The following is a 72,089-nucleotide window of genomic DNA, read 5'->3' as shown; positions in this document are numbered from 1 at the left end:
AATGGCAAGATTGAAGAAGAAGTGTATGTTGCACAACCACCTGGCTTTGAAGATCCAAAACATCCTAACATGGTTTACAAGCTCAACAAGGCACTGTATGGCCTCAAAGAAGCCCCTCGTGCTTGGTATGACACACTCAAGGATTTCCTGAAGAGCAAAGGCTTCAAACCTGGTTCCCTGGATCCCACGCTCTTCACGAAGACATATGATGGTGAACTGTTTGTGTGCCAAATATATGTGGATGACATTATCTTCGGCTGCACTAATCAGAAATACAGTGATGAGTTTGGATACATGATGCAAGAGCAATATTAGATGTCCATGATGGGTGAGCTGAAGTTCTTCCTTGGTCTTCAAATACGACAGCAACGCAACGACATCTTCATATCTCAAGAGAAATACCTCAAGGATTGCCTGAAGAAGTTTGGAATGCAAGACTGCAAAGGTTACACGACGCCAATGCCTACCAAGAGTCATCTAGATTCTGACGCCAATGGTAAAGAGTTTGATCAAAAGGTATACCGCTCCTTGATTGGTTCCTTGCTTTACTTATGTGCATCCAGGCCAGATATCATGCTTAGTGTTTGCATGTGTGCCCGATTCCAAGCGCCACCAAAGGAATCACATCACTTAGCTGTGAAGCGAATTCTTCGATATTTGGCTCACACCCCAACACTAGGATTATGGTATCCAAAGGGCTCAGAGTTTGATCTAGTTGGATTCTCGGATGCTGATTATGCTGGTGACAAGGTGGATCGCAAGTCTACATCAGGCACATGTCACTTTATGGAACGATCACTTGTGTGTTGGTCTTCAAAGAAGCAGAGCAGTGTATCTCTCTCCACTGCTGAATCTGAATACATTGCTGCTGGATCTTGCTGTGCTCAGCTTCTATGGATGAAGCAAACACTCAAAGACTATGGCATTTATCTGAATCAAGTGCCACTCTACTGCGACAATGAAAGCACCATCAAGATCGCCAACAACCCAGTTCAGCACTCGAAGACAAAGCACATTCAGATCCGTCACCACTTTCTCAGAGATCATGTCATGAAGGAAGATATTGATATCATTCACGTCAGCACTGAAGAGCAACTGGCAGATATCTTCACAAAGCCATTGGATGAGAAAAGCTTTTGCAAGTTGCGGTGTGAGCTAAATATCTTTGAATCCTCAAATGTCCTGTGATCATGCACACATCCTAACACTTATGCATGTTGATGACTTAGATGTGCAAACACACGAAGTAACGTATATCTTCAACAAATGAAGACTTACACTCTAAGTGTGAATACATTAACGTGGAATTTGACTTCGGAGCGCCACGATAATTGTGCGCCATGTCTAGGTCTAATACTTCCTATACGGTGGGTAACGCCACCACCAAACTCTTGTTTGGAATAATTTCTGTTGGCGTTGCATTTGCAAAGTCTTCGCATTTGGTTTGTCTTCATTGTTAACATGGCTTCATGTTTATCTTCAATATACTGATTTGGTTTCTGTCCTCTACAACATTCACTTATAGCTATGTCTTCTAGTTGAATCTTTTGAACTAAGTGAATGTGATCAGACCATGAACTTTCTATGCTCCCATCTTAAGTCTATCTATCCAAATCATATGCATTCTATTGAAACTGTTGAATGTCTTCGCTGCGTCCTTGTCAGCAGAAGATACAGAGACAAACATTAAATTTGTTTTAAATGCTCAATCCTTTTTACCTGAAACCCGGAGAAGCGGGAATGACCACCCGACAATCCAGGCGTGCGTGGGAACGTGGAACAACCTCCAATGTGTTGCATGATCGCCACGTGTCCTTCAGATGTGAACCGCCATGGGCACCTGTGTAATAAAACTTTGCCGTCCCTGTCCCTATAAATACACACCTCACCCTAGTCATTATCTCTTCTTCCACTCTCGCACAAACCCTAGCACCACCGCTAGCCCTCGACGACACCGGCGACGAAGTGCTTAGCTGCCGCGACCTCACCGACACCGTCATCACGCTGGCCGCGGACATCTTCTTCTCCGCCGTCACCATAGGTGTCCTCCGTCGCCAAGTTAGGGCACGGAAGATCTAACTGCTTGGCCTCCTCTCCCACTCCGTCTAGCAGTTCCTCGTGTGATAAATAAAACCTCTTTTTACAGTCTTTTTGATCCGATAGATTCATCCTTTCCAACCACAAGTGGTTTCTGTTGCTACAAAATTGGATATATCCTGCTCTGCATCTCACAGCATGCCTAGTATATTCACTTATGCTTCACAAAGTAGTTAGATTCCTCACTTGTACTTATTTGTGGGTTCGTACAAATTTAGAACCAACTCACTACATATGAGTGAATGTCCTCGCACTATGAGGTCAATGTCTTCTAAACTGATTTATCTTCAAAATCTTCTAAGAATGCATATGACCTCTTCCCCTTCCCTCACATCTCTAATGCTGTCACAGGTACATGTCCGTGGGAGAATCCCTTGGTTCTCATAGTCTGCATTCATTTGCAGAGTTCTTACAACGTCACATAAATTCTCCTGAAGCCAGTTCCTGTCTGACCAGTAGACGGAAGACTTCGACAGTATTAAAGCCTTTCAGTCTAAACTTCATGACAACTCAAAAATCAGTCAGGAAGGGCGGCAGACAACATCGTGGAAACACTGCTAAGGACCTGCCACTGGATCTCTATGAGTTATACAAGTCAGATCCAGAAGAAACCTATGGAGAACGTAAGAACCTAATCCAATGGATTCAAAGACATTGGGCAGAGGAATGGTTCAAGTACAGATTCGTCACCAAGGAGTATGCTGAGAAGAATGCCTTAAAGGGCCCTTGGGGAGATATAATATACAAAGGTCTTCAGCCCAAGTTGAAGTCCGAAGCTATTGCTCAAGGCTTCTACCCCTGCATGATTCGTGGACCTCAGCCTGCTAATGCCGACCCATCCTCTCTGTTATGGTGTCATGAAGATAATCTATTCAAGCACAACTATCAGGCTGCAAAGAACTCGGCCAAGGAAAACAAGAAGTCTTTGGGATTAGACTTCAACCCAGGCCCCTCTGCACCACGAGCTGACGGCACACGCAAAGCTAAACCCAATCTTATTGGGCCCTTCTACAACTTAGAAGGTCTCATCACTCACATTCAGGTTCAAGGGGCAGCCATGGACCACTCTGCAGATGACACTGATTCTGACAAAGCACCTGCACCACCGAAGCCTGTGAAGCAAAAGAAACCAAAGGCTTCAAAGCCCTCTTCTGCACCAAAGGTCTCACGGGCGAAGCCTCTGGCCACTGCACCTCCTAAAGTCAGTGTGCAGTATGAAGATTTCTCACACATCTCTAAGTCTGACAAGTTGAAAAAGCCCATGCAACCCACTGGTCAAGCACTAACTCCTGCTGCTGTTTTGAGAAACGAGAATGACGCCATTGATCTGTCCAGCGACAACGATCTTGGCGATGACGCTCTAGAGCAATTGATAAAGAGCAAGCAAGAGGCGGAAATCTTCAATGATCTTCCTCTCTTTGATGTGGAGATCATGTACAAGTTTATTGATGAGTGGTTTGACAGCTGAAAGTGCAATCATGCCCTTATATTATGTTTTTGATGTTAATGACAATCTACATGTAGGGGGCTAACAATGGTTGTCAAGTGAATCTCAGGTGTTGGTCCCTGGTTCGTCAAATTGTGTATGGATCAAGAGCATACGAAGTGGGTTCTCTCAAGGATGAAGTGTTAAAATAATGTTACATTTTGTTTCCTTGAGTATAGGATCCCGCACTATTAAGAGGGGATCGATTGGGTTCGTAACAGACTTGCTCGAGTCAAAAAATACTCCTTTCCATAGTTCTTTTTATCCCCTCTTTACGTCTAATCTTTCTGTCTCTGGGAGTGCCGGATGTCCGGGCCTCGTGCCGGATGTCCGAGCTGCTCCCTGGATATCCGGGCCTCTCGCCGGATATCCAGGCCTAGCCATTCCAGAATGCACTTTTGTGCAGTGTTGCTGTCGGATGTTCGGCCCTCTACGCCGGATGTCCGGGCTCCTAGTGCTCTCCGAATGTCCGGGCTCCTTGCTGGATATCCGGGCATAAGTGTCCAGAGGACGTTTTTATGCTGGGCTGCGCGCCGGATGTCCGGCCACCTGCCGGATGTCTGGGCCTTCCTATTATGCCGGATGTCCGGGCTTGACCCCCGGATGTCCGGCCCCTCTGTTTCCTGCTCTGTTTTCTGCCTTGCTCTTTAAGTGGCTTGCCAGGCCGGATGTCCGGCCCCTAGCCCGGATGTCCGGCCTGCCCGTTCACTTGCACTACAACGGCCATATTTGAGCTCACACTATATATAGCCCTTCTCCCCCATGGGAGAGGGTTGACCATTCACTCTTGAAAAACCCTAGAACACATCTCACTCTCTCTCTTACACCTCCACACCAAATCTTAGATCCCCAAGGGATTTGAGAGCATTCGAGAGAAGTTGTCCAATCAAGTGATAGATCCACTCCTTCTCCATCTTTGCACCAAAGGAATTTGTGATTTGAGCAAGTCTTGAGCTTTTCCCCATCGATCTTGTTACTCTTGGAGGTTGGAGACTCCTAGGCGGTAGGAGTCTTTCGGAGAGGAATCGAGCTTTGTGATTACCCCCAAAAAGTTTGTGAGGGTTTGGAGACCACCCCAAGGTCTACCACTAGTGGTTGAGAAACGCCTTCGTGGTGTTGTCTCAAAGGGAGAATAGGGTGAGCCTTCATGGCGTTGGTGTGCCTTCATGGTAACATCCACCTCTCTAACGGTGACGTAGCTTCCCTCCAAGGAAGTGAACATCGGCATACATCCTCGTCTCCCGGAGTTGCAGTTATCCCTAACCCTAACTCTCTACTTGTGGTTACTCGTCTCTTAGCACTTACTTCATCACTTTGTATTTGCCTAGTTACTACTTGTGTTACCTGCTTAGTACTTAGTACTTCACTTGCAATTGTTAGGCTCACTTTCACATTCCGCATTATTGCCTAAAAATTGTTAAATAACAATTAAAATTTGTAGTTGTACCTATTCACCCCCCCTCTAGGTCCATCTCGATCCTTTCAATTGGTATCAGAGCCTCGTGCTCTATTCTTGTGGCTTAACCGCCCTAGAGCGAGATGAACCCCGATGGGACTCCCCTTGTTGTAGATCCGAAGGATAAAGGCGAGGCTTCTTCTGAAGTCAAGACCTTTACTTCTGAGGATCTAGAACGGGCCCTTGCTAAGCAAAAGGAGGAGCATGATGCTTCTGTCGAGGCCTTGGTCCAAATGAGGATAGCCACATTGTCCATGGTGCTTGCACCACTTTCGGGTGGTGCAGCTTTGAGGCCAACTATGCCTACTCCGTCACTTGGTCAACAACCTCCTAGCAATGAACACTCTAGTATTCCTTGGCTTTATGCAAGACCCCAAGTTGAGAAATCAAAATATAACTATCAAGGCAAATCTCCTTTACTTGATGCCACTTCCGATTTTGCTTTGTGGAGAGTTGCTATGCAGGATCATCTTCGATATGGAAACGATGAGATGCTAGAGATCTTGGAGTATGGTTACCATGTGGTTGATCCAAAGAATCCTGCACCAAGAGAAATTTATGACAAGAATCTCAATGACACTGCAATCATGTGTATAAGGAGAGGTATGGTTGAAAAGCAAAGGAGACCTTTCATACACATCACAAGTGCCAAGGAATTATGGGAAAGTATTATAAGATCCAAGACCGGTACCTCCACCCTCCGGAGTGCCCAATATGAAATTGCCAAGGGATAATTGCAAAACTTTTGTATGGAGAAAGGTGAAACTCCAAATCAACTCCTTGAGCATCTCATGACTCTCACCGCTGATATTGAGTCGTGTGAGTGTGACAAGACACAAGATGTATTTAACATGACTAAGCGATTCCTTGTGGACAAGTTGCTCCATTATCTTGCTCCATATCACCATCAGATGGTATGGGACATAAGACAATACCATGCCTTCAAGGAAATGACTACATATGACATCATATCCACTTTCCAACTATTTGAAGAGTCAAAGGCAAATGCGACAAAACATCTTGCCATGCATGGTACTCCATCGTCAAAGATCAATCTTGCATTGAAGGCCAAGCATGTATGTGAAGATGAGCAAAGTGAAGAAGAAGATGATGATGATGATGATGAAGAAGAAGATGGTGATGAGGTTGAATCCGATGAGGGCCCTTCATATGAAGACATGGCTCTCTTTGTCAAGAAGTTTAGCGCGGGAAAATTCAAGGGTAGGTTTCAAAAGAAGAAAGTAAGAAATGCTACAACTGTGAAGAAACCAACCACTTCTCCAACGAGTGCCCTTATGAGAAGAGAGAAGATAAACCAAGGTTTCCCAAGACCTTTCCCAAGAAGAAGCTGCCAAATCCTTTGAACTCCAAGCTCAAGAAGAGAGATGGGAAAGCAATGGTTGCTCAAGAAGAATCCGATCCAGATGATGTTAGTGGTGTTGCCGGAGTTGCTCAAGATTCTCAAAACACATTGAGGCTAGTCAACAAGAGTGGTGAAGTTGTCACCTACAACTACATGGAAGATTACAAGGGCAACGCTCACAAGTGCCTCATGGCGAAGGCCGTGGTAGAAGATGGAGAGGACCAACACTCTCCTGACAAGGTCAAGGTAACCCCACGATCAAACCCTCCTCTTTTCACTCCTCCTACTTCTAGTGATGAGTATCTTGATGCGGAGGATAGTTATGAGGATGATGATATAAATGATCCTATGTTTGCTAAATTAAATAAGTTCATGTGCTCCCTTAAAGGAAAGAAGCTCACTATGTTTCGTATGCTTATGGAGATGGTGAGTAAGCACACCATTTCCATTAAGGAACTCGAAACCCTCGTCGCCGAGGAAAAGGAAAAATATGAAATCCTTGAGCGGAAAGTCCAATATGAGGAAGCACGCAATGATGAACTATGCTTAAAAATTGGTGCAAACATTGATGTTCATACTAGGGATCTTGCCTCCTTGAAAAAGGCTATCAACTCTTGCGAAGAGTTGATGAATGATAAAAGTAAGCTTGTAAAGTCTAATGCTTCTCTCTCTAAGGATTGTGAGCTCCTATCCGTGTCCCTCAAGACCAAGGAAGAAGAGCTCACCCTCCTTACAAAGAGTTTTGAGACACTCAAGCTTACTTTTCTTGAAACTCTAGCCAAGGCTTACTCTTCTCCTATTATCAATGTTGATGCTTGTACTACTAACTCTAGTAGTGATCTAGCGTCTATTCTTGAGGAGAATCGCTTTCTCAAAGCTCAAATTGAGAAAGGACTCATGACATGTGCTCAAGGGGAAAAGAACCTTAATGAGGTGTTGAGCCAACACAATGAGGTGTTTGCCAAAGAGGGACTCGGGTTTGACCCAAGCACAAGAAAGAAGAAGACGTCCTCTCAAAAGTGCACCACTTCGTTAAAAGAAACTTTTGTACGAGAAGGGTACAAGGAGAAAGGTAAGGTTGTTAGTGGGAAGGCCACAAGGGGCATGCCTACTCTCAACAAGCCAAAAGTGTTTATGCCTCCATCCTATGTACTTCGTAAGACTAAGGATGGAGAAGTTTTTGCTAAATTTGTTGGTCCTCGAAATGCATTTCGGTTTTATGCAATTTGGGTCCCTAAGACCCTTGTGACTAACCTGAGAGGTCCTATTGCAAAATGGGTGCCTCTAACCAAGCCATAATTGTGTGTAGGTCGCTTTCTCCGGTGGAGTAAAATGGGTGATTGACAGTGGATGTACAAATCATATGACCGGAGATAGCAAGTTGCTCTACGATTTCATGGAAGCTATTCAACCATTTATGAGCATTATGTTTGGTAGAGGTTCAAAAGGACAGGTACTCGGATTGGGCAAAGTGGCCATCACAAATTACATGTCTCTTGCAAATGTGATGCTTGTCCAATCCCTCAAATACCATTTGCTTTCTGTTCGCCAACTGGCTTTTGTTGGTTATGATACACTCTTTGGACTAACGGATGTGAAAGTCTTTAAGAGAGATACTCTTGAAGTGGCCTTTGTTGGAGAGTTGGATGGAAACCTTTACACGGTTGATTTCTCGAAAGAGAGCACATTCCATGCAACTTGTCTAATGGCCAAGTCCGACAAGGGGTGGCTATGGCATCGCCGACTAGCCCATGTCGGCATGAGGAATCTTCAAGATCTCTTAAAGGGTAATCACATCCTTGGACTAACAAATGTCTCTTTTGAGAAAGATCGTGTGTGTAGTGCATGCATAGCCGGGAAGCAACATCAATCAAAGCACCCACCCAAGAATATTGTATCTACTTCAAGGCCTTTGGAGCTCCTTCATGTGGATCTCTTTGGGCCTCCTTTGTGGGATAGTCTTGGTGGAAAAAAATATGGACTTGTCATTGTGGATGATTACTCAAGGTATACATGGGTCTTCTTCCTCAAATCCAAGGACGAGACGAAGATCACCTTCATTGACTTTGCAAAGCAAGCACAACGCAAGTTTGACAAAGAAATTCTGGCAATAAGAAGTGATAATGGATCTGAGTTCAAGAACTACACCTTGGAAGAGTTCCTTAGCGATGAAGGGATTGAACATCAATATTCAGCTCCATACACTCCCCAACAAAATGGTGTTGCAGAAAGGAAGAATCGCACTCTTGTGGAGATGGCAAGGTCCATGTTGGATGAATACAAGTCGCCACATAGTTTTTGGGCCGAGGCCGTCAACACTGCATGTCATGCATCAAACTGGCTCTTCCTCCGCACGATATTGGAAAAGACTCCATATGAGATCCTAACCGGGAACAAGCCTAACGTCAAGTACTTTCGTGTATTTGGGTGTAAATGCTTCATCCTCAACAAAAGAGAGCGGTTAGGAAAATTTCAATCTAAAACCATTGAGGGCATATTTGTTGGCTATGGATCAAACTCTCACGCCTATAGAGTCTACAACAAATCCAATGGATGTGTTGTAGAAACTTGTGACATGGTGTTTGATGAATTTAATGGCTCCCATGGGGAGCAAGTTGATCTAAATGATGTAGGTGAAGAAGATTCTTCTCAAGATATCTTGACGATGGGTGTTTGTGCACTTCTTCCAATGGAACAAGAACCTCATGATGATGAAGAAGAAGATGAAGGCCTCACACACCATCAAACTACTTCAACACCCATACCACCACAAGCCCCTATTACTCAATCAATGCCGACAGTCCAAGTACAAGACGATGATCAAGCTCCTCTTCATGATAATCATCAAGAACAAGATCTTCCTCAAGGGAAAGAACAAGAAAGTCCAATCATTGACAATGAACCTCAACAAATGCAAGAAGAAGAAGATTTTCCACCACACATTAATGATCCATATGTAGAGGACGTGGATGATGAACATGAAGTTGAACCTCGCGAAACCTTAACCTCCATCATGCCTCGAGTGGCCGGTCGTGTTGATGTTGATAAGATCCTCACCGGCATATCGGAAGGTAGAGTCACTCGTAAATAATTGACAAACTTTTGTGCTCACTTCTCTTTTATGTCTAGTGTTGAGACTCTCAAGGTACAAGATGCATTGATAGACAACGATTGGCTCACTGCTATGCAAGAAGAGTTGAATAGTTTTGAGCGCAATCAAGTGTGGTCATTAGTCAAGAGGCCAACTACGGAACACAACGTCATTGGTACAAAGTGGATTTTCAAGAACAAGCAAGATGAGAATGGTGTAATCATCCGCAACAAGGCAAGGTTAATGGCACAAGGGTACTCACAAGTTGAAGGTCTGAACTTTGGTGAGACCTTTGCCCCCGTTGCCCATCTTGAATCCATTCGCATCTTACTTGCTTATGCTACTTTCAATGGCTTTACATTACATCAAATGGATGTGAAGAGTGCTTTTCTTAACGGTCCTCTATAAGAAGAAGTATATGTATCACAACCACATGGGTTTGTTGACCCCGATCACAAAGACTATGTGTATAAACTTCATAAGGCGTTGTATGGCCTCAAACAAGCACCTCGTGCTTGGTATGATCATCTTAAGAAGTTTTTACTCGATGATGGCTTTGTGAGAGGAGTGATCGATCCCACTCTTTTTACTAAGAGGGACAAAGGTGATTTGATCTTATGCCAAATCTATGTAGATGATATCATTTTTGGTTCTCCTAACATTCATTTATGCAAGAAGTTTGCGGCATCAATGACCAAGAATTTTGAAATGTCACTCAATGCGGATTTGAAGTTCTTCCTCGGATTTCAAATTCAACAATTTCAAGAAGGAATTTTCTTGTCTCAAGCAAAATACCTCAAGGATATCCTATCAAAATTTGGCATGACTGATGCCAGCCCATGTAAGACACCCATGCCAACCAAAATTGTACTCACTGAAGACTCAAACAGTATCCCTTTTGACCCATCTAAATACCGCTCTATGATTGGTTCATTGCTTTATCTTTGTGCATCTAGACCAGACATCATGTTTAGTGTATGCATGTGTGCTAGATTTCAAGCTTCCCCTAGGGAAATCCATCATAAGGCGGTTAAGCATATTCTTAGATACCTTGTTCACACCCCAAAGTTGGGTCTATGGTACCCCAAGGATGCTAAGTTTGATCTCATTGGGTACACGGATGCGGATTGGGCTGGAGACAAAGTGGATTGTAAGTCCACCTCCGGTGCATGTCAATTTCTTGGACGCTCCTTGGTAAGTTGGTCCTCGAAGAAGCAAAATTGTGTTGCCCTCTCCACAGCTGAAGCTGAATATATTGCAACCGCCAGTTGTGCAACTCAGTTATTATGGATGAGGCAAACTTTGAAGGATTACAGTATCACCTATAGACATGTGCCTCTTCTATGTGATAATGAAAGTGCCATTAATATTGCTGAGAACCCCAAAGATCATACCCGCACCAAGCACATTGACATTAGGTACCACTTCTTGAGAGATCATGTGGAGAAGGGTGATATTGACATTGCTCATGTTGGCACAGATATGCAACTTGTAGATATTTTCACCAAGCCATTGGAAGAAGCAAGGTTTTGTCAACTTAGGCGTGAACTTGGTATCTTGGAGCTTGACAACATTATGTGAAATCTAGTATCCATTCATACTTAAACTTATGTCTTGTCTTGATGTAGGAATATATTTAGGGGGAGACACTCAATTCTTGAGCACTCTTACCTTATATAATGCATAAATAGAACAAACACTCTCAAAGTTATCATAGTTTTCGAACTAGGGTACTTTAACATGATGGAGTCGTGACCATGTGCTCAAAGTTTACATCTTTGCGGTACTATGTTCCATATGCTCAAACATGGTGACCTCGGTCACCGCTTGTACAATGCTTGTATGGACCTTTCTTTCTTAAATAATGCTTGGATTGTTAATGCATCTTAGTATGGCCTTAGATGTCTCAGGTTTCTCCCCTATTAGTCTCATGTAAACTCCTTGGCGGAGTCTATATCAAATTATACCTGTTGGCCCCCTCCTTCACATCTTTCCCTTGCCCTGGTTTTCTATCCAGTGGCCGGACATCCGGGCCCTGGGAAAAATACCTTGCCACTCAAAAAGATCATCAACCAATTACAGTGGCCGGACATCCGGGCCCCAGCCGGACATCCGGGCCTTGTACCCATGCTGCCGATTTCCTCTCGCCGGATATCCGGGGTTACTCCCGGATGTCCGGCCCATTGCCACTGCGTCTCTGCTCTTTGTTTTCACTCGCCGGATATCCGGGCTTAACCCCAGATGTCCGGCCTGTCGCCCGCAGTCGCATATGCCTAGGGAGGGGTGTGGGATTTGGGGGCAGTTCCTCACTTCTTTCGTTCCTCTCCTCATCTCCCCTCACAACCGCCGCCGCTGGGTCATCACTCCGGTGCTACCCCGGCCATCTCCACCGACCTCCGGCCCAGATCTCCTGCTCACGGACACTTCTCCTCCCGATCTACGATTCTATCCAATCCATTTCTTGGGTTATTGTGTGAATCCCTCGGGAGGGACCGGTGTATCGTGGGATTCACCGCCGGAGTTCTTCATGGCTCGCACCAAGAACTGTGGTCCCAAGCGTCCCGAGGTGTCTTCTCGGGGTAAGATTGCTATCTCTCTCCTTTTTCCTCTTGCTAGTGACCAAACATCTGATTAGGGTTACATTAGTCTTCATGTACATCTTGCCATATCTATCCTCTTGCGTTTTGGTACTATATACCTAAGGCCACAATCACCTCTATATGTACTCATCTACTCAACCTAACCATGGGCATGTAAAATTTTTGATCTACCATTTGGACTTGTCCTATGGTCATAATCAAAAAAAAAAATCATCCCATGGTTTAATTTGGCGTATCCTTGTTCATATCCTTTGGCTTCTCCTTATTGAAATCTGTTAATTATCCATTCCAGTTGATCGCCGTCAAGGCTCAACCGACTCCGATGAGCATGCTCGGACTAAGAAGAAGAAGACCACCACCAAGAAGAAGAAGAGGGCACCTTCCACCAAGATGCGGACTATGTTGGAGAGGAAGAGGATGTCAGTGCACCAAGACAGTCTGTTGGATAGTCCAAGCCCGGTACAAGGAGGGCGCCGGTGCCTCAAGTTCGAGGTTCTGCTATGCCCATTCCCCATGGTCGTTGCATCTCCATGGAGCTTCCTGACAGTGGAGGTCGCCCCACTCACGACTTCACAACTGTGGGGGCGGGGCAATATCTTTAGTTCCGTCGAGATGTCAACCAATATGAGATGGTGGCTGATGCCGAAGATCCTCGGTTTCGGACTCGTATGCAGTAGGATCTCTATTCCAGTTTTGTCCATGGGCATGGCCTTGCTCCTCACTCATACTTGGATCTCAACTTCCTACGTGATAATCCTGCCATGTTCCCTAACGATCCGGTCAAGATCATTGATGACATGACTCTTGGTCCCGCAATGACCTTCAGGTGTGATTGGAGTGATGCTTCCATCCTACAGTTCTATGCCACCTGTTTCTTTGGTCCGGACAACACTCTCACTTGGATGACCAATGACACCACACTGAGCATCACCTATGACAGGTTTGTTTAGATTTTGGGTCTCTCTGGTATTGGCCATTGCATCCACAGTATGGATCCAGAGTATAAGCCCAAAGGAATTGATGCTTGCTTGCCCCTTGTAAAACCTCCCTCTCAGCTCACTAATGAAGAAAAAGCATATCCAATCAATGAGGTATCCATCTTCCGTGCTCCTTTCTTCATCCTCTATCAGTGTGTGCTTCGCACTCTCTACCCTAAGAAGGGAGATCGATCGAGGACTCACAACTATTGCATTGACTTGATGGTTCGTATGCATGAGAAACCCACTAAGCCTCTGGACACAGCCAACTTCATTTGGCATGAGATCCGTCTTTGCAGTTTCATTCAAACGCGCCAGTTCCCTCATGCTCCATTTATTCAGGCTCTGATTGATCACACTACTCCCTTTGAGGTGGTTAAGCCAACTGTGCACTCCATTTGGAAGCCTCCTCCTCATATGCGCGTGGTAGCTTCTGCTTCTCCTCAGCCTAGGAGGTCTGCCTGTGGGAGGACAGCTGCTCCTACTCAGCCCACTGGTTCTTCTATTCCATCTTCCTCGACCGCTCCTCGTGGCCGGTTTGCATCATTCTTGGGTAAGGCTCAGTCTGCTATCATGAAGGCGATCACTTTCAGCTGCCAGCAGAATCATGATGTTCAGAAGCATCTAGTCATCTCCAAGAATCAGCTAAAACAGCGCCTCCGTGACCGTGGGAGTCCCGTTAGTGATGATGATCCTCTTCCCACAGCTCCATCCTCGTCCACTTTCGGCTTTCCATCTCGTGCTGAGTACCCCGAGTTCTTTGATGATGATGATGACATCCGCCAGGAGTGATTGAGCCTGTTTAGTTCTTCGCCCCTTTTTATTTGTGCTGTCAAAGGGGGATAAGTAGTATCTTAGTAATATGGTCATGCTATGAGAGATGTTATTCCAACTTTATGCTGCTACCTATGGTACTTGTTCGTCTGAGACTATGTTATATTAATGTGTGGCCATGAAATGTTCTCAGTCTATCTGATGAGTTATGATGATTTCATATGGGCTTGTTTCTCACTTTTGTATCTCTTTGTGTTACATATGCTACCATACAAATTTTTGTGTTGGTCATTCTAATATACTCATCGCATGCACACAATGAGGGGGAGCTAAAAGCAAATTGTAACTATTTTGTATCATTTTTGCTCTCATGATTGTCATTGCTAAGATTATTAATTACATTTATGATACTACATGTATGATTGTCATCAACAAACAAAAAGGGGAAGATTGAAAGTGCAATCATGCCCTTATATTATGTTTTTGATGTTAATGACAATCTACATGTAGGGGACTAACAATGGTTGTCAAGTGAATCTCAGGTGTTGGTCCCCGGTTCGTCAAATTGTGTGTGGATCAAGAGCATACGAAGTGGGTTCTCTCAAGGATGAAGTGTTAAAATAATGTTACATTTTGTTTCCTTGATTATAGGATCCCACACTATTAAGAGGGGATCGATTGGGTTCGTAGCAGACTTGCTCGAGTCAAAAAATACTCCTTTCCATAGTTCTTTTTATCCCCTCTTTACGTCTAATCTTTCTGTCTCTGGGAGTGCCGGATGTCCGGGCCTCGTGCCGGATGTCCGGGCTGCTCCCTGGATATCCGAGCCTCTCGCCGGATATCTGGGCCTAGCCATTCCAGAATGCACTTTTGTGCAGTGTTGCTGTCGGATGTCCGACACTCTACGCCGGATGTCCGGGATCCCAGTGCTCGCCGGATGTCCGGGCTCCTTGCCGGATATCCGGGCATAAGTGTCCAGAGGACGTTTTTATGCTGGGCTGCGCGCTGAATGTCCAGCCACCTGCCGGATGTCCGGGCCTTCCTGTTATGCCGGATGTCCGGGCTTGACCCCCGGATGTCCGGCCCCTCTGTTTCCTGCTCTGTTTTCTGCCTTGCTCTTTAAGTGGCTTGCCAGGCCGGATGTCCGGCCCCTAGCCCGGATGTCCGGCCTGCCCGTTCACTTGCACTACAACGGCCATATTTGAGCTCACACTATATATAGCCCTTCTCCCCCATGGGAGAGGGTTAACCATTCACTCTTGAAAAACCCTAGAACACATCTCACTCTCTGTCTTACACCTCCACACCAAATCTTAGATCCCCAAGGGATTTGAGAGCATTCGAGAGAAGTTGTCCAATCAAGTGATAGATCCACTCCTTCTTCATCTTTGCACCAAAGGAATTTGTGATTTGAGCAAGTCTTGAGCTTTCCCCCATCGATCTTGTTACTCTTGGAGGTTGGAGACTCCTAGGCGGTAGGAGTCTTTTGGAGAGGAATCGAGCTTTGTGATTACCCCCGAAAAGTTTGTGAGGGTTTGGAGACCACCCCAAGGTCTACCACTAGTGGTTGAGAAATGCCTTCGTGGTGTTGTCTCAAAGGGAGAATAGGGAGCCTTCGTGGCGTTGGTGTGCCTTCGTGGTAACATCCACCTCTCTAACGGTGACGTAGCTTCCCTCCAAGGAAGTGAACATCGGCATACATCCTCGTCTCCCGGAGTTGCAGTTATCCCTAACCCTAACTCTCTACTTGTGGTTACTCGTCTCTTAGCACTTACTTCATCACTTTGTATTTGCCTAGTTACTACTTGTGTTACCTGCTTAGTACTTAGTACTTCACTTGCAATTGTTAGGCTCACTTTCACATTCCGCATTATTGCCTAAAAATTGTTAAGTAACAATTAAAATTTGTAGTTGTACCTATTCACCCCCCCTCTAGGTCCATCTCGATCCTTTCAACAGCCCAGATGTCAGTTTTGATGATCTTCAGCTTCCAATTGGCCTCAGCGTCTCCTTCCATGGAGCCATTGCTCCTGAGCTGGCTCTTGCTCAGAAAATTGTTGAGCTGAAGCATAAGATCGATTATGAAAAGGCTCAGTTCAAGAAGCACATGGCCAAGCTCAATGTTGAAGACATTCAGAACTTCAAGGTCATGATGCATGAGCTCAAGGAGGCATTCCACAAGAAACAAGAAGAAGCAAAAGGTTCTCGTGACCGCATGAAGAATCTTGCTGCCAAATGTGTTCAAGGCTACAATGAAGCTGAAAAGCGCAAGGCTTTGGGGCGACCAGGCATCGACCCTAGAATGGCTGCCAAGAAGATGAAGAAGCCAGCTGTGGCCGAACCAGAAGCATCAAGGCCGGAAGAACCTCGCATTGTCTTCCCAGCCAGTATGATAGGCTTGAAGCCTAAGGTCCCCATAGTGGCTTCAGAATTCAAGAAAACTAGAGCAGCTGAAGCCGAAGCCAGCAAGCGCAAGACCAAAGCCACCACTGATGATGCTCCCCCACCCAAGAAAAGAAAAACAAAGAAGAGAGATCGGGCTGCTTCCACAGAGCCCCTTGTTGTCGAGCCAATTTCTGTTGCTCATCCTTCCTCTGCACATCGAGAACGTCGTTTGGTAGTTCATGAGCCGGCTTTCACAGAGGCTCCTGAAGCTGAAGAGAATCCAGCTGTTGACCCCACCACAGCTGAAGACATTGGTCCTCACGACAATGTTGAAGATGATGAAGTCCTTTCTCAGATCGAGCACAATTTGGTATCATCGCCTATTCTCACAAACAGCGAACTCATCAGCATTGGTCGTCCATTGACGCCAATTGCTCAGGATGACTCGTGGGCTGATCACCCTCAAGAATCCCCTCGTGCTGAAGAAACACCAGTCACTCCCCCACCACAGGTCACCACTCCGGTGATTGACAGTGAAGACTTTGAGGCCCAACCAACTCCATCTCCACATGCGTCGCCAGCATTTCGCAGGCTTCGCAAAGGACCTAGGCCACATGTCACATTGTCAAGTGTTCCGAAGGAGAAGAGCGCCAATCCATCTCACGCGAAGTCTTTCCTGAAGCCTCTCCTACTGTGAACATTCCTGAATCTGAAGCCAAAGCGGCTGAAGATATTCCGGCTGCATCGGTCGATGAAGAAGAAGAACCACGTGATGAAGAAAGAGTTGCTACACCCCCGTCCAACCCTGAAGTTGTTCTCGAGGAGAACGTGTCTGACCCTCCAACTCCTGAAGTGGAGGTTACCAATACTGAGGCGGCCACCAACATCAACACTGAAGCGAATGACGTTGTCATGGCTGAAGCTAATGTGGCGCCTGAAGCTAATGTGGTGCCAGATGACGCTGCACCTGAAGCCAATGTAGCACCAGAAGCAAATCCGCTGCCTGAAGCCAATGCCTCTGCTCCTGTACCTCCTCCAAGGCCACACACCATCGAGTAAGCATATGATCGTGGACAGTTTGTTACCGTCCGCTGGCCAATCCTTGTTCCTCCGCCTGCTCCCGGACCTCAGTTTGCCTATCATGTGGAGCACAAGCCTCAGGTCCAGAAGCCAAAGCCAAGGCTACCACGGTTTCCAGGTACTGCAACTTCACCAGGATCATTTAATCTGAATGGATTCAAGGCACACAACACATTCTTCAACACTGCCAAGAACCCCTACACAAGGCCAAGAATCTCTTCGGACCGATTCTGGAGTTATCAGCAGCGAAGCTATTATTCATGCATCTTGTACAATCAGGGACGCATCTTCCCTCACATGCATCTTGGCTGTGAAGCCATTGTTGGACTGCCATGCCTTGAAGAAGCCCTTGACTGCTTCCGTGATGCGGGTCTGCTTAATTTTGTGACTGCAAAGGAACACTGGAATGAAGAACTTCTGCTTCAATTCTATGCTACCCTCCACATTCGTGGATACAACATGGCTCCGAAGACTTGGATCCTTGAGTGGATGACAGGAGATGTTCATCATGAAGCTAAAGCTCAAGGCATCATTGAGCTCACAGCCCTGCCCACTCCTGGTGAATACTATGAACCAGGTTGTCAACAACACCAGAATGCTTTGGAGAGCATTTCCCAGAAGCCAGAACCCAACATGAGTCAAATGCTGAGCATGATGAAGCCTTTGCCACACGACGCTGAATACCCAACCGAATTCTTTGTTGAAGACCTGGAGTATCTGCCCCGCACCATTTATCATATCATCAGAAAGACTCTATGGCCTGTCAAAGGACATTCATCTGCAGCAAATCTTGAAGGAGCAATGAAGACTTTGGTTTTCTATATCTTCAATGGCATAAGATTCAATGCTCAAGACTTCTTCATCAGGCAATTGGCTGCATCTGGCTCTGACATTTTTGGTCTGAAGTTCTACGCTCCGTGGGTAATCCGCCTTATCAAGCTTCACTCTGCCTTCAACTATCAGCCGTCTGCGCGCAATCATCTTGTATTCTTGCCAGAGGTTGATCTGTCTGTTGAAGCTATTTACCCAGAGCCTGCTAAGGATCCAAACTATCTTCACAACTTTGATCGTCAAAACTTCACCCAGCCCATTGAAGGAGTTCAGGCAGTCTCTCGTGTTTATCCCTTGGCTGGTAACACACGTGCCCCTCACGCCCAAACTGACGCCACTGGAAGCACCATTGCCCAAAGGCCTCGGAAGCGATCTCGTGTTCTCAATGACCAAGAGCTTCTCATCGCGCTACATCAAAAACAGGATAAGCATCATGACTGGCTTAGGCGTCAGATGCAAAGCCTCTTGGTGGACGTCAATCGCATTCGCAATCTTGCCACCAAGAATGCCTTTGTTACACATGAAACCTATCGAAGGTCCTGGAAGAGTTTGACTTTGCTCACTGCTGAAGAAGATCTTCAAGACGATGGCTTCACAGAAAGATTCAAGTTTGACTCCACTCCTCCAAGGAATGCTCACTTGCGTCGGACTCCCTCCCTTGAAGACTCTGACTATTCTTCCTCAGTTGCCACAGTGAATGCCAAAGTTATCGATGATCAAGATGATGCCACTTCACCACCTCCACCTTCAGCGCGTCTCGACACTGCACCAAGTTCTTCTGCACCACCGGACCTCAACGACGACCCTGCTGCTTCGCCTGCACCTCATGGGAACGAGTAGAAGCTCTATGTCTTCAAACCTTTTTGGTCATTACTGCCAAAAGGGGGAGAAGCATATGAGTTGATAGTCTTCAAGCAGGTCCATATGGGTGGTTGCTTTACTTTTTGCTACTTTTTCCAAGTGCTTACAACTCTCGCTTTTGAAACATTTGGTTCGTTTTGAGTTGTAACACTTCAACTTGATGGTCGTCTGCTACCTTTCTTGACACTATGTGATGCGATGATAAATTCTGCATGTGCGATGATAAATTCCGCACGAAGTCATTTTGCAGACGTCCATTTTTCATTATGCATGTCATTATCTTCATTATATCATTTCATGCATGATGAATTGTCTTCATAAGTAGAAGAGGAGCTCCGCAAGTACAACCTCCCATGTGCATTTGCATTCAAAAGCAAAATACTTACATGCACATCTTCAGGGGGAGCCTTTCTGCTACTTACGAAGACAATACTTAAAACCTTTACACTTTCACATATTTCTATCCCCGTTGAAAACTTCAACCAGTTTGTCATCAATCACCAAAAGGGGGGAGATTGTAAGTGCATCTAGTGCCACGCCTAGTTGGTTTTGGAGTATTGACGACAAACCTGGTTGAGGGACTAATGTGTTTGTGAGAATTGCAGGATAACATAGGTAGAAGTCCCTCATTGATTCGGTTTTCCTACCGGAGATGACCCCTCAAAATGTATGAAGACATTGAAGTCAAAGGTGGTATGTGAAGACATTCACATTGAAGACTATGACAAGAGAAGACATCGCGTGAAGACTATGGAGCGCGAAGACTTAGTTGTTTCATCATTCTTTTTCTTATTTGTTGAGTCATAGGAACCACCGTACTGTTAAGTGGGGTCCAAGTGAACCAATCAGAATGACTGAAATGATGCTTAACCAAAATCCTATGTCTTCGAGCGAAGACAATGAGAGCAAATCTTATCCAGAGCTGGATAAGTCAGCTTTGCTTGTAGCTCAAGTAAAGTTGCCGTGTGTGTTTGAAATTTGACCGTTGGAACATATGTCAGTTCCTTAGTGACCCAAGGTCATTTCGGACAAATCAGGTCGGGTTGCCTAGTGGCTATAAATATCCCACCCCCTACACCATAAATTGGTTGGCTTCTCAGAGTTAGTGCATGGCTTTTGTCGTTTGAGAGCAACCCACCTCAAAGCCTTTGAGAGAGAAATCCTTGCGAGGACAAAGCCCTAAACACCCAGAGCCAAAGAGTGTTAGGCATCACTTAAGTCTTCTTGTCTGTGTGATCTGAAGACTTATTACACTTGAGGACTGTGAATCCTCCAGCCGGTTAGGCGTCGTGTTCTGAGCATCCAAGAGTCATTGTGGATCGCCGGTGAACGAAGTCTGTGAAGGTTTGGAAGTCTACCTTGAAGACTTACCAGAGTAATTGGGCAAGGACTAGGTGTCCTTAGCTCAAGGGGAATAAGGTGAAGACGCGGTCTTCTGAGTTGAATCTCAGCCTCCCTAACCAGACGTACGGTTGTCACAGCAACTGGAACTAGTCCAACAAATCATTGTCTTCAACGAGCCACTGGTTCTATCCTTTCCATCTCTTTATTTACTGTTAGTCCTTGTGAAGTCATTGCATGTTTGCATTATCTTTTGTCTTCACTGAGTGACTGCTTGTTCTGATTGGCTTCATACTATCTTCCATCCTGATCTATACTGCCTAGCTGCTATTAGTCTTTGTGCCTTCATTTCATTGAATACTTGACTATGGCTTGCTTAGTGTAGTCTACCTTCCGCTGCATGGTAATAGGTTTATTTCTATCGTTTGTCTTCGAAACTTCCATGTTTTGAAGACTTTCATAAAAATCGCCTATTCACCCCCCCTCTAGTCGATCACTAGCACTTTCAACCACATATGTGAACAACTCATGCAACACATAAGATCGAATGATAAAGAACACATATAACATAAAATAATACCCAATGACAACATTTACTCCAATAATCAGCAGTATACACTAGAAAGGCAATATCCAACAAAAACATCTATCAAGGCAGCGACATCACATATTAGCGCGGGACCATTGCCAGCTTCAAATGTTTGTATTACAGGGGCCGTGTGCGCGCATTTTCCTTCCACCATCACACGATGGACAAGATCCATGCGGCTCCACGGAAGAACAAATCAGAAGTTGTGGGTGAAGGAAATATGCCCTAGAGGCAATAATAAAGTTATTATTTATTTCCTTATATCATGATAAATGTTTATTATTCATGCTAGAATTGTATTAACCGGAACCTTGGTACATGTGTGAATACATAGACAAACAGAGTGTCACTAGTATGCCTCTACTTGACTAGCTCATTAATCAAAGATGGTTAAGTTTCCTAACCATAGACATGAGTTGTTATTTGATTAATGGGATCACATCATTAGGACAATGATGTGATTGTCATGACCCATTCCGTTAGCTTAGCACTTGATCGTTTAGTTTACTGCTATTGCTTTCTTCATGACTCATACATGTTCCTATGACTATGAGGTTATGCAACTCCCGATTACCGGAGGAACACTTTCTGTGCTATCAAACATCACAACGTAACTGGGTGATTATAAAGGTGCTCTACAGGTGTCTCCGATGGTACTTGTTGAGTTGGCATAGATCAATATTAGGATTTGTCACTCCGATTGTCGGAGAGGTATCTCTGGGCCCACTCGGTAATGCACATCACTATAAGCCTTGCAAGCATTGTAACTAATGAGTTAGTTGCGAGATGATGTATTGCGGAACGAGTAAAGAGACTTGCCAGTAATGAGATTGAACTAGGTATTGAGATACCGACAATCGAATCTCGGGCAAGTAACATACCGATGACAAAGGGAACAACGTATGTTGTTATGCGGTTTGATCGATAAAGATCTTCGTAGAATATGTGGGAGCCTATATGAGCATCCAGGTTCCGCTATTGGTTATTGACCGGAGACGAGTCTCGGTCATGTCTACATAGTTCTGGAACCCGTAGGGTCCGCACGCTTAAAGTTCGGTGACGATCGGTATTATGAGTTTTTGTGTTTTGATGTACCGAAGGTAGTTTGGAGTCCCGGATATGATCACGGACATGACGAGGAGTCTCGAAATGGCCGAGATGTAAAGATCGATATATTGAACAACTATATTCGGACACCGGAAGTGTTCCGGGTGGTTTCGGAGAAAACCGGAGTGCCGGAGGGTTATCGGACCCGCCCGGGAGAAATAGTGGGCCTTATGGGCCTTAGTGGAGAGAGAGAGGGCTGGCCTAGGGCAGGCCGCGCACCCCTCCCCCTCTGGTCCGAATTGGACTAGGAGAGGGGGGTTGTGCCCCCCTTTCCTTCTCCCTCTCCCCCTTCTTTTCCCCCTCCTAGTAGGAGTAGGAAAGAGGGGAGTCCTACTCCTACTAGGAGGAGGACTCCTCCTCTTGGCGCGCCTACAGGGGCCGGCCGGCCTCCCCCTTACTTCTTTATATACGGGGGCAGGGGGCACCTCTAGACAGAAGTTGATCTATTGATCTCTCCCAGCCGTGTGCGGTGCCCCCCTCCACCATAATCCACCTCGATCATATCGTAGCGGTGCTTAGGCGAAGCCCTGCGTCGGTAGCATCATCATCGTCATCACCATGCCGTCGTGCTGACGAAACTCTCCCGTGAAGCTCTGCTGGATCGGAGTTCATGGGACGTCATCAAGCTGAACATGTGCTGAACTCGGAGGTGCCGTGCGTTCGGTACTTGGATCGGTCGGATCGTGAAGACGTATGAGTACATCAACCGCGTTGTGCTAACGCTTCTGCTTTCGGTCTACGAGGGTACGTGGACACACTCTCCCCTCTCGTTGCTATGCATCACCATGATCCTGTGTGTGCGTAGGAAAATTTTGAAATTACTATGTTACCCAACAGTGGCATCCGAGCCAGGTTTATGCGTAGATGTTCTATGCACGAGTAGAACACAAGTGAGTTGTGGGCGATACAAGTCATACTGCTTACCAGCATGTCATACTTTGGTTCGGCGGTATTGTTGGATGAAGCGGCCCGAACCGACATTACGCGTACGCTTACGCGAGACTGGTTCTACCGACGTGCTTTGCACACTGGTGGCTGGTGGGTGTTAGTTTCTCCAACTTTAGTTGAACCGAGTGTGACTACGCCCGGTCCTTGTTGAAGGTTAAAACAACACTAACTTGACGAACTATCGTTGTGGTTTTGATTCGTAGGTAAGAACGGTTCTTGCTCAGCCCGTAGCAGCCACGTAAAACTTGCAACAACAAAGTAGATGACGTCTAACTTGTTTTTGCAGGGCATGTTGTGATGTGATATAGTCAAGGCATGATGCTATATTTTATTGTATGAGATGATCATGTTTTGTAACGGAGTTATCGGCAACTGGCAGAAGCCTTATGATTGTCTCTTTACTGCATAAGATGCAAGCGTCGTACAATTGCTTTACTTTATCGCTATGCGATATCAATAGTTGCAAGCGCAATAGTTGGTGAGACGACCATATGATGACACCTTGATAGAGATCAAGATGATGGAGATCATGGTGTCATGCCGGTGACGATAGGGATCATGACGGTACTTTGGATATGGAGATCAAAGGCGCAAGATGATCATGGCCATATCATGTCACATATTTTGATTGCATGTGATGTTTATCATTTATGCATTTTATTTTGCATAGTTCGGCGGTAGCACTATAAGATGATCTCTCACTAAATTTCAAGGTACAAGTGTTCTCCCTGAGTATGCACCGTTGCCAAAGTTCGTCGTGCCGAGACACCACGTGATGATCGGGTGTGATAAGCTCTGCGTTCACATACAACGGGTGCAAGCCAGTTTTGCACACGCGGAATACTCGGGTTAAACTTGACGAGCCTAGCATATGCAGATATGGCCTCGGAACACTAGGGACCGAAAGGTCGAGCGTGAATCATATAGTAGATATGATCAACATAGTGATGTTCACCATTGAAAACTACTCCATCTCACGTGATGATCGTACATGGTTTAGTTGATTTGGATCACGTGATCACTTAGATGATTAGAGGGATGTCTATCTAAGTGGGAGTTCTTAAGTAATATGATTAATTGAACTTTAATTTATCATGAACTTAGTCCTGATAGTATTTTCTTATCTATGTTGTAGATCAATAGCTCGCGATGTAGCTCCCTGTTTATTTTTGATATGTTCCTAGAGAAAAACTAAGTTGAAAAATGTTAGTAGCAATGATGCGGATTGGATCCCTGATCTGAGGATTATCCTCATTGCTGCACAGAAGAATTATGTCCTTGATGCACCGCTAGGTGACATACCGATTGCGGGAGCAGATGCAGACGTTATGAATGTTTGGCAAGCTCGATATGATGACTACTTGATAGTTTAGTTCCCATGCTTTACGACTTAGAATCGGGCCCTCAAAGATGTTTTGAACGCCACGGAGCATATGAGATGTTCCAAGAGTTGAAATTAGTATTTCAGACTCATGCCCATGTCAAAAGGTATGACACCTCTCACAAGCACTTTGCCTACAAGATGGAGGAGAATAGCTCAGCTAGTGAGCATGTGCTCAGAATGTCTGAGTACTACAATCACTTGAATCAAGTGGGAGTTAATCTTCCAGATAAGATAGTGATTGACAGAGTTCTCCAGTCACTATCACCAAGTTAGTAGAACTTCGTGATGAACTATAATATGCAAGGGATAACGGAAACGATTCCCAAGCTCTTCGTGATGCTGAAATCGACGAAGGTAGAAATCAAGAAAAGCATCAAGTGTTGATGGTTGACAAGACCACCAGTTTCAAGAAAAGGGAAAAGGGAAGAATGGGAACTTCAAGAACAATGGCAAGCAAGTTGCTGCTCAAGTGAAGAAGCCCAAGTCTAGACCTAAGCCTGAGACTAAGTGCTTCTACTACAATGGGACTGATCACTAGAAGCAGAACTGCCCCAAGTATTTGGCGGATAAGAAGGATGGCAAAGTGAACAAAGGTATATTTGATATACATGTTATTGATGTGTACTTTACTAGTGTTTATAGCAAGCCCTTAGTATTTGATACTAGTTCGGTTGCTAAAGATTAGTAACTCGAAACAGGAGTTGTAGAATGAACAGAGACTAGTTAAGGGTGAAATGACGATGTGTGTTGGAAGTGGTTCCAAGATTGATATGATCATCATCGCACACTCCCTATACTTTCGGGATTAGTGTTGAACCTAAATAAATGTTATTTGGTGTTTGCATTAAGCATGAATATGATTTTATCATGTTTATTGCAATGCGGTTATTCATTTAAAGTCAGAGAATAATTGTTGTTCTGTTTTGCATGAATTAAACCTTCAATGGTCATACACCCAAGGTGAATGGTTTATTGAATCTCGATCGTAGTGATACAAATATTCATAATATTGAAGCCAAAAGATGCAAAGTTAATAATGATAGTGCAACTTATTTGTGGCACTGCCGTTTAGGTCATATTGGTGTAAAGCGCATGAAGAAAATCCATGCTGATGGGCTTTTGAAATCACTTGATTACGAATCAGTTGATGCTTGCGAACCATGCCTCATGGGCAAGATGACTAAGACTCCGTTCTTCGGAACAATGGAGTGAGCAATAGACTTGTTGGAAATAATACATACTTATGTATGCAGTCCGATAAGTGTTGAGGCTCGCGGCAGGTATCGTTATTTTCTGACCTTCACGGATGATTTGAGTAAGATATGGGTATATCTTCTTGATGAAACATAAATCTAAAACATTTGAAAAGTTCAAATAATTTCAGAGTGAAGTGGAAAATCATCGTAACAAGAAAATAAAGTTTCTACGATCTGATCGTGGAGGAGAATATTTGAGTTACGAGTTTGGTCTTTATTTGAAATAATGCAGAATAGTTTCGCAACTCACGCCACCCAGAACACCACAACGTAATGGTGTGTCCGAACATCGTAACCGTACTTTATTAGATATGGTGCAATCTATGATGTCTCTTACCGATTTACCACTATCGTTTTGGGGTTATGCATTAGAGACAGCTGCATTCACGTTAAATAGGGCACCATCTAAATCCGTTGACATGACACCGTATGAACTATGGTTTGGCAAGAAACCAAAGCTGTCATTTCTTAAAGTTTGGGGTTGCAATGCTTATGTGAAAAGTTTCAAACTGATAAGCTCGAATCCAAATCGGAGTAGTGCGTCTTCATATGATACCCAAAAGAAACAGTTGGGTACACCTTCTATCACAGATTTGAAGGCAATACTTTCATTGCTAAGAATGGATCCTTTCTAGAGAAGGAGTTTCTCTCGAAAGAAGTGAGTGGGGGGGAAGTAGAACTTGATGAGGTAAATGTACCTGCTCCCTTATTGGAAAGTAGTTCATCACAGAAATCTGTTTCTGTGACTCCTACACCAATTAGTGAGGAAGCTAATGATGATGATCATGTAACTTCAGATCAAGTTACTACGAAACCTCATAGGTCAACCAGAGTGAGATCCGCACCAGAGTGGTACGGTAATCCTGTTCTGGAGGTCATGTTACTTGACCATGACGAACCTACGAACTATGAGGAAGCGGTGATGAGCCCAGATTCCGCAAAATGACTTGAGGCCATGAAATCTGAGATGGGATTCATGTATGAGAACAAAGTATGGACTTTGATTGACTTGCCCGATGATCGGTGAGTCATTGAGAATAAATGGATTTTCAAGAGGAAGACGGGTGATGATAGTAGTGTTACTATCTACAAAGCTCGAATTGTCGAAAAACGTTTTTGACAAGATCAAGGTGTTGACTACAATGAGATTTTCTCACTCGTATCGATGCTTAAGTCTGTCCGAATCATGTCAAAAAAACTTTGTTAGCAGTTGCCGCATTTTATGAAATCTGGCAAATGGATGTCAAAACTGTATTCCTTCATGGATTTCTTAAAAGAAGAGTTGTATATGATGCAACCAGAAGGTTTTGTCGATCCTAAAGGTGCTAACAAAGTGAGCAAGCTCTAGTGATCCATCTATGGACTGGTGCAAGCATCTCGTAGTTGGAATATATGCTTTGATAAAGTGATCAAAGCATATGGTTTTATACAGACTTGCGGTGAAGTCTGTATTTACAAGAAAGTGAGTGGGAGCACTACAACATTTCTGTAAGTATATGTGAATGACATATTGTTGATCGGAAATAATGTAGAATTTTCTGGAAAGCATAAAGGAGTGTTTGAAAAGATTTTTTCAAAGAAAGACCTCGATGAAGCTGCTTACACATTGAGCATCAAGATCTATAGAGATAGATCAAGACGCTTGATAAGTTTTTTCAATGAGTACATACCTTGACAAGATTTTGAAGTAGTTCAAAATGGAACGGTCAAAGAAGGAGTTCTTGCCTGTGTTGCAAGGTGTGAAGTTGAGTAAAGACTCAAACCCCGACCACAGCAAAAAATAGAAAGAGAATGAAAAGTCATTCCCTATGCCTTAGTCATAGGTTCTATAAACTATGCTATGCTATTTACCAGTCCTATTGTATACCTTAGCATATTTCTGGCAAGGGAGTACAATAGTGATCTAGGAGTAGATCACTGGACAGCGGTCAAAAATATCCTTAAAGGACTAAGGAAATATTTCTCGGTTATGGAGGTGATAAAAGAGTCCGTCGTAAAGAGTTACGTCGATGCAAGCTTTTTACATCGATCTAGATGACTCTAAGTCTCGACCTGGATACATATTGAAAGTGGGAGCAGTTAGCTAGAGTAGCTCCGTGCAGAGCATTGTAGACATAGAAAATTTTCAAAATACATACAGCTCTGAATGTGGCAGACCCGTTGACTAAATTTCTCTCACAAGCAAAACATGATCACTCTTTGGGTGTTAATCAGATAGCGATGTGAACTAGATTATTGACTCTAGTAAACCCTTTGGGTATTAGTCACATGGAGATGTCAACTATCACATAAATATATGAACTAGATTATTGACTCTAGTGCAAGTGGGAGACTGAAGGAAATATGCCCTAGAGGCAATAATAAAGTTATTATTTATTTCCTTATATCATGATAAATGTTTATTATTCATGCTATAATTGTATTAACCGGAAACTTAGTACATGTGTGAATACATAGACAAACATAGTGTCACTAGTATGCCTCTACTTGACTAGCTCATTAATCAAAGATGGTTAAGTTTCCTAACCATAGACATGAGTTGTCATTTGATTAACGGAATCACATCATTAGGAGAATGATGTGATTGACTTGACCCATTTCGTTAGCTTAGCACTTGATCGTTTAGTTTACTGTTATTGCTTTCTTCATGACTCATACATGTTCCTATGACTATGGGGTTATGCAACTCCCGATTACCGGAGGAACACTTTGTGTGCTACCAAACGTCACAACGTAACTGGGTGATTATAAAAGGTGCTCTACATGTGTCTTTGATGGTACTTGCTAAGTTGGCATAGATCAAGATTATGATTTGTCACTCCGATTGTCGGAGAGGTATCTCTGGGCCCATTCGGTAATGCACATCACTATAAGCCTTGCAAGCATTGTAACTAATGAGTTAGTTGCGAGATGATGTATTACAGAACGAGTAAAGAGACTTGCCAGTAACGAGATTGAACTAGGTATTGAGATACCGACGATCGAATCTCGGGCAAGTAACATACCGATGACAAAGGGAACAACGTATGTTGTTATGCGGTTTGACCGATAAAGATCTTCATAGAATATGTGGGAGCCAATATGAGCATCCAGGTTCCGCTATTGGTTATTGACCAGAGACGAGTCTCGGTCATGTCTACATAGTTCTTGAACCTGTAGGGTCCGCACGCTTAAAGTTCGGTGACGATCGGTATTATGAGTTTTTGTGTTTTGATGTACCAAAGGTAGTTCGGAGTCCCGGATATGATCACGGACATGACGAGGAGTCTCTAAATGGTCGAAACGTAAAGATCGATATATTGGACGACTATATTCGAACACCGGAAGTGTTCCGGGTGGTTTCGGAGAAAACCGGAATGCCGTAGGGTTACCGGAACCCCCCGGAAGAAATAGTGAGCCTTATGGGCCTTAGTGGAGAGAGAGAGGGCTGGCCTAGGGCAGGCCGCGCGCCCCTCCCCCTCTGGTCCGAATTGGACTAGGAGAGGGGGGGCGGCGCCCCCCCCCCTTTCCTTCCCCCTCTCCCCCTTCCTTTCCCCCTCCTAGTAGGAGTAGGAAAGAGGGGAGTCCTACTCCTACTAGGAGGAGGACTCCTCCTCCTGGCGCGCCTACAAGGGTCGGCCGACCTCCCCACTTGCTCCTTTATATACGTGGGCAGGGGGCACCTCTAGACAAAAGTTGATCTATTGATCTCTCTTAGCCGTGTGCGGTGCCCCCCTACATCATAATCCACCTCGATCATATCGTAGCGGTGCTTAGGCGAAGCCCTACGTCGGTAGCATCATCATCATCGTCATCACGTCGTCGTGCTGACGAAACTCTCACGTGAAGCTCTGCTGGATCGGAGTTCGCGGGACGTCATCGAGCTGAACGTGTGCTGAACTCGGAGATGTCATGCGTTCGGTACTTGGATCGGTCGGATCAGGAAGACGTACAACTACATCAACCGCGTTGTGCTAACGCTTTCGCTTTCGGTCTACGAGGATACGTGGACACACTCTCCCCTCTCGTTGCTATGCATCACCATGATCTTATGTGTGCGTAGAATTTTTTTTAAAATTATTACGTTACCCAACAGTGGGAACGATGAGGGAGGCAAGGGACGGCGAATGAGAAGAAAAGACACGGCACACGGGAGGAAACAAAATAAAACCTCACCTGTCACGAGGAGCTAACGGATTGCCGACTGTTGCCGATAGGAAACAGAGCACTACACAACCACGAGTCGGCGAGAGAAACTAACGTACCGCTAACAAACAAACTACCAATGGCGAGAAAGCTCAAGGAAGCCCTGGCAGCGAAGAAAACAAAACAGTATGCCAGGCAGGCACATGAGAAGAAGAAGACAGCCCCAGTATGTACTAGGACACCCATGCAACAAACCGACATACAACCGACCCGGGAGAAAACGGGTTGAAGCCACCAGTCTATGTGGAGACACAGGAGCATCCGGCTCCCAACAATCCGCGCACACACTAGCAACATACATGGAAGCCAAAAATAAGCTGGACAATCCGGGCAGCCGCTCTAGAATGCACAGGGCGGCATGACCATGTAAGACCAACGCCCCAAGCCATCAAGCACACACGTCACGCCACCACACAACAGACAGCGCAGAGGCTCCCACATGGTGGGTACTTCAACATTCTTTATAGGAGCAATGTCATAAAATCGAATCATCCCTAAAAACACCAAATGAGAAAAGAAAATTACAGTGAAAATTGCCGAGAGAATCTAAATCACCCGAAACACTCATCAAAATTTGAAGTCTTTAGGGGAGATGTGGACCCACCTAAGAAAACCGATAAGTGCAAACTTGAAACTTTTCTTTAGAAATACACAACAGATGCAGACACTCATACATGCGCACACCGAATTTTATGAACACACTCTACTTATATAAGCATCTTCAAAAAACTGAGTCGGCAGATGTTAAGTTTGAAGTAGCTCGTACGCATCAAACTCCAAACATTGGTTAGCAACAATGCCACCTCAACCCCCTAAGCAAAGCAACAATACATATCTGATATCTCCAGTCCATTTTTTATGATTACCTGATGATATATATCACCGACCTTGAACCATGCACGTCTGACATTTCCGTGCTTATCCTGGGACACAAGATCTGCTAAACAATGAACCTCCTCCAAACGGAACTGTGCCTGACATCACGCACGAACGATTCAATCCATGGAACTGTGGCGCCCTCCAATTAAACAAGCAAAATCATTGCGAGGAGGATCATGCGCGTCGAAGCTTTCAACTTTCTGAAAGCTCGTCACCGAACCAACCTCCCTGCATAGTTTATCGGACTATGACCTGGGCCAATGCGGTCGACCAAAGATATTGTTGTTTTAGCCACACCACACAAACATTGTATTTGCGCGGAGGCGTTTTGATCTCATGCGCTTTTAGTCGTAAGCATGCACTGAATCTGCCTGGAGGCTTTGATCGGACCCTTCTGCTTTTCCGTTGTCAGTTCATCAATCAATCATCGCCCGGACGGTGCAACCGCGTTTGCAAGGTTCATCCCAACATGTTGGCTTCTTGCGCATCGCGGTTGCTTTTTCTAACCTGTTATCATGCCTTGTGGTTTTCCAATTTCCCTTTTGTAGACAGAGAGTTCCTTGCTGTCTTCGTATGCCTTGGATGCTTGGATTTGTTTATAAGTGCACATCTCAGAAACGTACTAGAGACCAGTTGATGGTTGGCCTCGTTCAGACTCTGACGGCCATCGATGCATCTAAAAATTGGGTTACTCAACTTTTTTTTTTTTGAGAAACATTGGGTTACTCCTCGGCTCAAAAATTTAATTTATCGGCTAAATAAAAACTAGGAGGAGGCCAGGAAGATATTTTTGCTCGGTAAAGTACACACAATGGCAGAGATGATTCCCGAGTGGCGCATCACGTAATCACCACCAAAGGCACTACTATAACGTGCAGTAAAAAACAAATCAAAAAGGAGGTAGCATTAACCTTCCGTCGCCTCCTGACGAGCAACAAGTGTCCGAATCAATCTACCAACCAAAACTAGTCCCCACTGTTATTCTAGACACACCTGTGATGTAAACCTCTAGCCCCTTTTGTCTTTTGGTTTGGATCTTCTGAACCCATCTCGCACCAGATGGATTAACAACTCGTTTATGTGTGTGTGTGTTACTTTAGATTATTTTTATACAATTCGTTTGCTACATCTAACCCCACAATCTTTTCGAAAAAGAAATGATTTTACTATTCTTCAGTTACCTTTTCTTTTGAGGAATATTCTTCAGTTACCTAACAATTTACTCCTTCCGTAAACTAATATAAAAATGTTTAGATTACTACTTTAGTAATCTAAATGTTTTTATATTAGTTTACAGATGGAGTACTTAGTATCCGTCGAGTATTTTTTATGGCCTAGAGCAGCCCACCATCCAGTCGTCCACGTTCGAAGACTCAATCGATTAATTACTCTGTGCATGCAATTTGTGGGGATGTCTAAAAAAATGCAAATTTGTGGGCGTCTACCCGTAAGGAAGAAGTGCGGGTGGGTATATGTACCTCATTGTGTGTGTGTGTGCGCACGGTGGTTTGCATGTTTTTTTCTCAGTTTCGGTGTGCAATCAAATATTTCAAAAATAAATAAATTATGTGCTTTTGTGTGGATGTTAGATTTGTTTACGTATATATGCAAGATTATAGAATATGTGTGTAAATTATACTAGAGTGAAAATTACACTATTATACGCTTATTATCGTGTATTATAAGAAAAAAATACAATTTATGTGCAAATTTTGTGCAAGGTTGTTTCATCGTTCATTTTAAGTTTTTTTAGTTTCTATATTCTTTATGGGTAATGCCAATGCCACTCATTTATTCTCTCTTAGAAAACTTCTTTTTTTGATATGGTGCACTATTATATGCTTACTCTTGCATAGTATAAAAAATTGCAAATTGTGTGCAAGTTATAGTCACATTTCTTTTAAGTTCATTTTTTTATTTTCTTTCTTCTTTAACAGAAATACTTATACTATCAATTCATTCTTACTTGCAATACTTATTTTTTTTAGTATGTGGAAGGTGAAGGACGAATAAACATGTGAATAAGAAGGCTGGAGGAAGAAGAAGCCAGCTGAGCCATTGGATTTCGATCGAACGACTAAAAGTGATTTGACTGAACTGGAAAAGACCCGGTTATGTATGCAAGTTATATTACTATATGATTGTTCTTGCATATTGTAGATGAATGCAAGTTCTACGCATTTCATGTGCAAGTTTTTGACCATTTTTTCTTCTTCATTGTATTCTTCTTTTTAGAGTAATACCAATGCCTTTAAAGCATTCTTCCTTAGAATAAATTATACTAGAGTGAAAATTCAAGTATTATATGCCTATTGTCACATATGGTAAACTAAATACAATTTTTTGCTGATTTTGTGCAGGGTTGTGTCATCGTTTTATATTTTTATTTATTTTCGATATTCTTTATTGGTAGTACCAGTGCTACTGACTTACTCCTTCTACTTCATTTTTGACACGGTGCACTATTATATTCTCACTCAATCATATTATAAAAAAATTCAAATATTCATCATTTATTTTAAGTTTATTTTTATTTTCTTTCTTCTATAATGATAACACCAATGCCGCTAATTAATTCTTCCTTAGAAAATTTTATTTTTATTAGTTTTAGTATATAGAAGGTGGATGATGAACAAGCATGGGAAAAAGGATGGAGGAATAAACACAAACTGAGCCGTTGGATCTCAATCGAACGATGACAAGTGATTTGACTGGACCGGAAAAAACCCAGTTATATACAAGTTATATTAATATATGATTGTTCTGACATATTTTGGATCAACACAAGTTCTACACATTTGGTGTGCCAGTTTTTGACCATTTTATTTAATTATTTCTTCATGTAATTCTTCTTTTAGGGTAATACTAGTGCCCTTAACTCATGCTTCCTTAGAATAAATTATGCTAGAGTGAAAATTGCAATATTACATGCTTAGTATTCCATATTTTTTAACTACATTTTTGTGCAATTTTGTGCATGGTTGTTTCATCATTTGTTTTTAGTTTTTTCATTTTCTATATTTTATAAGGGTTATACCAATGCTACTAATTTATTCTTCCTTAGAAAACTGTATTTTTTTATATGTGCATTGTTATATGCTTATTCTTGCATATTATAAAAATTTGCAAATTGTGTGCAAGTTTTAATCACCATTTTACTCAACTATAAATAAATATTGAATAAATATAATGTGATGAAGTCCCCCGGCGAGGGGGGGGGGGGGAGGGGCACGTGTCCATGTCCATCTTGATTTTATGTTCTCCGAATCAATTTATATATATTCTTTTGAATACTAGGCCCTTATTTAAGATGGGTCCCAGGAGGAGGTAGCATTTACCTTTGTCTCCTCCTCATTGAGCACAACAAGCACACCGAGGCACCACGAGCACATCGCCAGGGCAGGGAAGTGTTGCTCGGTGGTGGTGCAGGCGATCGAGGCACCCATGGGCATGGTGTGGGCCGTGGTGCGGCGCTTCGACCGGCCGCAAGCATAGAACTTCATTCGGAGTTGTTGCCTCGTGGACGACGACGACGACGCGATGGTCAATGCATGAGGCGGGTGGTGTCGGCCTTCCCGCCATCAATAGCCACGAGTAGCTGGAGATCCTCGACAACGAGCGTCGTGTGCTCAGCTTCCGTGTCGTTGGCAGCGAGCACCGCCTCTCCAATTATTAGTTAGTGACCACCGTGCACGAGACCACATTGGCGGGCACATGCGTCGTCGTGTGGTGGAGTCGTATGTGGTGGACGTGCCCCCCGTGAACACCGCTGACGGGACACGCAACTTCGTGGACACCATCGTGCGGTGCAACCTCCAGTCGCTGACGCGCACCGCCCAACAACTCGCCATCACCGCTTTGGGCATGGCAGCATCCATCGGCTCGCAAACATGCTGTTTTTTTACAATTCATGTGTTTGGTTATATATACTTTAGATGAATTGTTTTTACTACGTGTTATAGTGCCTTTGATGGCGTTACATGATGTGCCACAGAGAATCGTCTCTAGCAAAGCCAGCCCTAGGCCATGGAGAAATGTGTCACATCGTATTTATTCAATATTTCTTTATATTTGAGTACATATATCTTATAATAATCATATATAGATGGTGTATTCAGGGCCGACCCTGAGGAGGAGGGGAGAGGGAGGAGCGGTCGCCCCAGACAAACAAGATTGCAGTGGTCACAACTCGTTCAAAATATTTCTGAATCCCCGTTTTTGCGCTGGGTCAAGCGTGTAACTTGGCCATTTGGTTGCTATGGTTGAGCAAGTTGTAGGTGCAGGTTTTTGAACTTCTAGGGTCACTTGGGAGAGTTGGGGATACTTGTAAGGTTCAATTGGGAGAGTTGGGGATAGTTTTCTCAGGAGATGGCACCGAAAAGGTGGTGGTTAGTGCTCCGGTGCTTGTTTCTAGTGGGAAACCAGGGCTGCTTAGTTGGGACTTGGGGCACATAATCATAGGGGTCAAAGTAGAGATGAGGGAAAGTGATGGGCTAGTTGGGGATTAAGCTAAGGCATGAGGGTTATTTATTTGCTGTTAAGGTTGGTTGCTCTTGTTTACTAGTACTTCCAGTGCCTTCTTTTGAGTAAATGACAACTTTTCGGGTGATTTATTTGATATTTCTAAAATAAATCATTTTAAGTTATGAATACTCCAGTAAGAACTATATATTTTTTAAAGTAGAGTATATTTAAAAAATATATAATTTTCAATGTAAGAAAGATAGAATCGTGAATGTGGTGTTACCTAAAATAAAACATAATTTATTCTAAGAAAGAATGAATAAAGGGCATTGGTATAGCCCTCAAAGAAGGAATAAAATGAAGAAATAAAATAAACAAAACGACCGAAAACTTGCATGATTAACAACTCGTATGCTTGTGTTATATATACTTCAGACTATATTTATACTACTCGTTTGTTACATCTAACCTCACAACCTTTTTCCGAAAAAGAAAAAAAAACACCCCACAAAAGTTGTCATGTACTCCACCCAAAAGGAGGCACTGGCAGCATCAGTAAACAAGAGCAGCCAAGCTTAACAATAAACTAATCACCCTCAGGGGCCTTAGCCTAATCCCCAACTGGGCGCATCACTTTCCCTCGGCTCTACTTTGACCCCCTATGGATGTCCCAGTGCCCAGCTAACCTGCCCTGGTTTCCTCCGTGCAACCCACCGGAATCCAGCCCACCACCTTTCCTCTGGTTTCTCCTGAGAAAACTACCCCCAACTCCCCCAACTGAACCTTCAAAGTATCCCCAACTCTCCCTCCCAAGTGACCCTAGAATTTCAGAAAACTGCACCTGCAAGGCTACAACTTGCTCAACCACAGCAGACAAATGGCCAAGTTGCCGCGCGTTGTGAGTGGCCACCGCAATCTTGTTTGTCCCAGGTGTATAATAAGCGCCCGGCCACCACCTCGCCAAAGGACCATCCATCTAACCCAGCGCTAGCTCTCTCTGCAAAGCTCCCTTGTCTACCATAAGCTCGGAAGAAGACGCCGGGAAGCTCGGCTGGAGGTGAGGGGCGGTGAGGAGGTGTATAATGCCGTACACGGCGTCGAGGCCGTCGGCGCCGCAGAGGGCGCGGGTGGCGGCGGGGGGCGGGGGGTGGAAGGCGGCGGCGCACGCGGCGTCGTGCGGGGCGGTGCCGGGGGAGGTGGCGCGGCACCACGAGCACGCGGCGGGGGCCGGGCAGTGCTGCTCGGCGGTGGTGCAGGCGATCGAGGCGCCCGTGGGCGCGGTGTGGGCCGTGGTGCGGCGCTTCGACCGCCCGCAGGCGTACAAGCACTTCATCCGGAGCTGCCGCGTCGTGGACGGCGACGGCGGCGCGGTGGGGTCGGTGCGCGAGGTGCGGGTGGTGTCGGGCCTCCCCGCCACCAGCAGCCGCGAGCGGCTGGAGATCCTGGACGACGAGCGCCGCGTGCTCAGCTTCCGCGTCGTCGGCGGCGAGCACCGCCTCTCCAACTACCGGTCGGTGACCACGGTGCACGAGGCCGCGTCGGCGGGCGCCGTCGTGGTGGAGTCGTACGTGGTGGACGTGCCCCCCGGGAACACCGCCGACGAGACGCGCACCTTCGTCGACACCATCGTGCGGTGCAACCTCCAGTCGCTGGCGCGCACCGCCCAGCAGCTCGCCCTCGCCGCCTAGGGCATGCCGGCCCTCCTCACCGGCGTCCACCAACAACCTTTTTCTCTTTTTTTTTCCAGGAATTTGATCGTCGTTGCTTATTGTTTCCTGACTCCTTGTGCGAATTAGTTGCCTCCATCGAGGAGGCGATTGATCATGATCAGATCAGCGTGTGTTCTTCTAGCTTGTGTACGTTTACCCCCTTCCATTTTTGACTACACATAGTACAAATCATTGTGTTAGTGCTACTACCAGATACTAACCCTTGTTCATAAACATCCATGCGTTCTTCCTCTTGTTCTCCCTAAATTTCTTGATGCATGTCAGTGCTATTGTGGTGTCCAAATCCTTTGTTTGAAAAGCAGCAATGCAAATTGTCATAATCAAATCCACAGCCAAGTGGGCAAAATATCTGAGGGCAGAGTGGGTGGTTAATTAGTTTAGTGGGACGCATACAATAGTCATTAGGGCCAGTTAAGGTTGTACCAAACGAAACGAATGCACATGGAGCTGTGGAGCCACGGAGGGGGTAGTGGCCACTGGCCAAACGACCATAGCTAATCATGAACTGGCCGCTAATTAAAGTATCAACTAATGGCCGCGCCGTCCTGCATGCACAGTCCAACATCAACCCGGCTGGCATTCAGGCTAGCTCAGCTGTTCTGCTTTCGACGTAAACAACAGCCCACCTCTGCGCTTCCATATCACGCGCCGCCATTTCTTAATCATTTGACTTTGATATCTTCCTCCCCCGAGACTTTGAATTCTCGCCACCTTATTGAGGTCGATCGTGTGTGCGATTGCATAGGAGACAAATTATTGTTATAATTTCTGAATTTTTCAGGGAAGAGATTTTACAAACCATCCACGCTGCTGGCAGTCTGGCGCCCGTGGATCTCGATGCCCTAGTACGTGCGCCCATGCATCGATCTCCAGCTAAGAAACGTATCGTTCTCGTATCGTGAGAGAGCTATATAGTATTGCTGGGCGCTGGCGCATGACAGTACGATGTTGCACAGTTAATTAGAGAAAGCCAGATGAATTCAGTATGCAGAGATTCCGTACGTGCGTATCAAAATGCATGCGAGCGCTGTCATACAGTGTGCAGTGGTGGTGTGGAAGCAATGCAGGAGGTGACTTAACAATGGAGGTAAAGTGGATGCTTCATCCATGAAGCGCCCGGCAGAAGGAGACAATCAACACTCGATCTCGCATCACATACAGTACGACGACATATTGCTGTCAGTACGTCGATCGTATGCCATGGTAGTAGTACATGACAGTAACTAATCCATCAGAGGGAAACAAAACGCATTCATTGCCGAACGATGCAGAATGCAGTGTATAGTGTGGAAGAAATGCGCGAGCGTGACTTAACGACGGAGGTGAAGCGGACGCTTCGCCGACGCTGGAGGAAAGAGAGAGGTCGCAGCTGCATATGCCAAGTTGAGTTGAGACCGCGCACGCGCTACTCCGTCCTCATTGCCCGAGCTGCGCGCGTACATGGCGCCATTAAGTTTGGGATTAAATTTGGCTGCAGGCGCCCGGTGGGGGAATCAAACCACGCGTACGTACCATGCGTACGGCCCGCTTGTTTCTTCCTTTGTTTGCCACCAACTTGATTGATTGATTCTCGTCCTTGCTTAATTAGTACTGGCAGCAGCACGTACCGCCCCTTTGTCACTGGTTTCTACCGCAAGAATCACACTAACCTAGTAGCAGTAGAGCTTTGAAAAAGATGGAGGGAGCGCTGCAAAAGAGAGGGGAGAAGAAAAATGCATGCTCGCTCGGCCAAACTGCACATATAATTTCATGATTGCAGTGCTGTGATCTAAATAACAAATCTGCAACTGGCGTGATGGCCTGCCCCAGCTCCGAGTTGTCTTTTTCAGCCAAGGATTCACTTGGCATTAACAAAACCGAAAGGTTAGGGTCGACATGTACCGATGTACGACGTGACGACGAGGGAAGAAATATTAAGCAGCTGGCACTTGGCCAACTTGTCCAACTAGGCGCCAGCATTTGATTTCCCTCTCCTCTCCTCTCCTCGGTCAAGGACAGCAGCTCGATTCGTTTTGCTTCCTTCCTGCATGCAGCAGCTTTCTTCTTTCTTTCTTTCATTTCTTTCTCTCTTTGCTAATACGGAGCGAGTAGGATAGATTAGCTTGCGCCATCGCGAGCAAGTGGTGCCGCTCAACTTGCCTGGCCGCGCTTCCTTTGCACGACGTACGTAGGAGTACAAGCATGAGAGAAGAGGGAAGCTTCGCGTGCCCGCCAGTCCGACTCCGGCCCTTGGCGCCTCCGAGCATCAGCTCAGCTGCTCGATCGCTTGTGTGCACGCCCGGTTCCACGGCCTTTCCGTAGAGCTTGACGAGGGGGCAGACCGCAGAGATCCGAAGATCGACCTGAGTGAGATTTGCATCATGTGGAGCATCTTTGTTTGACGTGCCGACTCGCCGCTAGGGCGGTCTTGGCGAATGGCCCTAGCTAGTCTTGGTACGTATAGATGGACCCAGATGGCAAGGGGGTGTCCCTAGCTACCGTCATCAAGGGCATAGGACACCATGTAGATCATGATGCACAGGCTCGCGGCTGGCATCACGCTCGGGACAAAGGGACCGTGATCGGGTCCAGCCAGCGCTGGTCGCGCGCCATGGCAATCCGTCTACGACTAGGAGACGAGAGATGCCGCTGGACGTTCACGTACGCGGGCAAGCCATGCGTGCCGTGTAATGTTTCCATGTAGTACGTGCGTGCGTGCGCTCCGTTTTGTCGCGAGACGGACGGGAGTATAGAAGGCGGTGTCGACCGCCGTGCCGACGTCCTGGCCTGCCAACCCGGATACAGCCAGCCGGACACAGTGCGCGCACGCTCCGTGCCTCCTTCTTCCTCGTCTCGATCGGGCCTCGAATCCCAAAGAATCAATCAATCTCCCGGGAGCCCACAGCGCCCTGCGGCGGACTCGAGAGCGTGCAAATCTGGGGCGCAGCGCGGATCGAGCCGTACGTGCGTGCGTGTGCGTACCTGCGGCGCTTTGCTTGACCTTAACCCCGCTGTCCCCCGGCGTGGCCCGTACTGATCCTGCTGTGCGTGTGATGATCGGGGACTGCGCGCGGCGCAGGTGGTCGAGTGGGTCGTATCCTCGGCGGCGATTTTATCCGACTAATCTTATGGCCATTTGGCCAAGTTGGCGTCCGTCGAGGGATGCGTGCGCCGGCGCCCCCGCGCGCGCAAGTGGGGGCTCGTTTCTCGGCAGCTCTTGGTGGTGTCGCGTAGCTGCTGCGTGTGTGCGTGCGTGCGCGCGCGCGCGGCGGCCGGTTGTTGGTTTGCTTCGTTGGGGATGAAGCTTCGGCTATGAATGATCGCGTCGGCGCGCGGGCGGGGGCTGGGCGCAGTTTGTCGCGAGGCGCACTCGATGATTTTTTCCCGGGCGAGGTCCGTGTAGGGTACGTACAAGATCGGAGGGCTCCCGCCAGGTTTGACAGATCAACTTGGACGTCGACAGTGCTCGTGTGGCAGCAGTTGGCCGTAGCTGGTTGATCTTACTAGCACAATTCGACTCGATTCATGTCCGGAAGAATATCATATCTTTCCCTAATAATAAAGCACGGATTGACTCCGTGCTTTTACCATTACAATACGCTTCTTTCTGTGAATTTATGCTTTCAGTTTGAATTTTAAACACATACGCAAGGTGGTACTAAAATAAAATTCCCATATATTAGCTCTTTTTGCTCAAGCACCCACGATCGGTTTCCCAGGAACGATCGATCCTTCCTGACCGATGCCTGGTCAAATTGTTCTGGCCCATGCGGCCCAATGAAGCCTGACAAAAAACGGCCACACAAAAAAAGTTGCTATTATGAGGACTCGAACACGGGTTGCAAGAAAAGTGCACAAATCGAGCGTCCAACTCAGCTGGCCCATCCTATGCTTAGAGTAACAAGGATTACCTCTCTTAGTCTATCAGAGAATTTTCAGCCGCCAGGCCACATTATTCCGGCCCACCTTGCCGAAGGAAGCTACACAAGCGAACGGGCGAAGCTGGCCCACAGCCCGGTGCAAAAAAGTATTCGATGGTGGGCTGAATCAAACTCTAAACTGCATATACGATAACCAGTGTCGCTACCAACTGACATAGCTCATGGTGTATTTTTCTTAAAAAGAACTCATGGTGTATTATATTTAGGCTGTTGATTCACCTTTTAAATAGTCCCATACCGTTCTCTTAAACCCAATCTTTATAATTTATATACATCTTCAAATTTTCTCGATATCAAGGAGCCGTCTCGGGACCCAATATAGAAGGAAATAAGTCCTTCCATAATAAAAGATAAGGAAGGAAAGAGGGAAAAATAAAGAAGGCAAGAGGGAGGGACTTCATGTTTCTTGACAGAATAAAGAAGGAAGGAGAGAAAAATAAGGGAGGAAAGAGGGCAAGGATTTCATATGAAAAGAGGAGGGATTTCACATGTCGCATGGCAGAATAAGGAAGGAAACAGGGCGGCGATTTCATGTGTAGACAAAGAAAAAAATGGAAAGTAGAAGCTGTCCCATATAATTAAGTAAGGAAGGAAAATACAGAAAACTAAAAAAGGAAAGAGAGGGAGGGTCTCCAAATGGGGGATATAATGGCACTAAACGTCTCCGTCCATGGATAGCAACGGCATCAGGCAAGTTGAACTACTTTTTATATCTGAATTGTTGACGTCAAATTATAACTCAAAATCAAATTATGTTGGAATTGTTTAACATGCACAAAAAAATACTATGTCTAAATCACAATAAACAGGATTCATTCTATGTTGGTCATGTACAATATTTTTCTGAGAACAAAACAAATTTTTGCTCTTAATTTTCTGCTCGACCAGCTAGCGCCCGTCACAAACTCTTACAATCCTTCTAATAAAAATAATGTTGATCACCAAAGCACAAGCAGTCGTACTCCCTGCTGTGTGCAACACAAACTCCACACTTTACTTTGTTCTATTAGCCAACGATGGAGGATCTTTGTACAATGCTCCTAATATCATTGCCCTGCAAAAAATGCTTCTAATATCATTACCCCGCAAAAAATGCTTCTTATATCATTGGACACAAAATAGTGCTATGCTACCCAGTCCCTAAACCTAGCCCACACTGGTTCATGAAAATCTTTGTTGCCTCCGTAGTGAAGCAAGAATGCTATACTAAGGGCCCGTCCGGAAGTGCTCTGGCTTCCCAAACGAGCCAGCTTCTCCACGAGCCAGCGCTAGCTAGCTTCTCGCGGGAGCCAGCGATCGTTCGGCTGTAGAAAACGCTTTGCCGCCCCCTGTAGCGAGAAAAACGGTTCGCCGCACCCTGTAGCGAGAGGAAAGTGCTTCAAGGAGGCACTTCGGGAGGGCATTCCATGTAATATCCAGCAACTCCCACTTCTCGTTTTCCAGGAGCTGGGCGATCGTAGCTTCTGTTTTTTGCACTGCGGGCCAAGCGGATTCCGGGAGCAGGCTTCTAGAAGCTGCGGCGTTCGGCCAGCTCCTCGCCCGCTTCCGGAGTAGCGTGGAGCCGGAGCACTTCCGAACGCAGCCTAAGACTTTACTATTTTTATTATAGTGTGATATTTTTGGGGCATCACCGCATCACTGAGCAACGCCAACAAATACGTGAAGAGATACTTGTGACCAGGTAGATATTTCTGTGATTTAAATTGCACACACCTACAGTACACTTATAAATTCCTTTTGTTGTTATGTTTTTGCACAACACATCTTTTCATGTTGTTTCTCATGTGGTAGTGTGGAAGATTTCAAAGAGTTTACTAATGTCACCATGTCTGGCAGTCGGTTGTGGGAGGAGGAGGACATGTCTGGCAGTCGGTCATGGGAGGAGGAGGAGAGGGAAGGGTCTTGAGCTATTGGGTTTAGGAAGTATGGTTTTTTTCTTCTTCCGTTGCAACGCACGGGCATTTTTGCTAGTGGAAACCAACATTCGGTGAAAACCACGAGAAGAAGATGTTTTGAAATTTCAAAAAAAAAAATCTAAAAAGGGTGTTAAGAGGATGATATTTTATCGCCGCACAAAATTTCAAGTTGAAATACATTACGAGATGAGAGTTATGAAAAAGAGAAAATCAGCGTTGAATAGTGTTGAACAGTAGTGTCACTATTCAGAGCTGAATTTATTTTTTTCGTAGCTCACATCTCGTAATGTGTTTCAATTTAAAATTTTGCGTGGCGATAAAACATCACCCTCTTAACATCCCGTATTTTTTTCAAGTTTCTTCAAAACTTTAAAAATATGATTTCCTCGAAGTTTTCATGGAATATTGGTTTCTGTATGATATTCTCCCTTCATGTTCATGTGCATGTCCACACCCCTCAAATGTTAGCCGACCAAAAACACTATACACGGTCCATACATCTGAGCTGTCCGGCATCCTCCAAACACAATCCATATGTGGGCTGAAAATAGGGAAGCATGAACGCTTTCGCCACATCGGATCCGATAGGTCAGGCCCATCCCTAATCCACTTTAATTGACCAAGGCCACCTAATCCAGTGTTAGGCTTTATTGCATTATTAGGATAGACATGATTGGATCATAAGCCTAGACAATAGACCACCTAATGCATAAATCAAAGAGGTAGCTTAGGATCTTACCACCAATGAAAGCAACCATTGGTGTTGACGATGCTAAGTCCCATGCCTGCTTGATGCAAGAGTGGTGCAAGCCCGAGATAGATGATCGCAACGGGTAGCGGCGTCCCTTCGGGCGCCATCGACACTACCCCGAAACAGTGGCAGAGATTGGAGATGATCTTCCCGTTGTGTAGAGCTCTTTCAGATTGGTTATGGTTTCGGATTTTGGAATGTGGGGAGCAGGAGTAAACCATACGTGAACTAAACCAAAACCACTTGTCAGCTAGGGAAACCGGCGCACACCCATCCCATCGTGCTGGGCCGGCCTATTCCACTTTTTTTCTAGTTTCTAATACGCAAAAAATGTGTGTGAACAAGATTCAAACCCGTGACCTCCACCTTAAGTTTAACACACACTAACCACCCAGGCAAACCATAGGGTGTGATAATATATTTTATTTTCTTCTTTTATACTTTGTCCAACCAAGTTTTTATTTTTATTTTTTCGTTGTGGGTTTTTTCTGGACAGGTATTTTTTTGGTTTCTTCTTTCCTTTTTCTGTTTCTTTTCTTTCATCTTTTTTCCTTTACCTTTTTTTCAATATCGATGAACTTTTTTCAATGTTTGATGCACTTTTTCAATTCGATGAACTTTATTTCAAATCGATGAAGTTTCTTAAAAAATTTATGAACTTTTCAAATTCATAGAACTTTTTTCAAATAGAGGAAAATTCGTGAACTTTTTTGAATTCATGATTTTTTATTGTTTTGCCTTTTCTACAAATGTGATCGAGCGAACGAGAGGGAAATAAAATGCGAAATCTGCATGGGCCGAGCCACCAGTGTTGGCGCGGGGGAGCTTCCCTAGCGCGGTGGTGCCTGAAACACCGAATACGAGCTCCCGAGGAGAACATACGTTGGTGTTTGGCCCCTCCCTTTAACATTATCTTCATCATTTCAGCTAGTTGGGCCTTAGATCAACATTCTTCCCCTTGACCGTTAGGCTCAATAGCTTTTTCTGTTCTCCATAGGAATATTATACCAAAGTAAGGTGTTACAACTACCAATAAAATGCCATTGCACCTCTCATAGCACAAATCCTATTTCGAAATGAAATACATGTTACTTTACGGGGAGTGGTTTATATTAGCGGTCCCATAATTCCAGGATCAAGAGGCTTTCAATAATCCCATGCCAGCTACATGCTCATGAAAAATATTGGATGGTAAGCCTTTAGTAAGAGGATCCACAATCATACTTGTCTTACTGATATGCTTAACATAGTTTGATCCTAGGTTCTATGTTGAACAACATGATACTTTAGGTCAATGTGCTTCGCAGCAATAATTGACTTGTTGTTATTCACATAGAAAATTGTAGGTTCGTTATTGAAGTACAGTGTCAGTGCTTTGGAAATGATGTCTACCACTTTTAAGCCGGGGAAGGAAATTCCCTAGCCATACAATCTACTCAGTGGCCTCATAACATGCTATTCATTCTGCCTGCATTGTAGATGAGGCAATTATTGCTTGCTTGGAGCTTTTCCACGATATGACTCCACCAGCGAGTGTGAATATATAATATAACGTGTATTTCTTACTATCCACGGACCCGGCATGATCATAGTATGGATAGCCAACAGCTTCTAGGTCATTATACTTTCTACATGGAAGCATGAAATCTTTAGTACCTTGCATATAACGCAAGACTTTCTTTGTAGCCTTCTAGTGGTCCGGTCGCAAATTAGATTGGAACCTGCCAAGCATCCCGGTTACGAAAGCTAAGTCAAGGCGTGTACATACTTTAGCATACATGATGCTTTCGACAGCTAAAGCATAAGGAACCGACTTCATCTGATCAGTTTCATTTTGATTCCTTGGACATTGAAATGTCCCAAACTTATCACCCTTGACTATGGTGGCAGGCGAAGAAGATCACTTATGCATATTATATTTATTTAGTACTCTCTCAAAGTATGTCTTTCGAGATAGTCCTGCTACTTCTTGAGCTTGCGTTGGTTTTTCCCTTGATAAGGAAAGGGTGATGCAACACAGTAGAGATAAGTATTTCCCTCAGTTAAGAACCAAGGTATCAATCTAGTAGGAGAAACGCGCAAGTCCCCAATAGATGCACCTGCACAAACAATCAAACACTTGCACCCAACGCGATAAAGGGGTTGTCAACCCCTTCACGGTCACTTGCAAAGATGAGATCTGATAGAGATAAATAAAACTAAACAAAAGATAAAATATTTTTGGATTTTTTGGTTTATAGATCTGAAAATAAAAGATTGCAAGAATAGTAAATCGGGAACTAATATGATGGAAAATAGACCCCGGGGCCATAGGTTTCACTAGAGGCTTCTCTCTTGAAGGCAAATAATACGGCGGGTGAACAAATTACTGTTGAGCAATTGATAGAAAAGTCCAAAGTTATGACAATATCCAAGGCAATGATTATTTAATATAGGCATCACGTCCGTGTCAAATAGACCGACTCCTGCTTGCATCTACTACTATTACTCCACACATCGACCAACTCCTGCCTGCATCTAGAGTATTAAGTTCATAAAGAACAGAATAACACTGCAAGTAACATGACATGATGTAGAGGAATAAACTCAATCAATATGATGTAAAAACCCATCTTTTATCCTCGATGGCAATAGTACAACACGTGCCTCGCTACCACTACTTTGTCACTAGGTGAGGACACCACAAGATTGAACCCAAAGCTAAGCACCTCTCCCATTGCAAGAAAAACCAATCTAGTTGGCCAAACCAAACCGATAATTCGAAGAGAAATACAAAGATATCAAACCATGCATATAAGAATTTAGAGAAGATTCAAATAATATTCATAGATAAGCTGATCATAAATCCAAAATTCATCGGATCTCGACAAATACACCACAAAAGAAGATTACATCGGATAGATCTCCGAGAACATCGAGGAGAACATGGTGTTGAGAATCAAAGAGAGAGAATAAGCCATCTAGCTACTAGCTATGGACCCGTAGGTCTGTGGTAAACTACTCACGCTTCATCAAAAGGGCAATAGGCTTGATGTAGATGCCCTGCGTGATCGAATCCCCCTCCGACAGGATGCCGGAAAAGGCCTCAAGATGAGATCTCACGGGAACAGAAGGTTGCGGCAGTGAAAAAGTATTTTCGCGGATGCTTCTGAGGGTTTTGGAATATATGTGAATATATAGGACGAAGATCTAGGTCAGGGAGTCACCGAGGGGCCCACAAGGTAGGGGCGCCCCCTAGGAGGTGCCCTCCACCCTTGCCGCTGCCTCGTGGCTCTTCTGACTTGCACTCCAAGTCCCCTGGGTGTCTTTTGGTTCAAGAAAAATCATCGTGAAAGTTTTATTTCATTTGGACTCCGTTTGATATTCCTTTTCTGCGAAGCTAAAAAAGGAAAAAACAGAAACTGGCATTGGTCTCTAGGTTAATAAGTTAGTCCCAAAAATAATATAAAATAGCATATTAATGCATATAAAACATCCAAAACAAATCTTTACCTAATAATAAAGCAAATTGGGTTTCTTTCGTCCGTCGTGGAATTATTCAGAAAAGTCCTTCTATTTTAGATAATTCAATCCGCAGTCCTGTTGTAAGGTAAAACGAATCGTTATTTTCGTATTTTACACAAAAGTCCTTGTCTTTTCTTGAAATCAACCCGCCGTCCGGATTTAAGTCACACCCGAACCGTTATTTTACATTTTTCGAAAAAAACCCTGATGTTTTAGGTAATTCATCCGCGGATCATATTTAAGTCAAACAAATGCTTTTTAAAATCATCCATATCATTTAAACCGTAACTCCGATTTGAACATGTTATATATGAAATTTGATTAGAAAAATATGTAGAATATGAATATGAGATTATTTTTACCTGTTAAGTATTTTTAAATATTATTTTGGAATATATTTGAGTCAAACCAAATGATTTTCTAAATTATCTGTATCTTTTAAACCATAACTTTGATTTTAACATATCATATATGAAATTTTATTAGGAAAATGTGTGGAATCTAAATATGATGTTAATTTTACCTGTTAAATATTTTAAAAATATTATTATGGAAGCAAACTTATAATTTATAGCGCAAGATTCGTTTTTTTCATACCGGCGGCGATCCAGATTGCAAATAAACATCCACTATAACCATATAGGGAAAAGAAAACATTGATAACTACACATGCATACCTTTGAAAAATGTCGCAGGGAAAAACAACAGATTTCTCATCGCGCGCGCGCGCGCGAGAGAGAGAGAGAGAGAGAGAGAGAGGGAGAGAGAGAGGGAGAGAGAGAGGGAGAGAGGGAGAGGGAGAGAGAGAGGGAGAGAGAGACGTCTTAGAATTAACCATATTCAACACACGTTTTTTATTATTTTGTGTGAACACCGAGGCCATCGCCGGTGAGGGTGAGAAGGAGGATAAGCGACAACACCAATATGATGCCTCGCAAAAATGAAGGAGATGAGCCTATTGTGGTCTTGAGTGATGGTTGTTGAGTTAAGAGTGTGTGTTATCTTTTCTCTCCCGTTGCAACGCACAGGCTCTTTTGCTAGTAATATAATAGCATGGAACAATAAAGAATTATAAATACGTTGAAGACGTATCAAGTCCTAATGTTTTTTTGGATCTATCTCAATGAATCTCAATGCCAATGATATATGAGGCTTCACTAAGATCCTTCGTATCAAAATTTGAAGACATAAATCTCTTAGTCTCATGCAACACATCTTTATCGCCACAAGCCAATAGAATGTCATCCACATGTATGACTAAAAGTGTGAACCTACTACCTTTGAATTTAACACATATGCAGTTGTCTACCCCATTTTCTTTAAAACCAAAAGTTACACTAATCTTGTCGAACTTGAGGTACCACTACCATGAAGCTTGCTTCAAGCCATATATGGATTTCTTTAATGGACATGCCATATGTTCTTTTCGTTCCATGACCAGACCTTCTGGTCGAGTCATGTAATGTCTACATCACCATTCAAGAATGTCCTCTTGACATCCGTTTGATGCAACTCTAAACCGTGAGATACAAGTGCCATCATAGTTCTAAAAGAATCTTTAGTTGACATAGGCGAGAAGGTCTCTTTATAAACGATCCCTTCTCTCTATGTAAAACATTTTGCTACAAGCCTCACTTTGAACCTTTCGATGTTGCCTTTTGGAATCATGTTTGGTTTTATAGATCCACTTGCAGCCTACTCTCTTGGCTCCATCATGAACTTCTACTAAGTCCGAAACGTCATCCGAGCTCATAGACTTCAATTCGTCTTCCATGGCGACCAACCATTTGGACGAGTTTTCACTTTTAGTGGCTTCTGTTTATGAGGTCAGATCTTCTACCTTCCCTATGTCACTTTCATCCTCACACATGAAAGTGACAAAGTCGCTCGGGATGGCCTTTCTCGTATCCTGTTGTGATCTTCTCATAGGCTCATTGTTTTGTACATTTCTTCTTGCTCTGGAAGGACGAGGATTAACATCGGGTTGAGGATTATCATTAGACTGAGGATGCTCATCATGCCGAGGATCTTCATTAGGCCAAGGCTCCTCGTTGGACCAAGGATCCACTTCAGGTTCAAGGTCACCAGTTAGTGTCTCGTACATATTAGGCATATGGACAAAGTTCTTTTGGATAAACAGGGATGAAACATACACCCGCTTCTCAAGATCAATCACCCTAACCTCAATGATTTCATTATCCTTAAAAGTACTGCTTGCCTGGTTTCTACAAATTTCGTGGTCTAACATGTGCAATAAAAATGGCACCCTTTTCCTCTATGAGGCACCCAATGAAAAAACAACTAATTGTCTTTGGGTCCAACTTCTTAATATGTGGATTGAATAGTTTAGCTTCAGCTGGGCAGCCCCCCTCCCCCCCCCACACACACAAGTAATTCAAGCTCGGTTTCTTTTCCGTCCACATCTCATAAGGTGTGCTTGGTGTTTACTTAGTTGGAGCAAGAATCAGGACGTGTGCATCAGTTTTCAATGCCTCCATACGACTTACTCGTAAACTCACATGACTAAGCATGCTCGGCACCATATCCAAAAGGGTGCGGTTATGGCGCTCAACTATGCCATTTTGCCGATGTTCACTAGGCATTGAATATTGGGCAGCAATTCCATTTTAACAAGATGTTTGGTGAATGGACCTAGAATCTGCCCATAAGGAGCATGCCTACCATAATATTCTCCCCCACGATCAGACCATACTACTTTGATCTTTAGGTTGAGTTGATTTTCAACTTCAACTTTTTAGATCTTAAATTTGTCCAAAGCTTCAGATCAATCACATATAGGTTAAATGTAGCCATGGCGAGAGAAATAATTTGTGAAGGTGATGAAAGAATTAAAACATCCACACACTTTACATTAAAAGGTCCGTATATGTTAGTACGAATAAGTTCAAGGACCCCTTTCTTAATTGTTTCCATGTACTTTTCCTTAATACATCAATACGAGTTCCTACTAAACGTAGGTACAGAAAGAGTGCCTTTGAGCCGAAGTTTGAAACCAGTATGCAACTTCAAGCTGAGGGAGCCCACGACTTCAACTTCAGCCCCCTTTCCATTCACGACTTCAAATCTTCTTGTACACCTTCTCAAGGTATGGCTTATATGGAATCCCTGCAAGGAATTCCCAACATGAACAGTAGCACCTGAGTCAATCCACCATGTAAATTTAGAAAAATCAACATATAAAGATTCATCTGCAAGAGTGATCTCATCCTTACCATTTTTATTCAGCCACTTAAGAAAACCCAGAAGTTCCAAGATTTGTCTATTTGTAGAAGTTGGAAAGTCTCTCTCCATCGCAATTTGTAAGATTGACAGGAGCATGCGCTGGAGGAGCAGAACGTGAGCAACTTGGCTCATTGCATTGCTTAGGCTTTGGAGCATTCTTTTTGAAAAATTTCTTGTTGTTGGGCAGGTTATTGCTTTTGAGCATTTCTTTCATGATTTCTCTGCAGAGTTGACATGGAAAATTTGGCATTTTTGTTCACTCTTCGTTCTCTCTTCCTCTTGAGCATGGTGTGTATGAGTTAAGGCAGTGTCCATTTAGTTTTAGGAGGATTATAGTTTATCTTGAATGAAGTGAACTGTGAGGATAGTGACTTAAAAACTAAGAGCACAAGAAGCTCTTCGCTCATGTCACACTTCATTGTTTTGAGCTTTGCCACGACTGTTGACGCTCAAAATTGGCACAGTCATAAAATTAGCATAGGTTATATCAAGAACAATTCAAACTTATGATTGGAAGTCACCTTGGAATGTCTCTCTTCGAGAAGATCAAGATGGATATCAAGATAGTCTAAAACGGAGCTCGGACTCAAAAGTTATGACAAGTTCAGAGATGCTCATGTTGACACCAGAGTAAAGAAAGGCATAAAACTCAATCAAGATGGCCTCTGGTGGAATCTGTTTCAACATGAAAGTCGTGCGTCTCGTCGAAACGATTGATTTTGATATAAAAATCGTCTTAATCCGAGTTCGTATGCAACCTGTGGAGGCAAAACAAGGTCAGAAACAAAAGCTGCAGAGTCATTTCGGACCGACCGAGTTGATTTGATCAGTGAGACCGAGTTTGTCCGAAAATTTACCAGAGAGTTGGCAATGTTGACTCGGTAGGACCGAAGCAAACTAATCGGTAAGACCGAGATTGATCCAGAAAGTTACAGAAAGTTGACCACGTTCACTCGGTGGGACCGAAGCAAACCAATCGGTGAGACCGAGATTGATCCGGAAATTGCCAAAGATTCCTATCCGAGTTAAGTTAGGGTTTTTGATGTTTTGGATGGAACTTTTAGTCCTTTTCTTGTACGGGAAGTCCAGCCGCCTCTTATATATGTTGGGGGTGACGGCCGATTGTAACAACACACAATCGAACAAATCTATCTACATCTTTTACCTTTACTTTTCCTTCTCCCTTGTTCTTCTTCTTCCTCGTTCTTCGTTCGTTCTTCTTCATTGTAGGGTGGCGAACCTCGAGGCCCTAGGGGCGATTAGGTCGACCTAGGGCAGCCCATAGCCGCTACGCGCCCTGACGGGGTCCCTCCCGGGCGTGTCGGGTTTCGGGTCCTCAAAAGCGCCCGCCGGATTGTCTTGCGTACCGCGCTTCCGGCAGGTCTCCTTCGACGTGAGCTGCGGTGCATCACCCCCGGCGTCGAGGGTACACGGTGACGTGTTTGTGTGCGAACACACTTTTTGGCGACTCCGCTGGGGAAGAAGCTTTGAACGGTCTCCGGCCCGTTCTTGCTACGAAGAGATCGTCATCTAGGGTTTGCAATCTACAAAGGTAATATGAATACCCAATTCACATATGTAGATGCAAATAATGCGTATGTTGTTGCTAGATCATCTAATGAGCATAATGTATCGGCTAGCCCTATATTTATCAATCATGCATCTAATTATGTGCAAGGGCCGATGCAACAAAATCTCCATGATTCTACTTCATATAATTTTAGCAACATGCAACATATGTATCCCAACCCTCATGCATCGGCAACCCCACAAATCCATATGCCGATGAACAACATGATGGGTTCGGTTAATCGATTTGAAACACCTGATGTTAAAATTTCCAATAGCATAGAAGAAAGTGTTTCACCTTTTTATTCATCGGCAACTAATTTGCAGTATGTGAATCCAAACGTGCCGGTGGATAGGGGAATTGGCCATGTTGCTACTAGTTATTTGGCCAATTACCCTCAAACATCATATGCTACACCTAGTGCTACTAATTTTTTGGCACCATACGCAACTGTTGATGTCCATAATTCGGCTCCGCACCTTCATGGTCATGGCCGAATAAGTGAAACTTCTGCAGGAGCACAAATGCCTTCACCTACTACCGTGGCATATCATGTACCCCCTACACAATTACAGAATTTCGGCAACATCTTATTGCCGAAAGAGTCTAAAAGCATCGGGGGGCAACCATATCCAGACTGGGTGGTTGAGAACAATCTTACATTCTCTTGGGATTTGTGCAACTCCATTCGACAGGAACTAATAGAAGGAGGGAAGCCTCATGATTTTGCTGCAGTAAAAGCTAGAGTTGTGCAAATGATGCAGTCGCCCAGTGTTGTACCATCTAGCGTACCCCCTAAACAATTGCAAAGTTTCGGCACCTCATTGCCGGAAAAGTCTGAAAGTATTGGGGGGCAATCTCATGAGGAGTGGATGGAAATTGAGATGAAAAGGTTCAAAGCTCGCCAAGCTGAGATGTGGGCTAAAATTAGACAAGAGCGAGAAGCCTTGCAAATTCAAAAAGATAAAGATATTGATTCGGGTAACAAAGAAAATCCAGTTATTGAAAAAGCCGAATCAAGTAGTATATATTCTGAGTCCATCAAATCCAAAGAAGCAAGCATTATTGAGAAAGGGCATGGCAAGCATAGGAAAACAGCGGTGCTTGATTTTTCTGAAGTTAGCGGAACCTACTTCCTGCCCTATGAGTTTCGTGCCGTAGAAATTGACAAGCCTCTAGGACAAGAGCAAGTAGCTGAACAAAGTTCGGCTGACAAGGATCTTCAAAGTAATGTTGCATGGAATCAAGAAAAAGATGATGATAAGGCGTTGGGGAGCCATCCAAAGATAGATCAAGATATTGTTCAAGTCACACCACCATCATGCTCTCCCAAAAAATTTGAAAAAGTATGCCTAGCAAGTAATTTTCCTATTTCCAGATTTGGTCGCAACTTCATAGTTGATGCATCTATTAGAAAAATCCTCATAAGTAATTTTGAAAGACCAATGAAGAAGGGTTATTTACTTGTTAGTAACAAAATTGTTATTAAGCATATCGGTCAACCCATTGTGCCATTCAGAAAGACCGATAGCGAAAAATTATTGCAGCCAAGGCTTTCCCCGTTGCTTTATCTAAAGCTCATATCTAATTGGGTAGCTTTGCTTATTTCTTACTTGGCTTACACTTGGTCTCAGTTGAGACATGTATGTTTTAACTATTTTTGTTTCAGAAATTTAAAGCCAAGGTTAAAATCTTCTGAGCAAACCGATGCCAGTATAGTTGCTTATCCAAAGACATCGGAGGTAGAGTGCAAAACACAATGCATAGCCGAATGGGGTGATGCAAAATCTGAATCATTCATTTGCTTAACTCCAAAGCCGTTCTCACAACAAGATCGGCTAGAGAATAAAAAATTTACCTTCAGTTCAAGCATGTGTGATCAAATATTTGATTTATTGTTGAGAAATAATTATATTAGAATTCTTGACCACCATGTTGAGCCATCTGTCCAGGGACGAATGTATTGTAAGTTGCATGATTCGTCCAAGCATAATTTTGAGGATTGCAAGATGTTCCATCAAATAGTTAAATCGGCCATTGATAAAGAACGATTAAAATTTGTTGAGACACCAACAGATGACGAGTCTATTCGAATTGGTCCTGATGGCAAAAGGTTTTTGCATCGGCTGCTTCAAGCCGATCCATTTAAAGAAAAGGTAAAAACTACAGGTGATGGGATCGAGCTTTCAAGTAATCAAGTTGTTGAAGAGCATAATGAACATAATCTTGAGGGCGAAAATTCCATCGAAACTACAATGAAGACGCCAAAGACTGGGGGGCACCAAGCAAATCCAATGATCGACGAAAGCAAATCAAAAGAAAACAAAGGCCGAAATAAGCGCAAGTATAAGAGATCAAAAATCGCCTTTGTTGAACTATTGGATAAATATCAAAAGAAGAGTGATGAGAAGAATGCTTGTCGGCCCAATCCTAGAAAGAAACCAAGATCACCGCCAAGGCGCAAATATGAGGATTGGTATTGGCAAAGTGAGAATTTTAATGCAACATATTCATATCCTTATTTTAAGCCACCAATGCCAATGTCGTGGATGCCTCCCTATGCTCATATAGATCCATATTCATCATGGGACAGGTATGATACAAGGGCACATTCTCCCTCTTATTTTACATCATCTCACCAATATTATGCAGCTCCGAGAAGATCAACATTTGAACAATCACATGTTAAAGACCGCTTCAGTCATAAGAAATTGGTCCAGAGCTCAAGGAAGAAGAAAGAGGTGGTCAAGCAAGTTTACCGTGTTAAAAGAGATGGTCGTAAGAGTGCAACTTCAGATTTGATCTCAAATGAAAAAGAGCCAATTAATGTGTTGACATTGGCTACTAAAGATAATGAGACAAAGCAACCAATTATTGAGAGTCGAAGTGCCAAATCTGAAGAAAAGAAGTTGAGAGTGCACAAGGCCAAAAAGAAATTGCCATTGGTCAAAACAGAATCACAGCCGAGATGCCCACTCGTCTTATCCTATTGGCAAAAGAGGGAACTATAAAAACTTAGTGCACATGAACTTGAAGAAAGGAACATGGCATGGGTTCCCAAAGGAAGTGCTCAAAATAAGAATTATGTGAAAGCATCCATTACACGACGTGCGGCAAAGATGAAGAAGGAAAAGAGTGAAAACTATGAAGGACCAAGCCGAAGGTTACAACATCTTCGTTCCACACATTATCCATATTCTTCAACTATGTCATTGATGCCTATGCCATGGAATTCGTCATCAGGTATGATTGGTTACCCTCAATGGACTTATTATAATCCATGGATGCAATATAATTTCTTACATCATGAAAGGGTATTGCCAAATCACTATACATTTGATTAGCTACAAGTTTGTTGCTGATCCAAAGGGCCGAAATACTTGATTTGTCATTTCATTTGTTTATTTCGGCTATATGTGCTTTGAATGAAGTTTACATAGTAATGGACGATATATACTTACCGTCCTAAGAAGATGCAGAATGGACGATGGAGTGTTGACATCGTCCTTAGAACCAACATGGTACAAGTTATTTTTCGGCACGCTAGCTATGCCGAAAAACAGGGGGGCATGTGTTGACGCTCAAAATTGGCACAGTCATAAAATTAGCATAGGTTATATCAAGAACAATTCAAACTTATGGTTGGAAGTCACCTTGGAATGTCTCTCTTCGAGAAGATCAAGATGGATATCAAGATAGTCTAAAACGGAGCTCGGACTCAAAAGTTATGACAAGTTCAGAGATGCTCATGTTGACACCAGAGTAAAGAAAGGCATAAAACTCAATCAAGATGGCCTCTGGTGGAATCTGTTTCAACATAAAAGTTGTGCGTCTCGTCGAAACGATTGATTTTGATATAAAAATCGTCTTAATCCGAGTTCGTATGCAACCTGTGGAGGCAAAACAAGGTCAGAAACAAAAGCTGCAGAGTCATTTCGGACCGACCGAGTTGATTTGATCGGTGAGACCGAGTTTGTCCGAAAATTTACCAGAGAGTTGGCAATGTTGACTCGGTAGGACCGAAGCAAACTAATCGGTAAGACCGAGATTGATCCAGAAAGTTACAGAAAGTTGACCACGTTCACTCGGTGGGACCGAAGCAAACCAATCGGTGAGACCGAGATTGATCCGGAAATTGCCAAAGATTCCTATCCGAGTTAAGTTAGGGTTTTTGATATTTTGGACGGAATTTTTAGTCCTTTTCTTGTACGGGAAGTCCAGCCGCCTCTTATATATGTTGGGGGTGACGGCTGATTGAAACAACACACAATCGAACAAATCTATCTACATCTTTTACCTTTACTTTTCCTTCTCCCTTGTTCTTCTTCTTCCTCGTTCTTCGTTCGTTCTTCTTCATTGTAGGGCGGCGAACCTCGAGGCCCTAGGGGCGATTAGGTCGACCTAGGGCAGCCCATAGCCGCTACGCGCCCTGACGGGGTCCCTCCCGGGCTGTGGGGTTTCGGGTCCTCAAAAGCGCCCGCCGGATTGTCTTGCGTACCGCGCTTCCGGCAGGTCTCCTTCGACGTGAGCTGCGGTGCATCACCCCCGGCGTCGAGGGTACACGGTGACGTGTTCGTGTGCGAACAGCGACATTGCTTATACTTAAGATGTGTTCCCTCACATTTCTGTGCCCATCATTGTGGGTCGCCAATGAGACCATGAGGAAATGGTTCCCGTCGGCGGTCCCAGTTGATGAACTCGACCAGCTCGTGGCCGAGAAGTCTATGGCGGTGGATCTGGTGCGCTAAATCCCCGACGGCGAGGTCCCGCCGGCTCCTGACGCCGGCGGGCATGTGCTTCATCGGGAGTACTTCAGGTGAGGGTTCGGCTTCACGCTGCACTACTTTATGCGCGGGCTGCTTTACTTCTTTGGCTGTCAACTGGCTGTCAACTGCATCATATTCCGCCCAACGGGGTTCCAATTTCATCACTTTTAGCGAGTGCTTTCTTGGAATGGCTCCTCAGTATGAGCTATTCCGATACTTTTTCTGGGTCCAGGTCCAGGTGAATGGCGACACCATCTGTGACCTCGGAGGGTCAGCCTACAACTCCGACCTACTACCAAGTTCTTTCCCGTGAAATTCCTGAAGTGGATCCGAGAGTTCTGGAACCTGTAAATTGTGCCTTCATACTGATGAGTCTATTTTTCACGTTCTTGTTGAATGTGAGCATGGGAAGTTATTCTGGGTAGAGGCATATTTTCAGCGAGGTGTCAAACTGCCACGTTTACACCCAAGCTTCTGGGGTGGGGATATTTTGATGCGTGATGTGGTATATCTGGAACAGCTGGCCGTAACAACTTTGTGCATGGGAAAGAGAAGTCTCTAGTATATCTTGATCTGGTTTCTGAACTAGTGTCATCATTGGAATTGCCTTTGACAGAGCCAGTGGTGCAGTCACGCAATCACGTACGTAAGCGACCCCCTCCAGGCCGGCTTCTGATCAACACGGATGGCTCTTTTGATCCCCATGGGCGCAAGGCAGGGTCCGGGTATATGTGTTGTTCGAAATGAACATGTAGAGTTTGTGGAGGCTGGGTGTGTTCCGCAATGCTCCGTCACTGATCGGTTCATGAGCGAGCTGTTATTAGCATGCAGGGAGGCCCTTGAGTGTACCAAATCAAGCGGATTCCAGAAAATCATTCTACAAATAGATTGCTCCCATCTAGTCGATCTATGGAAGGACTCTCGGATTTCCGAGAGTGGATGGTGTTCATATCCTGCATGAGTTAAAGAAGTTGCCTGACTCTTTCTAAGAATTGAAGCTTCTCTACATCGGCCGTGAAGCAAATTCAGTAGCACATCTATGCGCAAGGGAAGCTCTTAGCATGAGTGTTAGTCAATGCTTTGAAGTAATACCTGGTTTCCTGGTAGCATTTTTGCTATCGGATTGTAATTCGAACATTCCGTAATAAAGGCCGAATTATACTTGTAAAAAAAAAGAATAGCCCATGAACCCAACAGAGGACCCCCACCCCAACCAGGATATGCGACGAAAGTTCCTTATTGATACCCCGCAACGAGGTGCTTAATACTGTACACACCATGTGATAGATTCAAATTTAAGATAACCTGGAATATGAAACAAACAGACTTTGATACTTTCTACAGAACCACCCCTTGAAATGTAGAGCTATATACTCGACCATCCTAGGTCACATATTGCCTTGCCTCCTGGTAGAGCTATATACTCCCTTGAAATAAGTCATGATGTCATTAAATCAAGAGGTTTTTTACGGTGCATCATACTACTGCCAGAAGTGGGTAGTATTGGATCTAATCCAACCATTAATTTAGGCGGTACTTAAACGTTTCAGGCCAGTTAAGTAGGGGTACTTTTGACCCTAAAATTTTCACGGGCAAACGATGGGTAACTGGGTTCATGGCCTGATAAGCGCCCATACTGGACATCAGGTCGCCGCATTGGAACAGTCAGACCAAAGGACGAGTTGAGCAGTGCAGGGCGGCCGTAGCCCCTCCTCGCACGCCACCATCTCCGCCTCAAGGGGGGCCGTGCAGTGCTGCATGCCTGCAGCCATCGGGACGCAACGAAGAGGATCTCTTTTCATGGTCCCAGAGAATCATGTCCGTGCCGGCCGATCCGTCGGCGGAGTGGCTACTGGAGCTCATGGAGGCCACCGAGAGATACGTATTACAGTGCGGTGTCCAACAACTCGGCTTTTCATTCACATCTACTTGGCTCTTTTACCATGAAGCTGTGCCGGGCACAACGGGATGGGCTCCGGTGAGCCGGTGCAGCCGAGGTCTGGAGGTGGACGTCGCCAGCACGGCAGCTCGAACGTGCTGAGAATACTGCCATCGCAGCAGCATGAAGGATGATGTCAACGTCCGAGGCGTTAGTACTTAGTACGCGTGGTGACGATTGTATCTAGCAGTGAAGCATCTGCGTCGATGCAGAGACTAGAAAGTTGAAGTGGAGCAAGCATCTGCGTCGGATGCACATACACTGGATCTGTTTTTGCCCCTAACTGCCAAATCGGTATGTCACTGTTCCGATTTTGCCCCTCTAACGGAAAATACTAGTACACGCTTTTAGCAGAAAATACTACACAGTTTGAGAAGTAGTATGTGTTAATCTGGTCCATTGGATGGACAAAATGGTTGGCTTATATTAATTTGATGTACTTTAAAAGGTCTCTAAATCAAAGGGGATTGAACGGCCAGACTTAGCACACTATAAAAGACAACTCAAATCAATTTACTCATCCTATCTTGTAAAAAGTACTGAGCCCAAATATATAGTTGGTACATGCTGTTACACACTTGAACCTCTCTTTTCACGGTTAAACGGTAATGGTAGTAGCATGACGATTGCATAATAATTTTCTGAAATCTTCAGCTTTTGTTGCTCTATAGTTAGAGAAGCCAGGGAGCTAGATTGGTGACCAGCACCTCCAGGATGGAGGGACAGCTGCTCTTCAAATGTGCAAAGCCATCACTTGCCATGACTGCCTTGAGGTTGTCAACAGAAGCGAGTAACTCGAAGCATGCCTTCTTAAGACCATCACAACCATGCTGTTCAACCAAGGCCAATGTAGTCGCCGCGGTGTCTTTGTTGATGGACTTGCACAACGTCTCTTCGCACATCAACTTTAGCCTCTGGAGGTTATACCTATCCGCGGCGACAAGTAGATGTCGTGCCATCCCCACGATTTCGTCCTCGTCAGCCTCTGGCAAGGAGTCGGCGTAGATGAAGTGAAGCATCGCCTTGAAGACTTTGGCTTCCATGTCATCAATCCGTATGCAGGCTGCCGCCTTCTCTTTCATAGGACCCAAGAGCTCCGCCATGAAGACCGGGGACCGAGCAGCGACGATGTACCTATGCGCGGGGAACGTTTAACCACCCACCTCGAAAGATATGTCCCCTCCCTTTCCGCTCGTGAGGAGGTCGAGCAGGTGGCGGCACTACAACAAGAACCCCCTATAGCAACGCATTGATGCGTTGTTGTACATTCGTATAAACGTTGCAATGGTCTACACCAACGGATTAATATGCGTTGCCGTTGGTGGCGTTGCAAGGGTCTACAACAACATATATATATATATATATATCCGTTGGTAAACGGCATCCAGAAACGTTGCTATGTAGCAACATATAGGGTTAGAGTCCAACAACACTACGTATGCGTTGCTGACCACCGGCACAAAGGCTTTTCAAATGGGCGTATCTATATAATATTGCCATCCGGCCCAATAAAGAGCCCAATATGGATTGATCAGTGCACATTTATTAGGCCATGACCATCTCTACAATTTTCTGTTTCTGTTGGAAAAAAGTATTCTATACAATTATTAGTCGGTCCAATTCCACACATAATATTTTCCCATTGACCAACACAAGGTATTTTCACATCACATGACAATTACTCTATAAACATCAATGCAAATTCCACATCACGATTTATAGTTCACATTCCAATAAGCCAAAGTAACACAAGCCATATATCAACCTGATACAACATGTAGCATCAACAGACACCAACAAATAGATTAATAAATGAGTGTTGTCAGAAATAGATTAACAAATGAGTGTTGTCTTGACTCTCGAACATAACTATATAGCTCTCCGCTTCAAAGTTATATTTGGTGGAGCCTTCTCTCTTGTTTGTCCATGCCAACTTCGTAAAAGACGAGCTGCATATCATCCCATCATAAAAATAGGGCTAGAATTTGCAACAATGATGCAAACATATTAGTAAGCATAAATTGTAAAAAAAATATCTAAGAGGACACTACTTTTCATAATATTCATCATGATATTTTACCTATGCTGATAAGAGAACCATATCCAAATGAAAATGATAAAGTTAATGGCTCGAGATATCACCTTATCAGCTAATAAGAACAGAAGAAGCCATGATCATCCTCACACAAACCATCAAGATCTTTAGCATAACGGATTTGCTTGTCAAATAGGGCTCCAATTTTTGAAGAAAACCATAGGTTGGGCACCTAAAGACCAAGCAAAAGATTAATGAAGATATATATGTTAAGAAAATGGTTATCGTGACAAAAAGGTTGTCTATTTTCTGTATGATCACTCATACACACATACATAGTAAGGACAACAAATTCATTGTTGTTCCAAATGAGGTGATCAGTATTGATTGAGTTCTAGGATGAATTCCGTCATCATCATAGTGTTTACTGTAACAGACTCTTCCCTTGGGCTTTGCACTATACTCCACATTGTGTGATTTATTATTTTATCTTGTCACATGGTTTTTTTGTTGTCTCTGGAGATAACAGCCCATGCTCCATAACCTGCACTTGTATCAATGGTGTGTTTGTCATGTACAATGCAATGTTGTTACTGTAGTAAACTAGGCAGTTTTGTAACCTGTTAGCTCTGAATGGTGATACAAAACTACTACTTGAAAAATATGCAAAACTGGACCTGAATACATTTAGAAATCAACCAGGCTATCTGGGGATTCCCTCGTGGGTAGTAATTCTAGCATAGTCGGGAGAAATGTATTTCGACACGTTATATCTACCATTGATTAATCAATATGCATGTGCCAGACAGAGTAGCTAGAGACTACTCCCTCTGTTTCAAAATAGATGACCCAATTTTACACTAACTTTGTACTAAAGTTAGTATAAAGTTGGGTCATCTATTTTGGAACGGAGGGAGTATACAGCAAAAACTTGTGGAGAAGTACTACTACTTATTAGTACCTAGTGAGTATCCTGAGCGTACAAGAATTCAGCCATCTCACTGGAGTGGAACTAGAATAGTAATTCGTTCCTTTGGCCAAATTTATATGACGTTTGATGAAGCTAGCATTATGGATCTTATACCTCCTTTATCCTGCGAAGGAGGACATAGCAGATTAGATCACATAACATGGTTGAAGACTTGAAGTGAACTGCAAGCTCGCCTGGAATCGGTACTAATTAGTTGCCACTTGAGTAGAGGACCATAGTGCCTTAGCCTATTAGTAGAAATTGATTTGGCAATTAAGCAGATTCATGAAGCTAGCAAAAATATGAGGGGCTAGGTACGGACGAGGAAATTGCATCTCAGAATGGAGCAGTTAACAAAGGCGAGTTCAAATTCCATTGATAAATTAGTTAAGTTGTTGACAAGCAATCAGACAATCGGGTGAGGGGGTGAGTAAGTGTCTGGCCTACTGCAGGTTGAGCGATACAGCGGCCTTGAAGGTCCACGTAACATGCCGGCGGTGCTGCCGCGGCGGGAGGTAGGGGAAGCGACTGCGAGGAGGCATTGGCGAGGTGGAGATACCTAAGGCAAACGGACCTGCTATGAGAGGCGCTGTTGGCCAGAGACAATTGAGGAGGCGATACGGGGGGGGGGGGGGGGGGAGGGGGAGGCCGAATTTGATGTCGTCCCACATCGTAGGTGGCCCACCACCGTGGACCTTGCCCCTGGCCGCCCTACCGCATGATTTAGGATGGAGGGAGGTTGATGAGAACGACAGAGACAGTGAGCGATTGGGTGGCAATCGACTTCCCCACGGTGCTCCTCTTCGTCTCCGGCGGCGCAAGGCAATTGAGCGGCGAGATTTCGACGGGGAGGGGTTAGCCGGATGGAGAGGAAAAACACCGGAGAGCCTAGATCCGGCAGGGAGGCGAGCCGTGAAGGCACGAGCGGCGGCAAATCATATGAGAGCGGCGGCGCTAGTATAGAGGGCGGTTGCAGTGGGAGAGCCGGTGGCATTGCGGTGCTGGGTTCGAGAGAGATGAAGTGTACTATATATAGTTAGCCAGAAATTTCCGAGATCCCGCCACGCATATCCAAAACATTATGCGCCGTGCGGTTAATTTTCTGGGTAGATTTTACGATGTCTTTCTCCATTGGGTAGCCGTTATTGGAACCCACCTCATGAGGATCCCACGTTACATAGTTTGATTGACTGATTTGGTTGAGGTAAATACGCTAGTGGTGCTTTAACTTGCCATGGATGTTCACTTTAGTGCCTGAACTTAAAAAATACACCGAACTGATTCTAAAACTTGGCACGAACGTGTAAATACGATGCTAATCACATCCATAGACGTAAAGTGCATCCACCTGTCACCGTATATGGATGATGTGGCACTGACATGGTGTGGGGCCCAACTGTAGCTAGGAAACATAATTATTACTTGAGTACTATATACGACTCTATGACTAGTGGGCCCACCTGTCAGTACATTAGAAAAATTAATATGAAAAATGAAAAAGTGCGACAAACAGGAATCAAACAAGCAACCGGATGACTGCCAGCTAGTTAAGCTAGCCACTATACCAAACATGTACTTATTATTAAAAAGGCCACTCAATTTATATGTATTTTAACTAAAAGTCTTGTACCCATAATTTGGCTGCAGCCAGTGACCCATTTTGCACATGTTATTTTTTCAAAACAATGTTGTGAAAAGCATATTACTACTAATCATAATAATAAATTTAAGATTCAAGTATTCATGTGTCAGTAAAAATTACGTCATGCTACACAAATATCTGTGTGCACAAAAAGTAAATAAATAGAGGAGTTTAATAAAATAACATACAAAAAAATGTTCATGTAAGTTTTACAAATATTGACTTATAATTTAGAATATTTTTTAACTATAATACATGAGTGTTTAAAAATATTTGTAAATTAATTTTTTTAAATATGTGAATATTTATTCAAACCTTTGAATAACTGAGCGAATATTACAAATGGTAATGTAAAAGAAACGAATGATTTATATTATACAAACATTGTTATAATTCATATATATTATTTCATGACTATATATTTTAAATATTTGTATATCATTGTTAAATATAATCCATGACTGTGTATTTTCAATGTTTGTTTACAAACAGTTTGAAACGCTCATATATTATATTTAAAATAGTATTTTCCAAAAAAATTAGTTAATATTTCTAAAAGTAAGTTTTTAATCGCATACCTCTATATATTTATTTTGTGTGCACACTGATATTTGTGTATAATGAGGTAATTATTAATAACACATGAATATTCGAATCTAACTTTTATTATTATGATTATTATTTACATACTTTTTACATTTAAAAAAAATGTGTGCAACATGGCCACTAGCTGCAGCCAATCTATGTACATAAGAGTTTTTTGTTTAAGTACATAAAATCTGAGGGACTTTCCTTGTCAGCAAAATATGTTGGTTGGAGTGGCTAGCGCATGCATCGCCCAAGGGGCAGGTAGCAGATTCGATTCATGCAGTGTAAATTTTATGTTAATTTTCCTAATTACTGACAAGCGGGCCCACTACTCATAGAGTCATGTAGTGCTTAAGCATTTTTATTTCGTAACTACAAATGGGCCCCATGCCATGTCAGTGACACGTCAGCCATATACATTGCCACGTCGATGCATATTACGTCTACAGACAACATTAGCACCGTATTTGCCCGTTCGTGCCAAGTTGTAGAACCAGTTCGATGTATTTTTCAAGTTTAGGCACCAAAGTGAACATCCATGACAAGTTCAAGCACCACTGATATATTTACCTCGATTTGGTTGGTTTGAGAATTCTTTAGATCTACCACGTTACATTTTTCATCTTATTAAGTTTAACAAAATACATATTTAAGGCATCTCTAACTCAGACCCTTGAAACGCCTGCAAATATTTGGACACCGGACCCTCAAAACATAGTCCGGACCAAGGTGTCTAGACTAAGTTTGTCGTCCAACGAGGAGCCTTATTTGTACAATAAACCAGGGGAGATTTGCGGGCGTCCAAGCCATCGTCATGTACACGTTTGACCCTGATCTCATCTAAAATCATCTCTTGCGCGACCACATCTTTGTTCCTCGTGCCGCATTCATACCGGCCCAATGCGGACAAGGCTGGTCACTCGAGGCGGCATTGAAGCCGCACACTGGTCGAGAGCGCTGCCAGCACCGCATCCTGGTCTCCGCGCCTGTTCAATACCAAAGAGACGTGAGCAGTCGGGGCAACAAGATGGCTACCAAACACATTTAAGCCAGCTCCCCCTTCGTCCGCCTGCCGGCATTAAATAAGTGCATAGATGACAAGCTCTAAAATGTTATGGGACACCTCTTGACGGAGCAAAATCACGAGTTGGTCGGCCTTGCGGGTGGCTGGCAGGCCCGTCATGCGTGACACATAGAGACCGGCTTGTTGGCGGGCTCGCCGGCGGTAAGCGACGACGGCCCAACGATGGAGGAAGCACCTGACAACGACCCGACGCAAGCGCCAGTCCATGCCGACTTCAATATGTAGTCGATGGAAGTCCGGCGTAGATTCCTGCCACCTCTGCGTGGTTAGCGTTTCTTGTCGTGCATGCGCGGTGTCAAGATTTGGTATCAATTGCTTCATATCTATTCAAGGGTTCAACAGTGACATCTACGGTTCCAGGGTGTTGGTCCTTAGAGACACGTGCATGAAGACTTGTCAAGTCAGCTCTAGAGGGAAGCGGCGACAACACACATCGGTGGTTCGTTCTGGCGGCGGTAGTGGTCGGTCGATGGCCTAGAGACCTCAATGTCTTTTTTGTTATGTTTAATGTGTTTTGTATTCACAGGCTTTTCGTCAATGCCGGATCAAGCATCTTTGAGACAGGGATAGGCCGGAAAGTTCTTATCTCAATGCGTTATTGTTGCCACCACCATGTCAATGTCATCAAGGAACCAATGCCCAAGAAAAAGCAAGGACATACTAGAAATAAAAACAGAGAAAGGGCAGGGTCACCACTCCTCAAGCCAACGACCAGGTCGTTGGACCAAAAAGATGATGGGGATTGAGGGAGTGACAAGGAAGCCTAGGCTTTTGTATGTTCTTCTATGTTTCCTTTTCATTTAGAATATTTTTATATATGAAAACTTATAAATATATGTTTAACTTTTTCTAAATACGCAATGAACACTTTGAAATATGTGACGAACATTTCTAAACACACAATAAAAAATTGAAATATATATTAAATATTTTTATATACTTGACTGACCTTTTGAAATATGCCATGAACACGTTTAAAATACACAATGAACTTTTTTCTCAAATACATCGTTTGTTTTGAAATGTGTGAGCATTTTATTAAATGCACGATGAACAAATTTTGAATACACAATTTACATTTTTTAATATACTATGACCTTTTGGCAACACATGACGAACATTATTGAAATGTACAATGAACAATTGCTAAATACATGATATGTTTTATATGAAATATAGCATGTATAGTTTTAAAAAAATATTATGAATATTTATAAAATACATGATAAACATTCTTTTAAATGCATGATGAATATTTTTTAAATACACAATGATTTTCGTTTACACTTTTTTTTAAGTTTCATGTTTTCAAAGAAGTATGAACACTCATCAAAATTATAAAAACAATTTTCTCTTACATGAACAGAGTTTTCACCAATTTTTACCTGGTTATATAAAATTAGTAAAGTACAATATTTTTAGAAGTAAATTCTTAATTTCCTAAAATGTTAGATTTCAAGTCAACATGAACGTACAAGTAGTAACTTCTTTTTTAGTGTAACATACAAGTAGATTTTTTTTGGAGGAATTCATAAAATAGAACCTTTTGTAACAACTGATCGATATTAAAAATCAGCGCCGGTCCAATTCGCTAGCACCAGCGTGCATGTTAGTGGGCCATGATTTGCTAAGGCCCATCTGATGGAGCGTTATTCATTAAGAGGAAATCTGAATGGGCATCACGTGATCTATTTGATTGAGGTGGTTTGTTACTCTCTTAATAACAGTGAGGTGGGCGGTTCGAGGATCCTGTGTCCCATTTTTATTTTTCCATGTAATAACGAAATAATAACATGCTATCTGCACAGTAGACATATGGACTACTTAAAAATGAAATAATAACATGCGATCTGCACAGTGGACATATGGACTATTTAAATGGCAACGCAATACTGCAACACAATGTAACTGTTGTTGTCACAACATTAGCAACATATGGCCCATTTTTATTTTTCCATGTAATAACGAAATAATAACATGCTATCTGCACAGTAGACATATGGACTACTTAAAAATGAAATAATAACATGCGATCTGCACAGTGGACATATGGACTATTTAAAATGGCAACGCACTACTGCAACACAATGTAACCGTTGTTGTCACAACATTAGCAACATATGCGTGCCCAACACATATATGCGTAGCTATAGCAGATACGTTACAACACATCCATAGAACGTTGCAAGTCATGTGTTGCTATAGGGGGTTCCTGTTGTAGTGCGGTGCAAGTTGGACGGCGGCACGGCGACCAACGGCGTGGCCCCTGACTGCCTCTTGAAGGTGCGGATCTCATTCCTGACGGTGATGCGACACCTGATGCTGAAACAATCGTCCTCGAGATACCAAGATTCCTCCAAATCCGTCCTTTTGGCGAGTCTGTGAAATCCTAGTGCATCTTGCGGACCGCATCTATCAAACTGGTTGCTTCTCTTCCCGAGAACATACACCAACGGCGTGGCCCCTGACTGCCTCTTGAAGGTGCGGATCTCATTCCTGACGGTGATGCGACACCTGATGCTGAAACAATCGTCCTCGAGATACCAAGATTCCTCCAAATCCGTCCTTTTGGTGAGTCTGTGAAATCCTAGTGCATCTTGCGGATTGCATCTATCAAACTGGTTGCTTCTCTTGCCGAGAACATACACCTGTCCCCTATCATCAAGTACACTGATGCAGACTTTCACCATGATGTCCTTGCTAGCGGTGTTGTCGTCACATTGCACATAGATGGCAATCTAGTCGGCGTCGTCCAAAGTCGCGCCGTCGGGGTAGTATCTGATACACCAGTGATGGGCTGCGATGACAAAAGTCTCCGATTTAATGAACTCGCCGATACCGATCCCATTCGTTAGGGAGTACCCCTCGATCTTGAGGTCGTGCCACCCGGACACGGCCTTGGCGACGATGGCCGACGCGGAGGACGGAGAGGAGTTTGACATAATTAGCATGGCCGGCCTACTTGCTATAGCAACAAAAGGGTTCGAGCTTGTTGCGGTGCAGCCGACGAACGGCGGTGAACTCGTCAGGTCCTTGGTTTGCCGAGCAGTGCGCGTGGCCGCCGGAGGATGCTCACGCAGAAAACGAATCACCGGGACCCGGGTTTGAGGATGCGAGGAGCCGAGTAGTCGAGTTAAGGCTGTGTTCGGCAGCCCTCCACTCCTCGATCACGAGCGGAGCGGGTGGAACATCGTTTTAGCTGCTCCATAAATTACAACTAGCTACCGCTCCGCTCCGGAACGGAGTTGCGGAGCCGGAGGGAGTCCGAACAGGCTCTAAGAATAGCCGGTTCCGATCGGCACTGAGGAGCTGACTTGGGCGAGTACCCCACTTCGTATCCGACTAGCACTTGTGTGTCGTATGATGATTGAGTTCTACAACACTTGGTGATGCTAGGCTGATAGTATAGTTTCCTTATTAGAGCATCGAATTGCCTAATCCAGGTCTCTATACTTCCGCGGACACGTCCGCGCACGCCTGCAGACAATCACCAGACCGGCCTCAATTTTTGTTATTTGCAACGCAACTTTATTTTAAGGGGCACGCTACGCGTCAGCCGGCGGATCCTTTTTAAAGATCAGCCGCCCCGATAGCCATTTGATCTAGTGCCAACCAACGGCTCAGACTCGTCCTTGCAATTGCAACAAGGACAGTGTTGCAGAACCTTTCGCAACAGAGGTCATGTTGTAGAAACTTTTGCAACAGAGCTCATGTTGCAGAAACTTTTGCAACAAGGGTCCTATTACGATTTATTTTTTTGCAACATAGATCATGTTGCGGATTTTTTCCAAAAAATATTTTTCTTTTGCATAATCTTTTTGCAACATAGATCCTGTTGCAAAAACTCATTGCAACACAACATTTGTTGCAAAGCACCTCTGGTGAGTCGCGCTGGTTCTAGGAGATACTAAGATTTAACGTGAGCCTAGGAAGGCACGTGGCAACTGGAGCAGGCGGGAGAAGTGGCCGAGCGACCCGCCGGCTGATTGGCAGCATTTTCCTTATTTAAAAAACATCAAATACATGCAAACACATGTACATCGATAATTTTCATTGTTGAGTCCGTGTTGGGCCAGCGAGGTTGTTATCACCAAATAAATTGTTCGTAACATTGCTTAAGATTTTCAGTGTAGATTTAACATCTGTGTTGGGATGGCAGGGTTAGGGGTTTAGTCTCACCTAGCAACGGGAGGAGCGACGTGGCCGGTTAAAATAGTCATGCCGTCCAAAAGCAATAGGTTTCGGTCATCAACGTACCCTTTCTGAAGGATATTGACTGTCACTACGAATGTTCTCCGTTCACTATGAATCTTCTTTGTTCACTATGAATCGAGAGAAGATACATAGTGATATGACATATCCCTCACAAAGCGAACATTGATGACCCTACTCTTTTTTTTGGGGGGGAGGGAGGGAGGAGGGGGGAGGTTTGATTTTTAGCCACCACTTACTTTGCACTTTGATAATTTGTCACTTCTTACATTGTAATTAATTTTTTGCCACTCTTTACTTTGCACTTTGATTTTTTGCCACTTTTTTATGCAAAAACAATATTTATAAATGATTGATATAATGTATACATAGATCAGTGGACCAAAATACCTTGTGATAGTTTGACCAGTACCAGCCGATTCACCAATCGAAATCAAATCTGAAGGGGATGAACCAGTACATCGCCGCCGCCGGCCCTGTTGTATTACTCGCCGGAATCAATTAAGCTGCTTAGGCAGCTGGGTGCGTCCTTGTCTTCCAAAGAATCGATCAACCAGCCTGTTAGCTTACCTTGGTAGCTTGTCTATGTGTAGCGTGTACATGCTCGCCGCCGTGTGCTGCTGCTGCTGCTCGACGGAGTGGAAAGGGAGCAGTGCCATGGAGACGAAGCAGAGGAGCAGCAACGTAGTCTATGGGGAACAAGCAGAGGAGCGGCGACGTGGTTTATGGGGGCAACGAGCACGGCTTCCCGCGGCAGCGGCAGAGGCTCTTTCATCATGGCCTTCTCAGCGACGAGGCAGTTGAGGTTCATGTGACGACAGCCGGGGGATCCACTCCGCACGCGCCGGCGCGGCTGATGGGCACGGTCCGGTCACTGAAGCACTGCGAGTCGAGCTAGCGTGCGCTCTCGCCGGTGAGTGTTCCGGTGCCCGCCCAGCGCCTGCATGGTCAAGACTCATGGTTGCCAGGCGGCGGCCATGGCGCGGATCGAGGGAGGGAGGGGAAGAGCGGGGATTTGGCCAGGGATGGCGAGCGCCGCCGCCGACCACTGTCTCTGGCGTTGTTGCGGGCGAAAGGGTGGGGATAGTCAACAGGGGTATTCAAGTAATTTTACATGAGACCCACCTGACAGAGGGCAAAACATCAAAGTGCAAAGTATTGAGTGGCAATAGATCAATTTCAATGTAAAAAGTGGCAAATTGTCAAAGTGCAAAGTAAGTGATGGCAAATTATCAAATTCCCCCCTTTTTTAAGTTGAATCATTTTCGACTTCTTCGTCCGAGTCCCAAAGGATATATTGATGGCCTTTTTAAAGTCCAGTGGCGGCGTCCGGTAGCACCGACCTTGAACGGCAAAGAGGCGTGATGGGTATAGACGGATTGGCGCGGGTCCTCGCAGTCAGTCGGACGTGGCGGGTGCGTCCAGGTGTCTCCATATCTACCCCAGATTTGGGCTGGATATGGGGACTGCCGGTCAGCCCAAGCATTTGGGTCGGCCATGGCCCGACCCAGAAACGGGGTTGGGCGCCACAAATTTTTTTATCCCATATTTTTGTTCATCATTATTATTATTATTATTATTATTATTATTATTATTATTATTATTATTATTATTCTATTTTGCTTGTTAAAAACAATTTGGAATATGAAAAAAATCAAAATATAAGGGAGAATGAATTTTAGGAAACTATTCTAGAAATCATAACATGCTCGTGGTTTAAAAAAATGTTCGTGATTTTGAAAAAAAATGATCGCATGTTGAAAAAATATTCGCTAATTCAAAATTTGATGAACATTTTTGAACTTGATGAACAAAAATTCATCAAAGAATATTGTTTTTTGGAAAGGCAATGAACAAATTTTGAATATGATGAACATTTTTTGAAAAAATTATGAAAAAATGTCAAATTTGATGGGCATTTTTAAGTTTGATGATTTATTTTGAATTCTATGAACAAATTTTGAATTTGGTAAACAATTATAAAATTCTATGAACATTTTTTTACATTGTTGAACATCTTTTGAATCTGATGAACAAAATAATGTTCGCGAATTTTAAAATAAAACTAGCAAAAAATGAAAAGGCAAAGAGAGAAAAACAAAACAAAAATAGAAAAGAAACTAATAAAATTAAAGAAAACCCAAAAAAAGAAATACGGTTCAGGGAAGGTTCTAGAACCTTCCCAGAACCGGGCGAGAATGCACATGAAAATCCCGGAAAAATTGGGTCGGTCCACCGTGCAAACAATTGAGGGTGGAGGATACGCGTTAGGGCGCTAAACAGCGCCTTATTTGTCTAAAAAAACTAGACAACACCTTATGCGTCAAAATGGGAGCCACCATGGAATGAATCCACTGAAAACGAGGCGAATGTGAAAACAATGACGCCAAAATGAGACGCGGTGCCGCGGCCAATAAGGGTTTTGTGGTACCACAAGGGCTTTGATGGAACATGTCGTGGAATTGTCACGGCAGATGTCCTAGTGGAAGGACTTAGTCGTAGGGCCATCGCGACTAGGAAACTTAAAGGGGTTAATCGGGACAAAGGACACGAGAGGTTTTATACTAGTTCAGCCCCTTACGACGAAGGTAAAAGCCTATGTCTAGTTGTGTTGGTATTGCTGGGGTTTCGATTACCAAGAGGCTAGTTCGTCGGCTGGGTTCTCGATCTCTTATTTCTTGCCCTAAGCCGCCACCGGGTCGTCCCCTTATATACACGGGTTGACGCCTGGTGGCCTACAGAGTCCCGGCCGGCTGATAAATCGTATCTGGCTCGGTGACTTCTTTTACATGCCTTTCTTTACAAGTCTTTCTTTATATACGGCAGTTTACAATATTGGGCCTTAAGCCGCCTCTAGGCCTTAGGCCTTCTATAAGCTTTAATAAACTATCGTCTTGAATGTTTATTGGGGTTCCTTCGTGACCCGCCATTGGGGCTGACCCGGCCCCCTCCTGGGCGGGTCATAACTGATAGTTATATCCCCAACATTAGGTCCCAGGTTGACTTCGAACTTTGTTCTTTGTCAATCTTCAATACTTAGACAAAATCCATCCTCTTATCCTCGC

General features: G+C 44.1%; 1 protein-coding gene and 2 pseudogenes across 1 annotated transcript; 2 read left to right on the top strand and 1 right to left on the bottom strand.

The window, feature by feature from the left end:
- The first annotated feature begins 29,890 nt into the window (after positions 1–29,890).
- On the top strand, positions 29,891–35,254 carry LOC147991888 (abscisic acid receptor PYL4 pseudogene; annotated as a pseudogene).
- Positions 35,255–35,954: 700 nt separating this feature from the next.
- Positions 35,955–37,075, top strand: LOC125536241 (abscisic acid receptor PYL4). The gene has a single exon (XM_048699430.2). It carries the CDS (start codon positions 36,237–36,239, stop codon positions 36,840–36,842), a length of 606 nt encoding a protein of 201 aa, XP_048555387.1. The 5' UTR covers positions 35,955–36,236; the 3' UTR covers positions 36,843–37,075.
- A 22,089-nt stretch (positions 37,076–59,164) lies between these two features.
- Positions 59,165–67,178, bottom strand: LOC125532950 (BTB/POZ and MATH domain-containing protein 1 pseudogene; annotated as a pseudogene).
- Positions 67,179–72,089: the final 4,911 nt, after the last annotated feature.

This window comes from Triticum urartu, chromosome 1A (assembly GCF_056163025.1).
Source record: "Triticum urartu cultivar PI428250 chromosome 1A, HENAU_Tu73, whole genome shotgun sequence".
NCBI classification, from domain to species: domain Eukaryota; kingdom Viridiplantae; phylum Streptophyta; class Magnoliopsida; order Poales; family Poaceae; genus Triticum; species Triticum urartu.
The sequence above is the reverse complement of the archived record's forward strand: the minus strand, read 5'-3'. Positions and strand labels throughout refer to the sequence as shown.

Bases quoted from the DNA above. Each gene is read 5' to 3' on its own strand.
- LOC125536241 (XM_048699430.2), top strand. From the start codon at position 36,237: ATGCCGTACACGGCGTCGAGGCCGTCGGCGCCGCAGAGGGCGCGGGTG.